At 38.0% G+C, this 72,089-nt stretch overlaps 4 protein-coding genes and 1 pseudogene across 4 annotated transcripts in view; 3 read left to right on the forward strand and 2 right to left on the reverse strand.

Annotated features, from left to right (window-relative positions):
• Positions 1-12,595: 12,595 nt before the first annotated feature.
• Positions 12,596-22,682, forward strand: LOC122333052 (annotated as a pseudogene).
• A 2,739-nt stretch (positions 22,683-25,421) lies between these two features.
• Positions 25,422-33,893, reverse strand: LOC122333069 (G-protein coupled receptor 143-like). The gene is given in 11 exon segments (XM_043230566.1): positions 25,422-25,497; positions 25,499-25,565; positions 28,448-28,697; positions 29,578-29,695; positions 29,797-29,905; positions 31,166-31,275; positions 31,542-31,634; positions 31,701-31,821; positions 32,493-32,588; positions 32,591-32,602; positions 33,500-33,893. Coding segments are annotated over 11 exon segments (1,254 nt in total). The 5' UTR covers positions 33,747-33,893; the 3' UTR covers positions 25,422-25,466.
• Positions 33,894-41,309: 7,416 nt separating this feature from the next.
• LOC122333064 (E3 ubiquitin-protein ligase TRIM35-like) lies at positions 41,310-45,703 on the forward strand. Its single transcript, XM_043230563.1, has 5 exons — positions 41,310-41,705; positions 42,288-42,518; positions 42,589-42,611; positions 42,693-42,814; positions 44,459-45,703. Exons 1-5 carry the CDS (start codon positions 41,310-41,312, stop codon positions 44,794-44,796), a joined length of 1,110 nt encoding a protein of 369 aa, XP_043086498.1. The 3' UTR covers positions 44,797-45,703.
• A 10,300-nt stretch (positions 45,704-56,003) lies between these two features.
• On the forward strand, positions 56,004-64,835 carry LOC122333061 (nuclear factor 7, brain-like). The gene is made up of 6 exons (XM_043230562.1): positions 56,004-56,632; positions 56,855-56,950; positions 57,146-57,376; positions 57,466-57,488; positions 57,570-57,691; positions 64,090-64,835. Exons 1-6 carry the CDS (start codon positions 56,237-56,239, stop codon positions 64,575-64,577), a joined length of 1,356 nt encoding a protein of 451 aa, XP_043086497.1. The 5' UTR covers positions 56,004-56,236; the 3' UTR covers positions 64,578-64,835.
• A 783-nt stretch (positions 64,836-65,618) lies between these two features.
• Positions 65,619-72,089, reverse strand: part of mospd2 (motile sperm domain containing 2) — a 21,464-nt gene continuing 14,993 nt past the window's right edge. The window contains exons 11-15 of the mRNA XM_043230561.1: positions 71,078-71,171; positions 70,166-70,262; positions 69,376-69,505; positions 66,669-66,768; positions 65,619-65,971 (exon numbers count right to left, since the gene is read on the reverse strand). Coding sequence (XP_043086496.1) covers positions 65,840-65,971; positions 66,669-66,768; positions 69,376-69,505; positions 70,166-70,262; positions 71,078-71,171 — 553 coding nt within the window. The 3' untranslated portion in view covers positions 65,619-65,839. The remainder of the gene's footprint in view (positions 65,972-66,668; positions 66,769-69,375; positions 69,506-70,165; positions 70,263-71,077; positions 71,172-72,089) is intronic.

The raw sequence follows: 72,089 nt of genomic DNA on the forward strand, positions 1-72,089 counted from the left end.
CAGAGTTCAGCACTCTGTGCAACAGACAGCCCCAGCAACGTTGTTCTGATCAAACAAATGAAATATGTATTTATATAATCCTGAACAAATTCTCCAACTCCATTTACAGAGAGCAGAGAGAGAGAGAGACAGAGAGACAGAGAGACAGAGAGAGAGACAGAGAGAGAGAGAGAGAGAGAGAGAGAGACAGAGAGAGAGAGAGACAGAGAGAGAGAGACAGAGAGAGAGACAGAGAGAGAGACAGAGAGAGACAGAGAGAGAGACAGGAGAGAGAGAGAGAGAGAGACAGAGACAGAGAGACAGAGAGAGAGAGAGAGAGAGAGAGAGAGAGAGAGAGAGACAGAGAGAGAGAGAGACAGAGACAGAGAGACAGAGAGAGAGAGACAGAGAGGAGAGAGAGAGGAGAGAGAGAGAGAGAGAGAGAGAGAGAGAGAGAGAGGGAGAGAGAGAGAGAGAGAGAGAGAGAGAGAGAGAGAGAGAGAGAGAGAGAGACAGAGAGAGAGAGAGAGAGAGAGAGAGAGGTGAGAGAGAGAGAGAGAGACAGAGAGAGAGAGAGAGACAGAGAGAGAGAGAGAGACAGAGAGAGAGAGAGAGAGGACAGAGAGAGAGAGAGAGAGAGACAGAGAGAGAGAGAGAGAGAGAGAGAGAGAGAGAGAGAGAGAGACAGAGAGAGAGAGAGAGAGAGAGGAGACAGAGAGAGAGACGGAGAGAGAGAGAGAGACAGAGAGAGAGACAGAGAGAGAGAGAGAGAGAGAGAGAGACAGAGAGAGAGAGAGAGAGAGAGAGACAGAGAGAGAGAGAGAGACAGAGAGAGAGAGACAGAGAGAGAGAGAGAGAGAGACAGAGAGAGAGAGAGAGAGAGAGAGAGAGAGAGAGACAGAGAGAGAGAGACAGAGAGAGAGAGAGAGAGAGAGAGAGAGAGAGAGACAGAGAGACAGAGAGACAGAGAGAGAGAGAGAGACAGAGAGAGAGAGAGAGAGAGAGAGAGAGAGAGAGAGAGAGAGAGACAGAGAGAGACAGGAGAGAGAGAGAGAGAGTGTGTGTGTACTGTATCGGGGAGGGGGTGTATAGTATCACAGACGACACACACACAAGTCTGTCAGATTTTCGTTCCTCAGACACTTTTCTCGCCTAGATCTCGCAGACACACACACACACACACACACACACTGACTGCAGACGCCCTTCCCCTGCCGGAGGTCACATGACCCTGTGGGAGTGGTGACTGAAGCTGTTCTTGTTAGAGGTCAGCGTTTTCCCGCCGTACTCCTGCTGAAAGACACGCCCCTCATCTCCATCAGACTCAGAGCACTTCCTGTCAAACTGCACCACGTTATTATATACTTATTCATCTGTTTTGGGAGAGAGAGGATAATCAGAGGGAGTGGATAAACATTACTCTGGGTTGATTCTGTGTGTGTGGAGTGTGTTTCTGTGTGTGTGTGTGTGTTTCTGTGTGTCTGTGAGTGTGTGTGTGTGTCTGTGAGTGTGTGTGAGTGTGTGTGTGTGTGTGTGTGTGTGTGTGTGTGTGTGTAGAGCAAATCCAGAACTCTCCAAATGAATAAAAGGAAAAAGAGACAATAATACAAATCACGAGATATGAACTTAAACTAACAAGACAAGTTAAAGTCTCATGAGTCTGTAACAGTTGTGAAAAAACTATATTAAATGAAGGATGAAGTAGATTTAATACAGAAAATGCTCCACACACATATAACTACTCTCTGAGGTGTTTTTGTCTGCGCCATGGCTTGTGCTCAGTGATGCAAGATATTGCAAGCTTTGTGAGTGAACACACAACGGCACAAACAAATATGAAATACATATTTAAGAGTCACACGGACACGGCCGATCCGAACAACCTGGGCTTTCTTCCTTCAGAACCTCATTAAACCTGACGCGCTTTACATAAACAGATGGTGTGGTTGAAAGAAAGGCTGTGTTTATTCGATTAAAAACACTGTAAAATTGTCAAATATTATTACAATCTAAAATAGATGATCCTGTGTGGAATATCCGCTCAATTTCATTTTATTTTCTGTGATCAAATCTGGAATTTTCAGCATTGTTAACACAGCCTTCGTGTCTCGTGATCCCAATATCCTAATAACACAATCGATCTGCCGACAAACATGATTATTATCGACGTTGAAAACATTTATCCGCGATGCATTTTGTTTTTCGATTCACAGACGAACAGAAAGTTTATTTATTCAAACAGAAATGGTTGTAACGTGAATAAATGTCTCTAGTGTCACTTTTTGATAAGTTTAATGCGTGCCTTGATAAATAAAAGTGCTCATTCTGAATGGCAGTGAAGGTCTTGTAAGCAGTAATAACATTATTCAGAATAAGAGGAGGGAGAGAGAGAGAATCAATAAACTAAAATATATATAATAAATATATATTTTTTATATATATATATATATATATATATATATATATATATATATATATATATATTTTTTTTTTTTTTTTTTTTTTTTTTTTTTTTTTTTTCTTACTTTTTCTGCTCATGTACTGGTATGCATCATCATTTTGTTTTATCATCCGCACATGTATTTTCTCGCTCAGCCTATGCTCTGTTACACATTTCAGTCCACGTGTTCGTGAACGTCTTTAAATCCATAAGTCGCGCCGCTACTTGATCTTTACGGCCTCAGAGGACCGTCAAGCACTGTACGCCCGTGATGATGTCAGTTTGCTATTTACTTCCAAATGTGAATGACTGTGCAGAGCCGAGGAGAATTAATCAGGCGCCGCGTGACCTTCCCGCGCGCAAAAACAGCAGTGGGGAGGGGGCCATCCGTGGTGTAACGTTGCGTCATAACAACCAAAGGAGTGTTATTATCCATACTTGGGCTTTAGGAAATTAATAGACGTTGTGAAGACACATCGATTGCATAAAATGTTCATTCGGAGGCAGATTGGGCTCAAAACGGACATCTTTATGAGATCACATTCTGATCACATTCTGCCCTGGCATGTTCTAGCAAACAGTACAGTAGTTTATGAAGTCATCATTAAAAAAACTAAACCTCTAAAAACAATCGTGAACCTACAAGATAAAGCAACAATCACGTATATATGGGCTTTATGACGGCAATTATTGGTCACATGGTTTCTACGACGTCGCATTTATAAGCCCCACCACAATTAAATCACAAAAATAATATAACTATGTACTAAATGTTAAATTTGATTTGCTGCATGCGTGACACGCACTGGGCCTGAATGTGTTATGTAACGTTACATACACGTTGCAATTAGGTTATAAAATGTTTGATGCAAAACGTAAACAAGCGACTGTGGCAAATGAGCAGTGCAGAAAACAAAAGGCTCGGGAGAATCAATCAAACAGGCTAGGAAGGGCTTTCCAGAAACCCGGAGTGCTCTGTAGAAAGTGTTTAGAAGTCAGAGGGCACAAAATGGCGATGACTCTGTTATTCACAGTGGATGATGTTCCGATTTCGTGCTGTTGAATAAGCAGGTTTAAGGTCAGCAGCTCATTTTCCATTGTGGGTCAGCAAAGTGCAAACTCCCCCTCCCCCCATTCTCCCCTGCTGCGTCACAATACCTGAAGCGCGCGCCTAACAGACAGCACGGAGAGGAGTCTTTTACTCAAAAGATGACATTTTACTTTTGCGAAATCACTTCATATTAGTCATAGAAGTAGTTATTATGTGTAGTAGTTATTTTTTCCATTTGTGCATTGGTTTATGTATTGATAAGGTGTGATGCTATAGTTTACTAAATAATCAGATGCACAATAAAAAATAAAACAGGTGGGAAAATCTTTTGTAACTTTTTCATATTTAACATTTACAATAAAAATTATTAACATTTAGTATAATAAAATAGCCATAAAATATACCTTTGCATTTTAATTTAACTCTGCATAAAATTCTTTACTTTGCAGAATTATTTAAAATTTAAAATAAAATTTAAAAATTAATTTTTGTATGTGTGTATATATATATATATATATATATATATATATATACAAAATTGAATTTAAATAATGCAAAATTTATATATATATAAAAATATAAAATATAATATATTAAATATATATATTATTCTGTATTATATATATATATATATATATATAATAAAATACAAATAAATTTACCATTTTTTAAATTAAATTTTGTATAAAATGTACTATACAAAAGTCTTATTATTTAAGGTTTAAAATAAATGTTATTTAGAATTAATTCGATTTTTGTACAAAACCCATACTATTTAAAAGCGTACTGTATACATTTCCCATTTGAATTTAATTTAGCTAAAATATTAAGTAACGTAGTTTACAATGACATTTTCCTTAAAAAAGCGTCTCACGATTTACACGCTTACGATAAATGTAATTTAGCATTTTATTTAATTTCTTACTAAAATGCTCACGTATCATTTAGCATTAACTTTTTATTAAATACTTCATAATATTCAATGTAATTTTTAAGGACATTTTAAAAGCTTAACTTTCTATAAAAATGCAATATCAAACATTTAAAACAAATGCAATACAAAATGCCTACTACATTATATATAGTTTAGCATTTTAACTTGTTTAAAATGCTTTACTGTACAAAAAGGCCTTTTTTTAAATAAATTTGAACTAAAACGTCTTGCTGTTTTAACGCGCTTAAAATACAAATGCTATACACTGCAGAATTAGTAAGAGTAGTATGATAGTGTAGTCGCCTGATAGGGCGCTCACTAGGTATGGAGACGCGCCCGGCCGCTCTCTCTCACGCGCGCGCGCTCTCTCTCTGCCGTAGTAAGTGCGCGCGCGCTATTCTGCCGCCGTCTTCCGACGCTACGTTTCTGCGAGAAATACACAGGAAACTTGTCTAAAAACACACCGGATCGACCCCGAACGTCCGCCTCGGCAGACGAGACCCCCGACCGCCGTCTTCCGTCGACCTTTCAACGGACTAAGAGCGAGCCGAGCGGCTGAGGAAACCCGACCGAAGATGGGCGCAAAGTCGCGGTTCGCACACTGAAGTTGGAGGATATTTTCCCGGTGAGAGTGAAGAGAAGCGGCGACTCGATCCTCGGCGGTAAGGAGAGGCGACCCCTCGCTCGCTCGGACTTTCCCCGCGTCTAAGTGTTTGGAAATCTTTTGTGGCGAAACTCGTGTTTGAATGAAGTTTCCCAAACGCCGCTCAAGTCTCGTTTCCGCCCGTTAAACCCCGGAGAGCGCCGCGGGCGACGCGAGCAGTCGATGTAACCCCTTTCTTGCTCGGTTTTTGTGCCGAAACGCGCTTAAAAGCCGTTAGATTCAGCGGCGCGTGCTGGGGTGGGGAGGCCGAGCCAGCCTTACTAGGGAACACTAGATAGTTCACTTCTCGTGCTAGTTGTTACGCTTCGGTAAAAGCGCGCTCGCTAAAACGCACTTTTAAACATCTCGTGTTCTCAAATGCGGACCAAAGCCAACTGTAAAAAAAATTATATATATATGTGTGTGTGTGTGAGGAAAAAGCTGATTAGTTAAAATCTCCACACACTGTGTCACGTGAACTGATTTAGCAGGGCTAGCTTCTTTCGCGTACTAGCATACTTTTCGGAAGTAGTTTGAGCGCAGTGACTGAACTCCTCCGGCACTTGTTGATCTCGGCCGCTGGATCCTGACAGACTCTGATTAGTTTTGGTAGTTTAGTGTTTTTACACTTTTAAAAAGCACCTCTGTCTTCAAGGAGAGGTTTTCACTCGACGCAGTGCAGTTTAACGCGCTTTTTAAGCATGTGCTAGTCAGAAGAAGCGTGTTGTTTTCAGTAGTGTTTGTTTGTTTGTTTGTTTGTTTTCTTCATTTCAACCAGACTCTTACATTTTTTTTTTTTTTTTTTTTTCAAAACTTTTTTGAAACATCAAAAGTAGATTCTAAGTGGGTTTCTATGGACACGAAAATCACCTTGTGAAGTTATTTTAATTTATTTAATCTTTACATCTTTGACCCGAATATTTAATGATCTGGAAATATAAGACATATAATGAACTAAAGATAAATGAACTGTGTGTGTGCGTGTGTGTGTGTACACATCTACATATAGTAGTCAGGTTTTAAAATGATTCATAAAAAATGATTTTTTTGGTTTTAAAATGATTCCTTTCATCAAAGTTGTCCTAAAATAATAACTTTTCTTGTCTTAGGACAACTTTTGAACTTCTTTAAATACTGTGTGTATGTGTGTGTGTGTATGTGTATATATATATGTATATGTGTATATATATATATATATATATATATATATATATATATATATATATATATATATATATATATTATTAGTATATTATATATATATATATATATATATATATATATATATATATATTATGTATATATATATATATATATATATATATATATATATATATATACACACAAATATATTGTATTAGTGTGTATATATATATATATATATATATATATATATATATATATATATATATATATATATATTTATTTTGTATTAGTATATATTTTTATTAGTTGTATAAGTATTTAGGACAGTAGAACAAATATTTATAATAAGGAAATTAAAATGTTTATAATTATTACTTAATATGGAAAAATTGTGAAACAGACAAAATAATAAAAAAAAAAAAAAAAAAACTGGGTTTCCACATTTACAGTCAAAAAATGTGGCAAAAAAAAAAAAATATATATATATATATATATATATATATATATATATATATATATATATATATATATATATATATATATATATATATATATATAATTTTTATAATTTTTTTTTTTTTAAACAAATTACTTAAAACCAGTTTAGTACACATTACCCACACGGTGACTAATTTTACTAAGTCAGCGTGTTTTAGTGAGTTGGAAATATTATGATGAAAGTCGTAGTTACTAATCTCTGACTAGGGCTGGGCGTTTATTTCCGATTTCTATTGATTCATTTGTATCAACTATTTTTTGTTTGTTTTTTTAACTGAGGAATCAAGATTTTTGCATCTAAATATTACCAGATGTCAGAATTAGGCGCTTTACTGGCAGTAAAGAAAGGCCGTGAGTTTTCAAGTGCACTTCTTTTTAGTTCTACGTTTAAAGACGGTCATGTAAATTAGAATTGAGTTGAATAGTGAGTGTTTTTAAAGCGTTTTCATTGTAGCCTGGTATTTCTGAGCGTAAGGCTTCTAGAAGAGAAAGTCTACGCGGGACGTAGAGATTAAACGATGTGTTAAATACTTCTTTATCTAGAGGATTCATAACAAACTGAGTTAAATTTTGAAGTTGTTTTGAACTTTTTATTTATATTTCTTAAAGCGGTAGTTTACTGATATTGAATTTTGTCATCGTTTAGACTCATTTTGTTATTATTTCCCCTGTTTACTGCGATGCGGCTCCTTTCTGAGCACTTCTTGAGTTTGCATAATAAAATGTAAACATTTTTGCTGATGAATCTAGAAAAATTAAAATCTTAGCAGCGTTTAAAAATATAAACATTTCATACGTTTTTTTTCAAGTTTTATGGGTTTACTTGATCAGGCGTGCCTTTAAAATTTTTCTTGTCAAACTAAAACAAACAAAAAAAAAAAGAAATCTAGAAAAAATAAATGAGGAAAAATTAGTATGCAAATTTTATTTTTTTATTATTTGTTAAACTTGGAATACATTCTAAATTGCATGGTTTATTGAATCTGGAAAAATCGAAGCAGAAAAACAAATGAATAAAACACAAAGCGAGAGTAAGGCTTACAATACAGGCAGCACGACATATAGAATAAAGCGTCTTTAATGGATTCAGATCCGTTTGATGTCGTGTCTAATCTTCATTCATCCTCGCTGGTACGAACAGCTTTAGATTTGTCGCGTCGTTGCAGTGCGACTGAGTTGAGGGCTAATGGGATTGAAGTGAGAGTTGTGGTCTTGGGATTTTCTCAGGATTCGAGCAAAGCCCTCGGCGTTCACCGCAGAGACAAATCCCTCTGAAAGAGAAGAACTAGGCCGTCCTGGCATCTCGAGACGGAGACAACCCTCGTTTCGATCGAACCTCGACCGCTGCGTTGAGTTTCCAACAAATCTGATGAAATCTAGATAATAGTTTATTTTATTGGGCGTGCCACTGAAGAGCGTTTCTGTTTCCGTTAAACGCTTTCCTTTCGGCGTTCTATCTATCTATCTATTCGTGAGCTGAGCGTAGCTATGAAATGAAAGCGTAAAATGTAGCGACACGATTGAGAAAATCCAGCCGCCCCACAGAAATAAATGACAGTTTCACAAGCGTTCGGTGTAGAAAAGCGGCGTGAATATTTTACGATTTGTTGTTCGTTTTCGATCAAATAAGCGCAGGCGATGGAGACGTGTTTTGCTCTCACTGTACTGTTGTGTGCACGGAGATGTGTGTGTGTCATTGAATCTGCAGAAGCAGTGTATACTGATAGTGATGGGAATAACGGACCTTACTAATTGTGTTAGTATTATTTAATTTCAGTAATGCTTAATCAGACAAACGCGTTACCATTACTGACAATAAAATGTCTAGAATGTATTATGATAAATTATATATATATATATATATATATATATATATATATATATATATATATATATATATATATATATATATATATATATATATATATATATATATATATATATAAAACTGCTGAGTTTCTCTGCCAGTGGGCGGGCTAATGCATAAAAAGACGATCTTATTGGCTGGCACTTATCATCCCTGTTTTGATTCCAGCGAATCAATTCAAGTGAACTGCGTGATTAATATTCACGAACCCAGCAGATTAATCCTTAGTGCATTTTATATTTTAATTAGAAGAAGAATGCATGGTAGTTTTAGATTATAATTAAATAAATATGCATTTATACTTTATATGAGTATAATATATTTATAGCCTATTATATAAATTCTTGACTGACTGCTGCTATATGTCCGTAGATAAATAGTGTAGATGTACAATGCTTTATAATAATAATTTATTATATTTAGTTTCTTGTTTCATCCATTTAACATTTTAATATTAGGTGCATCCGAGTTTGCCGGTTGTTTATTTTTAATTTAAGAAACTCCATAGTTACTTTCCCTAGTAATTAGTTCCTTTAATTGGAGTTAGTTACCATCTGTGAGAAGTAACTAGAACTAATGACTTTTTTTAAGTGTGTGTTTGGACGTGAAAGGGCTGTAATGTGAGTCTTGATACGATTTCTGTGTTGAAATCATTAATAACCGTCACTGCAGATGAATGTTTGTCTTTGCTCAGAGCGACTTTATTTAAATTCAATATTTACCTTAAATGGTTTTGTTTGAAGAAAATCAGCCTGCATTTGCTGATCTGCTTCTGTGCACGCTTTTGTAAAATTATTTATATTTATTTATATTTATATTTATTTATATTTATATTTATATTTATTTATCTATTTATTTTTATATTTATTTATTTTTATATAAATGTATTTCTTTTTATATATATATAAATGTATTTTTTTATATTTATACATTTATTTATTTTATATATATATATATATATATGTGTGTGTGTGTGTGTGTTGTGTTTTATATATTTAATTTTATTTATATTTAATTATATAATATAATATTTAATTATATAATATAATTTTTTTCACACACACATATATATATATATATATATATATATATATATATATATATATATATATATATATATATATATATATTTCAATCACAGTGATGTTATGCATCTAAACGGCTTTCAGTTGAAGTTTTTAGTCCTTTATACAGCACTCGTGTGATTCAGAGCAGCTTTAAACGGTGATTTAATGAGAATCTGCTGAAAAGACAGTAGTAAGCGGTTAATGAATGCCCTAAAACCCATCGTCACGTACAGCTCTACTGCTTTATTAGGCTCTGGTTTGTCCAGGAATGAACACGGCAGCAGGAGGGAATGGTCTCGACGCTCCTCCTCGGTTCAGTCTCCTGCGAGCCGCGCGTGTTTTACGGCGCTCAGGAGAAAATGGCTGCTGTTTGCAGATCCTGAGCACATCTGTCAGAGGAGACCAGCCAGGAGAAAAAGAGCCTCCGCAGCTTCGCCTGTCCTGATTTCCACATCAATCACTCCCGCGGTTTCTTCTGGCTCCACGTTTGTGACGATTTCATCCTCGCTTTATATATTAACCTAGTTTGCGTTCATTCAGCAGGATTGTTGTTAATCTCTCTTTTAGGACCTGCTGGCGTTAACCATTTCATTACAGCAGTTTATTTTTTCTACCAGGGTTATTATTATACTGAAAATATAACCATGTAAATAAAACATTTTAGTTTATTAGAAATAAATGCGAACTGGAATAGATTTAAATGCGGTTAGTTGCTTCAAATTTTTTAGTTTAACTAGATAAAAATAATAAAAATCAATAAACCTTATTGACCGAAATAATAATAAAATGATTCATAAATATTTATATTAATGCGCATGTACTTTACAGGCTAAATAGAATTAGCGACGTTGGGAATTTAGATTATTTTGGTGTGTTTTATTTATTAAAATTTTTTTTTGTTCACGACACGTTTGAAAATCATTGGTTCTCCAGCAAATGCATCAAATATTACGTTATGCTTTGAATACAGTCCGACTGTAAAGCTGCTGAGAGAGCCGTGGGCTGTTTGAAGCCGTTTCCTGTAATCAGACGCCGCTTTGCAGTTCAGTCACACTTCAGGAAGCGCCGGGTTTATTTCTGGAGCACATTACTCAGCGAAAGCAGGCCAGATGCGTCCGAGGTGATGTTTATCCTGCGTGATGAACCCGGGCTCCGGCTCAAGGACGCTGGGATTCAGCACTCGTCTGTGTGTTAGATTACTGAACGCTTGTGATGCTGTTTGTCTCGTTCACCATCATCACATTGGGCTACTTCTGACGTCACACGACGGTGTTTAGTAGAGGACCAAAGGACCAAAAAACACCCTGTTTATCAGGAATAGAAGTATTTTTTTATTCTGTGACTTGTATTTCAAAGCAAAGTGTATAATGCATTTAAGATTAAGATGAGTTTGTTTTTGTCATCAGCTTTGTATAAGTGTCTCCGTAATGGATGTGAATGGGTGCCGTCAGTATGAGTCTGATAATAAACATCTCTATGGTCCGGAGAAGACAAAAGATGAATTCAGCATATATATAATATATATATATATATATATATATATATATATATATATATATATATATATATATATATATATATATATATATATATATATATATATATATATATATATATATATATATTATATATTATTTATATATTTATTTATTTACATATTTATTTATTTATATTTATAATTATTTTTAAATTATTTTTATTTTTTATTGTTTATTATTATTATTTAAACTCAAATTATTACTATAATTATCATAATATAATAACTTCTCCCCCGGTGAAAACGTCTATCTGCTGTTGTCTCTCACATCCAGACTCGTTTCAACTCGAGCACGTTTACAGAAAACGTTCATTTCCTCAAGAATGACTCTTTTAATACAGTTGTTGTTTCTATTTTATTCAAGCCTACTTTTTATATTTTTCACTCCTGGTCTGTTAAAACCAATTCAGATGTTTTGATTTGTCGCGAGAGGAGCGAAAATACAATTTTATAATCTTTAAGTATTTTATTTGCTGTGTTACTCCTCTTCTGTATATATTTGTTTTCTCTCTTAACAATGCCGTTTTGCCCTGCGTGTGTAACTTATAGGCGCATGTGACCTATTTTCCACAAAGTACGGTACTTTATTATTATAGTAGTAGTAGTTTTCTGTCGCTGGGTTTCGTGGTAATCTTCTGTATGCATGCAGTCGTCCTCTGTGTGAAGTAGAGGTCTGTAGGGACGCCGTCTCGTGTTGAATTCCCCAGGTCTGGTTTATCTGCGGCTCTCTCGTGACTCTGTTCATTAGCTGCATAATTACACTCCTCTTTAGTATAGAGCCGGCGTGCAGGCAGAGACAGTCGTGTCTTACGGGCTGGTTTGTGTCAGATAATGAACACTGGATGAAAACAGTCTCTCCAGGGTCCTGATAAAGACACGGGGCTCTCCTCACCCCTGCTGGTAGTGTTTATAACTACACCCTTCTGCTGCAAAGGGACTGAGAATCTAAAAACCTTCAAAACAAAAAAAACATTGCATGTACAAATGTCTAAAGTAGCTAAAAAAATATAGAAATAATGCTTATAAATTGCGTTTAATATGCATTAAATATAATAAAAATACTAAATATATAGTAAAGAATGCTTTATAAATAATTCTACGTATTGAAATTTACTATATATTTTTGTTTATAAAGTAACTTTTTGTTTTACAAATTTATATATATATATATATATATATATATATATATATATATATATATATATATATATATATATATATATATATATATATATATATAAATAAAAATTTTTATATTTATACATTTCCGTTGTAGCTATTTTAGTAGCTCTAACTGAATAAAAATGATATTAATTTACATTCAGTTACTATTTATTCTGATTAACAAGCGTGTTTATTTTAAGGCCGTGGCATAATGCATGTGATTTCCAGAAGAAAATAAGTCAGATGTTAATTTTCTGAATATCATGTTTCCGCGAGGCCGACCGAGAGCTCCAGCGTCGCTCATCCTCTGAGGTTGAGCTAAGATGAGCATTACCAGTGATGAAGTCAACTTTCTGGTCTACAGATATCTGCAGGAGTCAGGTAAAGCACCTGGAAGGGATGTGACCCGGGCTCTTCTGCTCAGGGCTTGTGTTAAAGCTGCGGTGTCTTGGTGCTGCAGGTTTCTCTCACTCGGCGTTCACGTTCGGCATCGAGAGTCACATCAGTCAGTCGAACATCAGCGGGACTCTGGTGCCTCCTGCTGCCTCATCTCTGTCCTGCAAAAGGGCCTTCCAGTACGTGGAGGCGAGATCAGCATCAACGAGGTGATCGTCTTCATCAACCTGGCTTTATCTGCAAAAGGATGCAAAATCAATTAATTACATAATTTAAAAAAAAACCAAATTTAATTAGTCCTGTCAATTAATTGAGTCATTGCATCCAAAATAAGTTTTTCAAACATACACGTATATTAAAATGTATTTATATGTAATATAATTTGTGTGTATTATTATTATTATTATTAATATAATAATATTATATATATATATATATATATATATATATATATATATATATATATATATATAATTTTTTTTTTTTTTTTTTTTTAATGCAATTGATCATTTCACAGCACTAAATTAAATGTATTCAAAATAATCAACAAGGATATTATTAACACTGTCAAGCCACTTTAGATTTTTATTTTCTCTGACAAAGAAATTCTATGACCATTTATTAAAAAATATAAAACTTAAACCCACTTATTTTATTTTTATTTTTAGGTTGTTGTTTTTAGTTATCCTTTATTTCAAATAATAACTTTTTTTTTTTTTTTTTTTAGTTTATACCAACCTTGCTCTAAACTTTTAAGCGCTTGAAATGATCAATGAATTTTTAAAACATGTCAAAACAACAATAATAAAATTTCAGTTGATAAAGATGGATATTTTTTTAATTTAAATTTTTGATTTATTATTATTATTATGTCAATCTCTTTATTTTAAGTAAAATAGAGCATTTTTACTAAAAAAAATGCTGAGATATTTATATTTTTGTATCATTTCATTTTAAAAAGACTACAAATGAATGTAAATATCCTAAATTAACGAACCATGAAGAAATCCAAGCCCCGGAGGGTATGTCTTGTCTCTTTGGCTCGTGTTTGACCGCGGTCTTGTTTCAGGATGGCACCGTGTTCGACGGCCGGCCGATCGAGTCTCTGTCTCTGGTGGATGCCGTGATGCCGGACGTGGTTCACACCAGACAGCAGGCGTTCAGAGACAAACTCGCCCAGCAGCAGAAAGCCAGCGGCTCCGGCGCGGCTCAGTCTCACGCCACCAAGAACGGAGACACGCCGCTCAACGGAGAGGAGAACGGCACCCACTCGCTCAGTACGTCTTCAGCCTGACTCCGTGAAGATGCTAATGGAGCCATGGGCTTATCCGTTGAACTGAAATGTTCATCCGTTGAACTGAAATGTTCAACTAAAACTTGAAAGACGAGACATTTAGTCGACTAAAACTAAACTGGATAAGATTGACAAGTGACTAGGACATTTAACACAGGACTTATATGCATTTATTTGGTCCAAAAAATTACATTTCAATAAATTGGTTTAAAATGGCTCTTCTTTTTGAATATATTTTAAAATGCAAATTATTTCTGTCAATTTTGAAAGCTGATTTTTTTTTTTTTGCATGATCCTTCAGAATTGATTCTAATATTCTGATTTGCTGTTAAAAACATTTACCATCATCATTATTATTATTACTTTGAAAACAGCTGAAAATGTTTTCTTTGAGGGTTTTTATTTTTTTATAGGAGCACAGGTTTTATTTTTCTCTGTTTCTCCTCTCAGATAATCACGTGGAGGCGATGGAGGTGGACAGCGAGGTCCAGATTCCCGCCACCGTGTTGAGGGGTCACGAGTCGGAGGTCTTCATCTGCGCCTGGAACCCCGTCACTGACCTCTTGGCCTCAGGGTGAGTTTCCATCTGACCTCTGACCTCAAGGGGCGGAGCTGGAGGTGTGATGACTTTGTACAGCTCACTCTTTTTTTATTTATTTATTTTTTTCTCCAGTGTGAAATCGCTTGAATTTCCTCAAATGTTTATCAATAATTACACAATAGACCTATATACTTTTTACTTTAAATATTTAATAATTATATAGATTTTTTTTTAATTAATTTTAATTTGTATAAATTAGTTATTTTATTAGTTTTATGAATTTTATTTAAATTTATTTTTATTAATTTAATACATTTTATTTTAACATTATAATATATAAATATATTAAACTAAAAAATTATTCAGAATTTATAATGCATGTATCGTATTTATAAAAAAAAAAAAGGAATCAAGATGAAAAGTGTTTATTACATTTGTTTGTGTGTATGCAAAAATTAGTGCATGTTCAGAAAACTTCATGCAGATTTGCAATGTAATCAATAAACTGGGGAAATATGGTGATATGTCCCTCATGTAGAAAATGTGCTTCTTTATTTGTGTTTTTGATGCGGCAGCTCCGGAGACTCAGCGGCGAGGATATGGAACCTGATTGAGAACAGCAGCGGCGACTCGACTCAGCTGGTCCTGCGCCACTGCATCCGAGAGGAGGTCAGGGCGTGCCCAGCAACAAAGACGTGACCTCGCTGGACTGGAAACGTGAGGCTCCGATAATCCTCCAATCTTGAATAAAAAGCACACTGGATGTTTGAGTGTCGTCAGGCAGCTTATGTAGATGCAGTGACCTCTGTGTAGGTCTTGGGCGCCTTTGTGGACCTGTCCGGTTTTAGCGCTCAACGCAGTGGATTCAAAATATCGCTGAGAGAGGTTAATGTGAGACGACGAAAGCAAGCGCTTGCGCACAGTGCACATTTGTCATTTCCTAGAAAGACGTCTGTCGTTGTTTAACTTGCATGAAAGACGCACGCATAGAAAGTGTGTGAAGTTCTACTTGCCTCTGATTCTCATGTTTTTACATGAAAAAAGTTTTTGGATTTCGGTCCTTTTGAATTAAATGCTGCGTGATACAAACACAATTGAAGAAGCAACTTAACTGTATATTATTTTAAACATTACGCCCTTTTATCAGACACATGATGCGCTGGTAATGTTTTTGCCAATCACGCCCTCTTGTGGCGGGAGAGAAGCCAAGCTTTTTTTTTGACTGAAATCATGCTTTTTAAATTGAAATATATTCACAAAATTAGATTTTTAGGTTTTCAGCCAGTTTGACAGCCCTACAAAAAACAGACGAAATGAGCTACACCAAAAAATCAAGATTAGTTTATTTTTTTTTTGATAGAAATCAATAGAACTGGTGTATTGTTTTTTTATTTTATTTATCACTTGAAATATGACGGAATCTTAAGTGAGATCTCCAGACTAAACAAATAAATAAATCTTGAACTTTGATAATTAATATAGGCTACTTTTTCCTAGTTTTGTCCAGCCTTAAAATAATTTGAATAGAAAATCATGAGAAATTGCAATTTTAAAAATCAATTCATTTTTGTTCTCCAACTTAATTTAAGCACTATTAAAAGTTTCAGCTCTTTAATCTTCTGAAATTACAGGATTTAAAAATGGATTTATTTATTGTTTTATATTTTAAGTATTTAAATTTGAATATAATTACATAACTGCAGCTAATTTAAAATACTTTAGTAATTTAAATAAATCAAAATGTAATTATATTTAAAATTAATAAATCGACTAATAAGCAGGGAAATATATTTAAAAAATATATTTTAATATTAATTTGTTGCCTATGAAACTAAGAATATTTTAAATAAATCATAGGAAAAAGCACTATCTCTCATCTTATAAGAATGATCATCAGATCGCTTTAACATTTAAGTTTTGAATGCATTATATTTTTAATCACTCATTTATGTAATAGCCCTTGCGTGGTCCTTAAAAGTCAATTTTACTCTGTTTAGGCTCTGGCTGAATTCATCGTGGCCCCCTGGATATAATTCTAATGAGCTGAAAGTTTGTCTTCTTTCCTCATTGCGTCTTGTTTCTGTCTCCAGAGTGACGGCACGCTTCTAGCGACCGGGTCTTATAGTGGTTTGCAAGAATATGGACAAAAGATGGTAAGTGAAGTGATTTCTTGGCATCAGAGCAGGCCGTGAGTGTCTCGTTTAACCAGCTGGTTTAACCCGTTAACCAGGTAATCTCAGCAGCACGCTCGGGCAGCATAAAGGACCCGATATTTGCACTCCGTGGAACAAGAAAGGCAACAGCATCCTGAGCGCGGAGTGGACAAGGTCCGTATCTGATCCGGGCTTTTCTCATTTGAGCTGTGCATTCATGCATTCAGAGGGACAATTTTTTTTTAAATAGTTATATAATTTCATAGTTGTATATTTTTCCTGCTGCAGACGACAATCATTTGGGGCGCTCACAGGGAGAAGCCAAGCAGCAGTTCCCCTTTCATTCAGGTGACTTTACAGCGTTCATTTCAAGAGATTTTAACATTTGTTTTCAGGTTTATTAACCCGTATGTTGGGCCTGTGAAACAGTTTCATGTTTTTCTTTTTAATGGCTAAAATATTTGTTGTTCAAAGGCATGTCAAATAATTTGAAATGGTGGAGATTATGCAATATATCAGTAATTAATTAAAAGTTGATAAGCGATTACGATTGAAGGCTCTATGAATTCAGTTTTAGTTCATTTCCAAATTCTGTTATTTATTTTAAATAAGTAATCTACTTTTTTATTCTTTATATTTAAATAGTAGTTAAATGTAACGAATTAGATAAAAATATAAAAAGTGACTTAAATGCATATTTTTAAAAAACTGTTGATACACTGTAAAATAGGCATATTAATAATATTTTGTAATATTTAAAAGCGGTGTTAAATTTAAATTTATAAATGAAACTAACAAATTATGTGCTGTCTGTTTGAACTTTTCTGGGATGTAAGAATTAATACAGAATAAGCGGTGGTAATTAAATAAAGACACACCACAGTAACAATTAAATTAAGAATGTGTTTTAAAGAAAGTGTGACACATCTGTGCTTTAGCGTCCAAATTTAAAGACAGAGAAAATTGTGATGTTCCCTCAAAAAAAAAAAAATAGTAGTAGTATTACGTTGAAGTACATTCACCTGTAAAATAGTCATACGTTTCTGTTTCCATTCAGTTTCTTTGAATTGAATGGAGCTTTTATTTTGGAGGGTTAGTGAATGTAAGTGTGTGTGTGTGTGTGTCTCAGCGCCGGCTCTGGGCGTGGACTGGCAGAACAACAGCACCTTCGCCTCCTGCAGCACTGATATGTGTATTCATGTGTGTCGCCTGGGCAGTGAGCGACCGCTCAAGACCTTCCAAGGGCACACGGTGAGCAGCACACACACAGACACACGCACACAGACACACGCACACAGACACAGACACACGCACAGACACACACACGCACGCACAGACTCACGCACGCGCAGACAGACACACAGACACACACGCAGACACAGACTCACGCAGACACAGACTCACGCGGAGCACAGACTCACGCGGAGACACAGACTCACGCGGAGACACAGACTCACGCGGAGCACAGACTCACGCGAGCACAGACTCACGCGAACACAGACTCACGCAGACACAGACTCACGCAGACACAGACTCACGCGGAGCACAGACTCACGCGAGCACAGACTCACGCGAGCACAGACTCACGCGCGACACAGACTCACGCGAGACACAGACTCACGCGGGCACAGACTCACGCAGACACAGACTCACGCGGAGCACAGACTCACGCGAGACAGACTCACGCAGAGACAGACTCCACGCGGAGACAGACTCACGCAGAGACAGACTCACGCAGAGACAGACTCACGCAGAGACAGACTCACGCAGAGACAGACTCACGCAGAGACAGACTCACGCAGAGACAGACTCACGCAGAGACAGACTCACGCAGACAGACTCAAGCACACAGACTCAAGCACGCGCAGACAGACACGCACACACACACACAGACTCACGCAGACACACAGACACACTCACACACAGGGTTCTCCAGCAGCTGATAAACGTGTGTGTGTTTGTTTGTTTGCAGAACGAAGTCAACGCCATTAAATGGGACCCTTCGGGGACTCTGCTGGCCTCCTGCTCAGACGACATGACGCTGAAGGTAGAGTTACGTCCCAATATTTATTTGCACCCATGTTTCTACATGCAACACTTCCTTTGATCGGGTCGCCTGGTTTTATAAGCGTGTATGTGTGCAGTCTTATGCAAAAGTTTCAGCACCGCTTGATAACAGATTTGGGTTATTTTTATTAAAAGATGTTAACACAGTCTCACTTGAAATGTAAAAAATGTGCAATATTTTCAGCAAAAATTGATGCACAGTTACTTCTTATGCCATAAATTGAACAAAGAAATAAAAACATTATTATGGCTCTCTTAGAGTTGGATCTCATTAGTAAATGCAACCTACAAATACTTCAAACACACTCAACCACAATGGGATCCTCTAAACAGCTGTGTAAAACAGGAGAAGGATACAAGAAGATAGTCCACTGATTTAAAAGTCATTGAAGATTTGGGGTAGATCTTAAAGAGAGTCGTGCCATAAGTCAGCCAAAAGATATCACAGAACTAGAAGCATTTTCAAGGAAGAATGAGAAAAATCCCAAGTACACGATTGAAAGACTGCCATTAAAAAGTGTTACGAAGTACTGATTATGTAGGGTCTTCAATTAAAACAAAAAAGACACCAAAATCTGTTATCAAGGGGTGCCTAAACTTTTGCGTAGGACTAATAAATGTGATCGAACTGTGTGTGTCTCACGGCAGATCTGGGTATGAAGCAGGATTCATCGTTCACAATCTTGAAACACACAATAAAGAGATCTACACCATCAAATGGAGCCCGACGGGCACCAGCAAGCAACAACCCCAACGCTAACATGCTGCTAGCCAGGTACCTGCTAACCTTACCCCAGACATGGGATATAAAAGAAACAGTGTCAAATTACACCAATGACATTGAGCTGAGATATGAATATATATATATATATATATATATATATATATATATATATATATATAGATAGATAGATAGATAGATAGATAGATAGAGAGAGAGAGAGAGAGAGAGAGAGAGAGATATAGAGATAGATATATATATATATATAGATAGATAGATAGATATAGAGATAGATATAGAGATAGATGGATATAGATAGATATGAACTATATATATATAGAGAGAGAGACAGACGGAGAGAGAGAGAGACAGGCGGAGAGAGAGAGAGAGAGAGAGACAGAGAGAGAGACAGGGGGAGAGAGAGAGAGAGAGAGAGAGAGACAGAGAGAGAGAGAGAGAGAGAGGGAGAGAGAGAGAGAGAGAGAGAGAGGAGGACGGGAGGGCGAGAGGGCAGAGAGAGAGAGACAGAGAGAGAGAGAGAGAGAGAGAGAGAGGCGGGGAGAGAGAGAGAGAGAGCAGAGAGAGGAGAGAGAGAGAGAGAGAGACAGAGAGGCGGGGAGAGAGGGAGAGAGAGAGAGAGAGAGACAGAGAGAGAGAGAGAGAGAGAGAGAGAGACAGAGAGAGAGGGAGAGAGAGAGAGAGAGAGAGAGAGAGAGAGAGAGAGAGAGAGAGAGAGAGAGAGAGAGAGAGAGAGAGAGAGAGAGAGAGAGAGAGAGAGAGAGAGAGAGAGAGAGAGAGAGGGCAGAGAGAGAGAGAGAGAGAGAGAGAGACAGGGGAGAGAGAGAGAGAGAGAGAGAGAGAGAGAGACAGAGGGAGAGAGAGAGAGAGAGAGAGACAGAGAGCGGGAGAGAGAGAGAGGAGAGAGAGAGGCGGGGGAGAGAGAGACGGGGGAGAGAGAGAGACAGAGAGAGAGAGAGAGAGAGACAGAGAGAGAGAGAGAGAGAGAGAGACAGAGAGAAAATATATATATGTGTGTGTATGAAAAACATCATTTAAAATGATTAAAGTTAATTACATTAAAGTAGAATAGATGAAAATAGATTCAAAGCAAGATCAAAATTAAGTTAATGGAGAAAAAAAAAGAACAAATAAATAACAAAATAAAACAATATATTTTAAATTAGAGTAAAATAAAAGGATTAAAGCAATAAATAAAAGGAATCAAAGTAATGGACTAAGGTTAAAATAAATGAAAAGAGATCAGATTTAATTCAAAAATAATTTAATTACTAAAATTATTCAAATTAATACAAATTTGATTTAAGTAATAAAAATTGGAGTAAACATTAATAAATTAAATTTTAAATCAAATTTAATTAATGTGCAGTGTATAATTTATATAACCAAAATAGAATTCAGATTAAAATGCATTTAAAATAATTTGTTCTAATGATTAAACAATACATTGACTGTTCAGTATTGTAGTGAGTAGGGAAAAATTATAATACTTTAATACTTTTTCAAAATAATAATAACGGAGAATATTTATAATATTTATTTATATTTATATAAACAATATAAAAAATAATATTTATTTATTAATATTTTATTTTACACAAGATTTTACACAAGGTGGCAGTCATCATATTTGTGCTGTGTAGTAGTTTGTCTCCTGCTCTGCTCCTCAGCGCCTCGTTAAACTCGAGCGGTGAGGCTGTGGGACGTGGATCGAGGCGTCTGTCTTCACACGCTCACTAGACACCAGGAGCCCGTCTACAGCGTGGCCTTCAGCCCCAGCCGGACAGCTGCTGGCCAGCGGCTCCTTCGTGACAAGTGTGTGCACATCTGGGACACGCTGGTGAGGACGGGCTCCTTCTTCCTGGGTGCGATGAAGGTGAAGATGATGATGGTGGTGATGGTGGCGTGTGTGTTTCTCCTCAGGCGGAGCGCTGGTGAAAAACTACAGAGGAACCGGGGAATATTCGAGGTCTGCTGGAACAGTGTGGGAGATAAAGTAGGAGCGGCGCTTCTGACGGATCGATGCGTCATCTACTCCACGGTCTGAAAGAAATCACCACCAGTTTCAGGAGTTCTACCATTGTGTAAAAAAACTAAAAACTTTGTGCTTTAGTTTCATGATTAGAATGTTAAAAAAATAAATTAATAAAAAAATTAATTCAAATTAAATTTCTAGACTAATAATAATAAATTTATAGACTATAATAGTTTTATTATTTTAAATTGGAGGTAACTGTTTCAAGCGTTTATTTTAATCAAAATGTAATTTTAATAATAGTTAGTAATATTTTTAGTTTTTTTTTAGTTTTTTGTTTACATTTTTAGGTTTTGTATTTAATTATTTCTACGCATTTAGATTTATTTCATTCAGTATTTTTTTCTATATGATTTTTATTTATTTTTTTACTTTCTAGTTTTATTTCAATTCAGTTCTTGGTGCTTCCACTAATTTCCTAATTTTCATTCGATTATAATTTATCTAATATTTAAGATATTTTAGTTTATTTAGATTTCACACCTTTTTATTTCACCTTTTAGTTTAAATTCAGTTTTAGTTTCACGTGCTCCCGTTAAAGTTAAATCTGTAAAATTACTAAAGAAAAAAATTTAAATGTAGTCTGAACCAAGTTTTCCATTTAATGTTAGGTTTTTTTTTTCTTCAGCTTTAATTTCTTTGCATAATTCTACCTCCTGATGCTATTTGTCAAATACAAACATGCTATTTATATACCTCTCTGTATAATACACCTTCTTTCTTTCCACACCTTATGTTATATTTAAAGTGATTTACATTGAGACGGTCTCTGCCCTTCATATCGTCATATACTTCATATCTTGCTCAATTTATACACCATTTTATTTTATATTTTTATTTATATGCTTTATTTGCACTTCTGGTTAGAAGCTAACTGTATTTTGCATTTAAAATGTTTTATTTAAATTGCATTTTAAGCTAATATTAAAGTTTATACGCTTATCATTTAGCGGAATAATAATAATAATAATAATAATAATAAAAAAAAAACTTTCAGTTGGTTTACCAACTGTTTTTTTTTTTATTTCAATGCACAAAAATCTTTTAAAGTTTTTATTGACGATGATAAACCCTGTCTTGTTTTTCCAGGTCTGTGTTCTTGATTTACGGAAATAGCTCTCAGCTAATCTTGGTTTCCTCCGGTCCATTGAGACCAGCGGCTCCCGGGAACAGAATCCAAATGTTTGAAACCAAAATTAGAGGAAGCATCCGCTAGAGACGGTCAGAAGCGCTGTTGAGGCGGCTCGGTCGATGAAGAGCGGACACGCCGTTTGATAGCCGCTTTTTTTGGGGTGTTTGGATGCGCTGGCGTCGCTTTCGGGTCGTCTGACCCTTCAGTGGAGAACAAACTTGAGATCAAGACGAGCTCTCCTTGCAGGAGAACCAGAAACTCTGATTGTTTTGAAAGCGTCAGCTTATATTAGATACACAGGTGTAAAAGCTCCCCACTGGATGTACATTTAATGAATGTAAAGATGTAAATGAGATCATAACACGCAGATTTTATAAACTGTGTTTATATGTTTATAAACTAATCTTTTTCCTAAAGTCTTTGCATTTCTATGTTCTTCCCGTTTTTGTTTTTCTGATTTGGTCTCGGAGGTTTCCTCTCAGCGTCGCAGTCCGGTTCTGATCGGACCAGACTTCCTAAACAGAGAAATAATTAACGCGCTCGCTTCTGAATGACTCCGCCCACCTCGACATCTCATTGGTCCAAAATATAATAGAATTTTTATGCAGACAGGAAAACTTGAATATATGTTTGTCATGGCCATGGATTACAGTAAAAAAGTGATTTTAGTAAATCTTGTTGTTTTATTTCGTCCCTTCACTTTGATTTAATTAAAAGTGGGAACCAATTAGATCGATTTACTAAAAGATCAAACGAATTATTAATTTGAGACCTCAAATGTATTAAAACACGGGCACAAGTGTTTTTTTTTATTTGTGGCTGTGGTTTACTTTCGTTAGGACCAAAAAGCGTTTTACTAAAATGACGAAAAGAAATCAAAGTTTGGCGAAGTATAAATTAATTCTGGCTGCGATTTGGACTAATTTATTAAAGCGTGGCGTTGGATGTAATTAAAACTAAAGCGAGTTATTAAAGTGAAGGAACAAATTAGTGCGTTATATCAGTGAATGACATAAACAAGGAGTTAATTATTAATTCCTGCAATTTAGAGCAAGAAACAAATTAGTTTCAAATTAATTTAACAAATTAATTTTTAGATTTACTAAAATGCAGAGAGGAATTTTAAATTAAAACTAGAGAATGAATTTTATACATTTAGTGTCCATAAAATTAATTATTTTTGTCATTCATGCTTTTGTATGATTGCACTCTGTGTGTGGGAAAAAAAAAATTATAATTTATATATATATATATATATATATATATATATATATATATATATATATATATATATATATATAAACATTTTTAATTTTTGTCCTGCCACACTGAATGTAAAACTATTGTGGACCAATGAGGTTTCTGTGTGGTAGGAGCTTCTCAGCACTGCAGAATGAAACCAAGCAACCACTGGTCTCTGGTCAAATTTAATTTAGCCTTTTCATTAAACACACACACTTTTTGTTCTCAGATGAACCCCAGTTCTTGGTTTCATCGCGTCTCGTCTGAATTGGATGTGTTTTCAGCGGCTCGTGGTGAATGTAACGTGTTTTATCGTTACGTCTGTGTGTGTGTGTGTGTGTGTTTGAGCAGGTTCATTCAGGAGCTGATTGGTTAGTCCTGCTGTAATCCTCAAGCTGTGATCAGCTCTTCTCAATGCCATCGCTGATTAAAACGCGTGACTGGTGAGGCGTTAATGTGGTACAGTACATACTGCACCATCGTGTGCGCTTGATGGACGTTTCCTATTTTTACAGACAAAATCAATGCTAGCGTGTTTTAATGTGGGATTTATTTGAAATGCATGGGAAGCGTTGCATTTCTGCGTGCCGCCGGTTTCCCGAAGCCCTTATCGTCTGTGTCAGACTAAGTTTGCGTCGTGATCTTGCTTTCAAATCGTGATACAGCGGACAAAACTGAATCACAATGTGTCCCCTTCAGAGGCTCCAAATAAATCGCTCTATTTTGATGATATAATCAGACGTGTTGGATTCATTCATTCATTCATGACACACATGTTGGAATCATTGTCAAAAGATTGAAATAATTAAGATGTTTCATATTTCTTTTGAAACAGTCATTTCACCAAAGCTGCATTTATTTGGTCCAAAATACAGTAAAAATTGTGAAATAGCGTTTTTTTTGTGAGGATGTTAAAACTGCATTCATTTGAAAATCTTTATAGTATTATAAATGTCTTTACTGTTACTTTTGATCAGATTAATACATTTTTGATCAATAAAAGTATTTTTTCAATACTTTTTATTTTGGTATAAGCAAAAAGCGCTGAAAATTCAGAGTTGCATCACACAAATAATTATTTTTATAAAATTATTATTTTTTTAATTACTGAAATATATGTATACACACATGTAAAATGTTTTTTTTGGGTTTAAAATTAGACTAATATTTCAGAGTTGTTACTGGTTTCGATCAAATAAATGCAGACTTTGACTTAACGCTAAAAATTAAAAATATACTGCAACCGTTTCACGTGTGTTGTTTTTGCCAGAGTGGCAAATGATTCATTTTAGTCTAAATGATGAGTGAATTTGTGTCTGCCTACCAAATAGACCAAAAAAAAATCATCACACGTCGTCTTTAATGACAGCATAAAAGGAAGTATGTTTAATTATAAAAGTGTGCTGTATAATGGTGTATTTTACAGTGCGGTCCTTTGAATGATTTTGCTCTTGATTGAAACTCAGTAATGAATCCAGTGCTAAACTAAACTGGGCACAAACAGGCAGAAGTCGTGGAGAGCGTTGGAGAGCGTTAGATGTTCATCCTGTAGAGATCTCCAGTGATGCTCCGCAGCTTCACGTCCTCAAACCCTCGCTGCTCACTGGATATGTGGATTTCTACTGTACTAGACTCTGAATCTATGAGGCGAGACGGAGAAGACTAGTTAATTTCATGCCTGTGTGTGTGTGTGTATAAAACAAGTGACAAAATATACTTGTTTTTAGGAAATCTGGATCTTTAAAATAGGAAAATAATACTAAACCGACAAAGGACCTGTGGTAAGCCCATTTTTTTAGTTGCCGTAACTCTGCATGTTTATATGGTTGGCAGTGTTTATTATTTGCATTGAATTAAATTTTTTCCTGTAGATTGAAACCCAAACAGAACACACACATCGAATCTGATAATTATATATAACATGTAGACTATATATATTATGTTGTATTTACAGATTAAAAGCTGAAACCTTTTTGAGATTTAGATATGTAATTTATGTAAAGATATATTTTATATCTTTATATAGATTATATATTTTTTTGTGCATTTGAAAGATGTCTCTTCTGCTCACATGGCTGCATTTAATCAAAAATACAGGCGAATTTGTGAAATATTATAACCGTATAAAACCTCTGTTTTCCTGCTGAATTAAAACACAAACGGTCACTGCAGTTAAAGCACGGTCTCCGTGCGCAAATGAACTATGACCTTATACTAACCGTGTAAATTCATACAACTGTGCTTTTACAAATGGTAATAAAGTTAGGCTTTGAGGGGAGGTTTAATGCTGCTTGGCGTTTCTTGGCGCTGCCAAAATGATCTTTTATTAATTTTTCTGGGGTTTTTGTTTGTTGTTTTTTCCTTTTTACATGTTTTTGGAAGTTGCGGTGTACTAGGCTCTCTGACACCGTAGTTTTTTATATTAATTTATAGTAAAAATCTATTTTTTGCATCATTACTCCAGTCTTCGGCGTCACATTCAGTCAATTAAAAAAAAACAGACACCAAACTTGTTTTATTCGTCAAGGTTGAACTGAACTGAGCAAAAGATGAGATTTTTAACCCCCCAAAAATTCATTTTCAACTTTATCTGTGAATCCTGAAATATGACATGCTTAAAAAATAATTGTGCAGCACAACTGTTTTCAACATTGATGATAAACAGAAATGATTCTTGAGCAGAAAAATCTGTGTTTTATTATGATTTGAAGACTGGAGTAATGAACTCAGAAATAAATTACAGTTTAGGCAGTAGATATTAGATTAAGTTCAACAATATGTAACTCAACACATTTAATTTTTAAAAATTTTTGTCAAAATTAAAAATCTTAACTACTGTCACGAGTAATATAAAATAAGGTTCAAAGAAAAACAAAATGGCTGACAGGAAGTTCAGCTAGTTATGGCATAATAATATTTTTATACACTTTCCATTGTGTTTATAATTATATACTATTGGACTATTTATACTTTAAAGAATCACTCAGTTTTTTTGAAAATCGGCTTATTACGCCGAATGAGAGTATAGTTCCTAATCATATCAACTTTTCCTTTTCCACGGTCTTAGTACATGAGGCAACTACAAAAGAGTCGAGTTTTAAATAGGAGAAATATTGAAACTTTTGAGCAACGATGCTACTGGTCTAATCGGATTCAATGATCTATGCTAAGCTATGCTAAAAGTGCTATCGGCAGATCAGAGATCAACTGCATGGTTCCAAAATCGGTAAAGCTTATTAACTCTGGGGGAGTTGGAGGATGAACCTATTTCTTTTAAACCTAAAGCATTTACACCAGTTTAGCCGAACCTTTCAGACATTTCAATTCTCCTGACATCTAGGTGGTGCTTTGCCGAAACTGGTTCTGGTTCTTATAACACACACCAAGTTTGGTTTGAATGTGCTAAAGTGCTGTGTAGATATAGCCTCACGTCTATTTTAGCGTGCTCTTCTCAGATTTGACTTGAATTAAGTAGCAGCTTTGCCAGCACGGTCTGAAGATGATCTAAACTGCTGGTGGCGCTAGAGAGTTTGAGTTAGAGGCTCCAACTTTGCTGTGTTTAATGTTGATACTGTCCTCTGTCTGCGTGCCAAATTTCATAAGATTTTACCAAACGGCCACGAGATTTCATAAGATTTTATCATGAGCTGACTCCAGGGTTGGGGAGTAACGCCGTTACGTAATCAGAATACAAAAATCAGTTACACTTTATTTTAAGGCATAATTATACGTTTAAGTACTGAGCAATATTAATTAACTACACGCACTTACTACATGGTAAGGGTTTTGACTGAGGATTATTGCATGTAATTATACATAACGTTTTCATAACAGTAAATACATGTAACGTGTAACAAGGAAACCTTAAAATAATAGCGCTAGCTAAAATTAGTGATTTAAAATTCTCGACGGCAGGTATAAGTTTTCTAGCAGAAAATAAGCTGGAAAATGTAGAAATAAACCGATTCAGCCGAAAAGATCAGAGCATTTCACATATATTAATAGTTTATTTTAAATTAGATAGATTAGATATATATATATGGTGTAATTTTTTGGTTAAAACTATATTTATTTTGTCAGAAAGAAAAAGGCTGCAATAACAAACATAAAACTATCTATTTTTTTTTACTTTATATACATTGCTGATTTATTTTATTTACACATGACTTGAAGTAATCCAAAAGTAATCAGATTACATTACTTTTACATTGTGGTGCTTAGCAACTTTTTTGAATGAATTAAATTGTAAGCGTAAAGCAATATGCTCAGTTTTCTGCTGACTCAGTAGAGGAAGAACACTAACGGATGCAACAGAAAACAGTTGTTCGAAATTTGCAATAAAATTTAAATTTACATTTTTTCGAATCAAATAAATGCAGCCTCGGGGGATCAGAAGAGATTTTCAAAAACTCTGTTTGTAGTCTGTTTATTTGTTTCACATACAAACACAGCGCAGGTCCCACTTGAACATGTATTTTCTTTCGTGACGGTCGTCAGCAGCCGGTGTAGACGGCTCCGTTACCTTCAGACAGGACGCTGGTGGCGTCCGAGGGCTGCTGTCCGTTAGCGCTCAGGCTCTTCTTGATCTCCTGAACGTGGCTCTGGTAGAGCAGCGCCGATCCGGCGACGGGCGTGAAGCCGCCCGCGAGAGACGTGGAGGCCGAGTCCCAGGGCAGCTCGCGGCGTCTCTGCCGGCTCAGGTCCACGTTCAGCCCCGTCCAGCCGTGAAACGCCAGCGTGTTCAGAAAGCCCTGCATGGGGTTCAGGATCCCCTGAGGACAGAGACGTGTTTAGCTAATCACGCCCATGTAACTTCCAGATAGCTAGCATACGTCACTGGATCTGGAAACCGCCTGCTGCGTGCAAACATCTGACAGACGTCTCAAAGATGTGCTTTTTAACATCTTAAAAGCGTAATAGAAGTCTAATTGTCGTCTGATAGATGATGTATTGCAAAAGAGCAAAGACTATAAATGCGGACAGGTGCTGTCCAAAGTTGGAAACTAAAGGGCGAAAAAAGTTTTGCTATGAATAAACGAGTAATTTTCTTAAAGAAATACCTGTTTTGTCTTTATAGTTTGATGTTTTGTACTGTTAAAAAAAAAAGTCTGATATAAAAATAGAGAATTAAACACCGTTAATTCGAATTTGTGAGTTCCGAATCACGAACGATTCGAATTACAAACTGATTCACAAATGCACTCTTTATCAAATTTTACACAACGCGCAATCTGATTGGAGCGTTTGAAACGGGCGAGTCTTGTCGCGATGCGTTGTGAACTAATTGAAGTCTTCCAAACTTCCAAAGCTTTCCAACTTTCCAAAATTGAACCCATCACTGCCTGCTTTTAAATCATCGCGGCGATGTCGAAATGCGATTGTGATCCGGTTTCTCCTAGTGAATCGATTCCCGAGTCACGAGTTTGAATCAAACGGAGAGGTTTCAGCGTGAATGACTCACTCAGTTGAATCGGTCTGTTCGACGTTTAACGTTTATGCGACACAACTAGTTTTATAGCATTAACTGAAATAAGCGAAAAAATGTCGTGTTCATTCTGAATACAATCCAACACAAGCTTACCAGTGGGTAGATATCCAAAATTTGGATATTTATGCTAGAAGATTTATGCTTTTTTTTGCACAACTACTCACCATTATGAACCACGTGATGAGCGCGGCGTTACGGACGTTCCTCAGACCGTCAGCTTTAACGTCGTCCTGCATCTCCAGATAAAACAGCAGACTCTCGTTGATGATGTTGGGCAACCAGCTGACGACGAAGAGCACAAAACCGATCGTGTGTTCGTTGCTGATCCAGCTGTTTCGTTAAGGGAACCTTCAGATTACAAAACCGATATAGGTTGTTCTTACCAAATGACGAACACCAGCATGATCTTGAAGAAGCGTATTTTGATCTCAGATCCGAGGCGTCTCTCGTTCTCGGTGTAGATTCCCTGTTGACCCTTCAGCAGAGACGTCACTGCATTGAAGCACAGACAGACACGAGGTTATCTGACCCTGGAGCAACAGACAACAATACACTGTATGGGTCAAAACCAGCAGTTTTTCCTTTATGATAGAAATCATGAGGATAGTGAGAGAAGATCGTGTTCTATGAAGGTATTAGGCAAATTTCCTGCCGTAAAAATATGAAAACTTAATGATTGATTAGTAATATGCATCGCTAAGAACTTCATTTGGTGATTTTCTCAATAGCTAGACTTTTTCGCACCCTCAGATTACAGATTTCTACATAGTTGTGTCTCATTCAAATATTGTCCTCTCAACCAATCAATCAATCATTTTTATCTATATAGCGCTTTTAACAGTTGCATCAAAGTATAAAGTATAAAGTAGAATAATACAATGATAGGGATGTATAATAAAGAGAGTGAACAATCAGAGACGGTCTCTTTAATCAATTGGACGATAATCGCTAGAAGTTAACTCTCCAAGTAGATTAATTCAGATGACATATAAATCTCAGTTTCAAAGAATTGAGCCTTAAGACTGGTTCTGCGCTCCAGGATCACATATCACATCCAGAGTCATGTATGAATTCAATCAGAGTCGGATTTAACCCATTTCTCTCAGAAATCGCTGGTAAAATTTGCTAATTATAAGTTTGATGAGTTTGAGTGCAAACAGCTGATGAAAGCATCACAATAATCCACAGCCCTCCGGTCCATCAGGTAACATCTGGAGAAGATCAAGAAAAGATCAACTTCCTTCAATGAAAAAGTCTATCTTCTGTCTCTCTTGCATCTAAATCCAGTCACGAATTTTGTTTAGATCTGGTTCAATTGCAGAAATAACAACTCTTTTATTCCAAAAATCATCTGGATATTGAGTAAAGATCATGTACCATGAAGATATTTTTACATTTCCTACCATAAATACATAAAAACGTAATTTCTGATTCGTGATATGCATTGCTAAGAACTTCATTTGAACAACTTTAAAGGAGATTTTCGTCATGTAAACGCTGCTTGATCTGCGCAGATTTCTCTCCTGATTCATTTCACTGGGCTATTATAAACCAGTATTGTAGTTAAAAACGCTGGATTAGTTTGATCTTCTATCTTCTCCAGATGTTCACTGACGGACCGGAGCTCTGTGGATTATTGTGGTGTTTTTAACCAGACGCTCATTCTGACGGCACCCATTCGCCTCCGCAGCTAAGACACCGATGAAGAAACCCAGTGAGCTCAGATGATCTGTGGGCGAGCACACTACTCACCAGCAGAGACGGTGCGGGCGAACAGCGCCGGGTTGACGAGGAGCACCAGCAGCATGGGAGCGTACGTGGTGATGTAGTGAGGGATGGCGTGCTGAAGACCGTCCTCACAGCTCACGAGAGACAAACACAGTCAGCTCACAACACATTCACTTTCACGCATTCGGCAGCTGCTTTTATCCGAAGTGAATTACGTCGCATCGACGCTTTGCATGCTGTTCGTTCGTGCATTTACTGCCAATCAAACCTTAGAGATCTGCACATTTCAGCATTTCAACATATGCGTGTTTATTCGCCAAGAACCTTTTACAGGGTCCCGTAGCTTTATTAACCCATTGTTGAGTTAATGCACCACAAGCATATTAAAAATTGTGTTCACCTGGATATGGAGGGGTAGTAAAGCATGGCGACTCCTTCCACGCACAGCAGCAGCGTCAGACCCCACGTGATCATGTGATACAGGACGATGGTACTGAAACACAACGCACATCAGCATCTGCAGCGGCGCTCGGACACACAGGTGCATGATGGGACGCACCTGATGCCGGCCGAGCGCTTCACCACCAGGAAGACGTCCACCGCGTAACAGAAGGTCCACCAGAAGGAGGCGCTGAAGAACAGCTGGATCCACATCTGTGACACACACAAGTCATCAGCAGCTCAGGTTCATTTGCAGAAATAACAATCGTCTGGATATTGTGCAAAGATCATGTGCTGTGAAGATGCTTTTACATTTCCTACCATAAATATATGAAAACGTAATATCTGATTAGTGATATGCATTGCTAAGAGCTTCATTTGAACAACTTTAAAGGAGATTTTTTTGCTCCCTCAGGATCCAGAATTTCAATGAGTTGCATCTCAGACAAATACTGTCCTATAAACAAGATGATTTGTTCATAGTTTTTTAGCCCCAGGGTCACATAAATGCATTATTCTGACAGAATTATAGTCTGAAACAATTCAATTATCTAATCTGCAAAGATACATATTAATTAAAATTTTGAGGATTTAAAAAAGTTACGATAAATTGTAATAATAATAATCATTTTATCAGACTTCCTTTCTACTTTAATAAACAGTGATAATTATAAAACATTAAATGTTCATATTTGCATTTTTATTTTTTTGGCACCCTCCGCTTTCAGATTTTCAAGTAGGTATAAATGCTGTCCGATCTTAAAAAGCTTTCAGGTGATGTATACGTCACAAAATCGCCCTTTATGACTGGTTCTGCGCTCCAGGGACACACATCTAGTTTTTTTTTCGTGCATAAGTATTATAATCACGTTTGATGATAATGACGATAATAATGACGCGTTTATCTCACCGCTCCGCCCGACGCAGAACACCTGAGGCCAGGCGTCAGAGCTGTTTCCTGCAGAGATCCTGCCGATCAGATCCGGAGACGCCAGCCACACGGACGGCGGACCACCATCCCTGGACAAACAGAGCAGATCACACACACAAACACAGCTTAGCAGCTTCATTTTTGATAATGCTTTTTAAAAACAGAATATACGGAAATAAAAGGCGGTAGGATTTTAGTCTAAACGATAAAGACTAAAAGCATGCTGCCTTATTTTACACATAAAACACATTTTAAAAAATAGTAATAATAAATACATAAATACAAACATAAATTAAAAAGTCCTTTCTTTTATAAAAGTTAGATAATGATGATAATAATAAATAATGTGATATTTAATGTTAATATATATTAATAATAACTATTAATAGTTTCATACTATAATTATATTTTATTGTTTTGTCAACTAACATATTTAAAATGCAAATATTAAAATGCACAACTAAAAAAAAATACAAAATGTCAACGTCAACATATAAAGTATATTTTTATAAACTTTACAGTTGTTTGTAAAATTATAAGGTGTTTTTTTCACTGTAATAAACAGCAATGTGTTATTTAGATATTTATATATAATACATTCATACAGAATACTGAATATCCGCAGAAAGAAACCACTCACCTCTTCATCGCGAAGATAAAACAGCTAAAGTGTGGTATGTTATATTTAATTTTTGTTTTGTTTGTATTCTGATGTTATTTGCTAGATATATATATACTTAGTGTCTAAGTCAAGCTGTAAACAGACTGCACCGAAGAGTTGATTAGTTCATGAAGTCATTGAAGGCCTATAAGTGTGAAATATAGTGTGTGTGTGTGTGTGTGTGTGTGTGTGTGTGTGTGTGTGTGTGTGTGTGTGTGTGTGTGTGTGTGTGTGTGTGTGTGTGTGTGTGTGTGTGTGTGTGTGTGTGTGTGATGTCGTGTGTGTGTGTGAGTGTGTGTGTGTGTGTGTGTGTGTGTGTGTGTACCTGCGCAGCCCAGCATGTCGCAGACGCTGATGATGAAGAGGATGCGGATGGAGGAGGCGGGTTTGTGCGGAGCTCCGTATCTGAAGGGCCGGTGTTTGGGCAGCAGCTGGAGGCCGGTGAGAGCGAGGCTCAGAGCGGCGCTGCTGGAGCAGATCCCGCTGAAGAGCCGCGGCTGGAAGCCCGTGATGAAGGCCGTGGCCGGGTCGCGGTTCGGGCAGCAGAAGGTCTCCAGCCGCGGAGAGGCCATGACTTGAACAGGAGAGGGAAAGAAGAGAAAAGAGAAAGCCTTTCATGAGTCTGAGCTGAGACTCGATCACGAGCTCCGGCGTCATGTGCTTCGAGTTAATCTGGAGAACAAGAAACGACCCAGAAAACTCTTCTGATGTGTGTGTGTGTGTGTGTGAGAGAGAGAGAGAGAGAGAGAGAGAGAGAGAGAGACAGAGAGAGACAGAGAGAGAGAGAGAGAGAGAGAGAGAGAGAGAGAGAGAGAGAGAGAGAGAGAGAGAGAGAGAGAGAGAGAGAGAGAGAGAGAGAGAGAGAGAGAGAGAGAGAGAGAGAGAGAGAGAGAGAGAGAGAGAGAGAGAGAGAGAGAGAGAGAGAGAGAGAGAGAGAGAGAGAGAGAGAGAGAGAGAGAGAGAGAGAGAGAGAGAGAGAGAGAGAGAGAGAGAGAGAGAGAGAGAGAGAGAGAGAGAGAGAGAGAGAGAGAGAGAGACAGAGAGAGAGAGAGAGAGAGAGAGAGAGAGAGACAGAGAGAGAGAGAGAGAGAGAGACAGAGAGAGAGAGAGAGAGAGAGAGAGAGAGAGAGAGAGTTTCATGTTTCATGTTCATATTCACGTTAGAAAACATTTATAAATTAATGACATGCTTTCTATCTTGTAGGAACAATACAAATCTAGAAGATGCAGACATCCATTTGAGAAACAGCCAAAACGTCACGATACAAAGCAACTTCACAGAAAATATTCAGTTTCTACATTATAGAAGGTTATTAGTGACGCCTAGTATGACAGAAATGTACAGTAAAAATCATGCAGATCAACAGGCGATTAACACGGTCAACTGTAACGATTAGCCTATATATTACAATTAAATAAAAATAATAACATAACATATAATATCATTATTATAATATAAAGCAACTACATAAAAACAAGAATTAAAAAATAAATATTGTAAACAAGTCTAAAATAGAAACAAACGTGTCAGGGGTTGGCAGTGGCCTGTTGTGTTTGTCTTGTGTTTTGTTGTCCTGGAGCACATGACCTTTGTTTTGACAGCTTACCATGTGCTTTGCTGTTAACTCCTACCCTCTTGTTAACCCTAATTGTTTCACACTCCTGCACCCCATTTCTGTCAATTATCCTCCCTACTTAATCTCCTTGTGTTTTCTGTCCTTTGTAAGTCTGTTGTTTGATGTTAGAGATCCTCAGATCCAGGATGAGATGGTGGCTCAGGAGACCCTGGCAGATCTTGAGGATCTTATCAGTTTGGCTTTATGCATTGAGGCCCGGATCCAACTTCGTCGCGAGCGTCTTTTTCCATGGTCAGCGTGGGACTTCACCAAGGACTCCCAGAGCATCAAGTGCCCACCATCCCTGTCTTCCAGTGATCCTGAGCCTATGCAATTAGGTCGTCTCCACCTCATGGCTCAGGAGAAACAACATCGTCTGGCTCGGGGATTGTGTTTGTACTGTGGCAACTCTGGACATCGGGTCTCTACGTGCCCTTTAAAAGCCATGGCCCACTAGAATACCAGGGCGTCCTAGTGGGTTCATCTCCTATGCCCTCTTCCTATTCCCGTACCCTCCTTCCAGCAGTAGTCACCTGTCTAGGAACCTCTCACACCTGTGAGGCTCTGGCTGACTCCGGGGCCGAGGCCAACTTCCTCGATGTCCAGACTGCTAAAAATTGGGATATCCCTGCCATTCCACTCACTTCTCCTGTTCCTGTCTGGGGTCTGTCTGGCCAAAGACTTTCCACCGTCACGCATTCCACTCCTTGTGTAAGTCTTGTCGTCTCAGGCAATGACTGTGAGATCATTGTGCTGTTTCTCCTGGACTCCCAACAGGCTTGTCTTGATTTGGGGCATCCATGGTTGAGGCAGCATGGTCCTCACATTGATTGGTCCCATAATTTAATTCTGTCTTGGAACAAGTCTTGTTTGGGTGCTGCTTCTCCTGTCTCTGTGTCTCCCTTTCCTCAGGATCAGGAGGTGGATGTCTCCAGCATTCTGGTGGAGTACCACAATCTGTGTTGGGTGTTCAGCAAGTCCCAAGCTCTATCCCTTCCTCCCCCCGACCCTACGACTGTGCCATCGACCTTCTCCCAGGCACTTCTCCACCCAGGGGACGTTTATTCTCCCTGTCTGCTCCTGAACGAGAGGCTATGGAGACCTATATCCAGGAATCTCTCCGTAATGGACTCATTTGCCACTCCTCATTTCCCGCTGGTTTCTTTGTTAAAAAGGATGGTTCTCTGCATCCCTGTATTGATTACAGGGAACTCAATGACATCACTGTGAAGAATAGGTACCCCTTACCCTTGATGTCTTCTGCTTTTGAGGTCTTGCAGGGAGCTAAGGTCTTCACCAAGTTAGACCTCCGCAATGCCTACCACTTAGTCAGGAGCCAGGAGGGTGATGAGTGGAAGACAGCATTCAACACTCCCTCTGGACACTATGAATATCAGGTCCTTCTGTTCGGTCTCACGAGCGCTCCTGCTGTCTTCCAGAACATGGTTAACAGCGTGTTGGGAAACATGATTAACCATTTTGTCTTTGTGTACCTTGATGATATTCTCATCTTCTCCCCCTCTTTCCAGGTACACATCCACCACGTTTGCCTTGTTCTCCAACGTTTGTTAGAGAATCAGCTATTTGTCAAAGCGCCAACAGAGGGCAGTATAGCTAATGAGGTGTGGTCTATAGCCACCATGTAAATTCTGTTTGCATCTACTTTTTTTACAATGTGTAGCCAAGCCACTAGGAGGCGATGTGGTACCAGCGGTGATAGGTAGGATCCTCTTTAAGTGCGTACTTCCGTTTAGTAGAGGAGCGGCGTTTCAATTGTTAAGAATAATTAAGAATATTGGAAGAATAATCTCTGATGTGTGCCTTAGACGTTTCCTTATCGGTAATTCTAAACTGAATCACTGGTGGATATTGAATGAACACCACTACATAGTGCACGTGAGTGTTAACATTGATCTTATGGTGAGACGAATTGTAATATATTTTCTCTCGTGGAAATACATATTTTTTTTATATCTGGTAGTTTTTATGTTAATAGGAGATGCCTTAAGTTTCTCATGTTCGTTATTTTGGGCTGGATAAGTGGTAATTGCTGAACGAGCAGCATAGTATACAGCACGTGAAGATTGACTATCTATGGAAGGTCTTTTTATCGTGTAAAATTAACAGTATCGTTGGACGCACTAATTTGCAACCCTTCTATATAAATGTTAAAAGCTTTTCCTTTTAGGAAGCATGTGGTGATTTCTAGCCCTTTAACGGCCTATGTGGGTAATCAGATGTACGTTGAAAAGGTATCTATTTTTAACTTTTATTGTGTGGCTAGGAGAGCTAGCATTTTAATACTGACTTTAATAAAGTTATTGTTTAATTGTTTTAAGAAAAGGTGATAAATTGTGTCTGGGTGGTTAATGCTGTTTTCTCTTTGTAGAGTTTCTCAGTCCAGCTCAATTGATCACTGTTCCTCCCATCTTTATTTATTTTTTTTGTATTTTGAGTGTGGCCCATGTTTTCTTGTATTTTTATTTGACAAATCTGTTGCGCTCCCGTGAAGCCTTGACATATAGTCTTGCTCAGTGTGATTACAAAAGAGGGGTATATTCACTTCCATGTGCCAAGAGTGTATTCATTTTTTGTATGAGTCAGTGTGCTGTGTAAGTCAATTGCAATTTCTTTTGGGTTTGTGTTTTCTCTTTTTATTTTTTTTGTTATTGTAGTGTTTGGTATGGTTTTGGAAGTGTTACCCTTTAAACTTTTGTATTTCCAGCCCATATGAGCATCACTTGTGAGCAAACTCAGATACGAATAATCTATTGTATTTAATAAAGTGATTTGAGATCTATAGTAATATCGCCTGGAGTACATTCATTTAATTGGATAGCCGGCCGGGACCCCCTTATTTGTGGCCTTGGGATCTCCTACCCAGAGTAAATTGGAGTGGCGTAGTCAAAGATAGTCTCAACAAAGATAAACACATTTAATCGCCCCATCATAAATGCTACAGCACTTGTTAATAATTGGACCTAAAAACCCCACATATAATAATCTAGAACACAGCCTATCACTTGATGGCTGCTCTGTTAATTCTTCATCATCAGTTAGGAACCTAGGTGTGCTGTTTGACCGCAATCTTTCCTTTGAAAATCATGTTTCTAGCATCTGTAAAACTGCGTTTTTCCATCTTAAAAATATATCTAAATTACGACCTATGCTTTCAACCTCTAATGCAGAAATATTAATTCATGCGTTTATGACCTCAAGGTTAGATTATTGTAATGCTTTATTGGGTGGTTGTTCTGCACGCTGTTCTGTCAACACTGCACTGGCTCCCTATCAAACATCGGATAGATTTTAAAATCTTATTAATTACCTATAAAGCCCTGAATGGTTTAGCTCCTCAATACTTGAGCGAGCTCTTATCACATTATAGTCCTGCTCTTCCGCTGCGTTCTCAAAACTTTGGCCATTTGATAATACCTAGAATATCAAAATCAACTGCGGGCGGCAGATCCTTTTCCTGTCTAGCACCTAAACTCAATCTCACAATCTCCCTAACTCTGTTCGGGAAGCAGACACACTTAAATCTAGATTAAAGACACATCTCTTTAACTTAGCCTACACATAACACACCAACACACTTTTTATTATTCAAATCCGTTAAAGGATTTTTAGGCTGCATTACTTATATTAGCTGGAACCGGGAACACTACTCCTACAATACGATGTACTTGTGACATCATAAAAAGAATGGCATCCACACTAATATTAGTCCTGTCTCTTTCTCAGTCTTTTTTCACAGTTTGTATCCAGACTAGATAGTGGATCAGCACCCAGAGATTATGTTCATCAGAGACCAGAACACCTAGATGCGCCCCGTGGACAGATCAGCAGATCCTGAGGCATTGAGCTGGCAGTGGATCACGTTGTTTAGCCCGCTGTAATTCCTTCATGATGTCCCAGGAGACTGGAGCTAGGATGACAGATGGTGGAAGTATGGGTTCAGAGTTAAGATGTTCAGTGTGATGGTCATAATGCCTGGAGAGGGCATCAGCTTTACTATTTTTGCTGCATGGTCTAGAGGTGACAGTGAACTGGAGTGAAGAATAAGGACCAGCGAGTTTGGCGTTCAGACATTTAGCATTCTTAATATACTCTAGGTTCTTGTGATCTGTGATGACTTGGAATGGATGGTATCATTCTAACATGGTTGATATTACAGTGGCTTTTCCCAGTTGTTCTTGAACAAACTCAAGTTGCTTACTCCAAACTCAGTAAACATAAGTCCTTCTTTAGTTTTGCAACCAGTAATAGCATCAACCTGAGTAGGATTGGAGAAGAAAACTGGGGAAGCACATTCACTTTCCACACATAATTAATTACACATACCTCATATTACTTGCTAATATTAGTCTGTTTCTGTCTTATTCTGTTTCTCTCTCTCTCTCTCTCTCTCTCACACTCTCACACACACACACACACACACACACACACAGTCAACATTTAATTCAGTTCCAATTACAGAATAAATACATAAATGTTATACACACACACACACACATACACTTTATTTAATTCAGTTCCAATACACCATTACTAGTACTTTTTGCCTTCAGAACTGCCTTAATCCTTCATGGTATAGATTCAACAAGGTACTGGAAATATTCCTCAGAGATTTTGGTCCATATTGACATGATAGAATCATGCAGTTGCTGCAGATTTGTCGGCTGCACATCCATGATGGGAACCTCCCAGTCTACCACATCCCAAAGATTGAGATCTGGTGACTGTAGAGGCTATTTGAGTACAGTGAACTCATTGTCATGTTCAAGAAACTAGTCTGAGAAGATTTGCGCTTTATGACATGGCACGTTATCCTGCTGGAATTAGACATCAGAACATGGGTACACTGTGGTCATAAAGGAATGGACATGATCAGCAACAATACTCAGGTAGACTGTATGCGTTCATACAATGCTCAACTGGTACTATTGGGTCCAAAGTGTGCCAAAAAAATATCCCCCACACCATTACACCACCACCACCACCAGATGATACAAGGCAGGATGGATCCATGCTTTCATGTTGTTGACGGCAAATTCTGACCCTACCATCCGAATGTCTCAGCAGAAATCGAGACTCATCAGACCAGGTAACGAGTTAATGTTTCCTTTCTATCAGCTCGAACCGGTCTGGCTATTCTCTTCTGACCTCTGGTATCAACAAGGCATTTGTGTCACAGAACTGCCGCTCACTGGATATTTTCTCTTTTTTGGACCGTTCTCTGTAAACCCTGGAGATGGTTGAGCGTGAAAATCCCAGTAGATTAGCAGTTTCTGAAATAAACAGACCAGCCCGTCTGGCACCAGCAACCGTGCCACGTTCAAAGTCACTTAAATGACCTTTCTTCCCCATTGTGATGCTCGGTTTGAACATCAGCAGATCGTATTCACCATGTCTACATTATTAAATGCATTGAGGTGCTGCCATGTGATTGACTGATTAGAAATTTGCGTTAACGAGCAGTTGGACAGGTGTACCTGATAAAGTGGCCGGTGAGTGTAGATTGCTCACAGATTTAATTAAAGAATGCATAACATGTTACCTGACTTTTAAAAATAGTGCAGAGTGTAAAAACACCACACTACGTGCTTATTCTAGTTAAAGAATGACTATAACTGATTGACCACTTTGCCTTAAATACCAGACGAAAAAAATCTTGAGATTATTTAAACATAAAAGAAAATTTGTTTTTTTTAGGTTCTCGTACTCTGGAACAAATCTGGCCGGAAATAGATAAATATTCTCACAGACCCCTAAAGAGTGACACACTCCTCTCAGCAGAACACAGCTCTTTAAAAGTTTTTCATCTTTCTCATAATACAAGTGAGTAATGTGAAATTAAGTCCAATGTACCTATCACACTGCGACCTTTAAAATGACACCAAACATGAATTATGTTTTACTATAATTATGAAACATTATGATTATGAGTTCTTACAGTAGATGTGCAGATTTACACCATGTTTATATTGGACGCTACCATTGCTACACAACAACATACAATAGAACAAAGGTATGAAACTGTACTGCCCTTTTAAAAGCATGTTTTACCATGAACAAACGTCTGAACTGTATTTTTAGTTAGTTTTATATTGTATTAACTTTAGTTACATTTTCACAAAAAATTGGACCATATGATATATTTTTATTGGCTCTAATACTAAGAATAGTAGATAAATAAATAAATACATTCATAAAAGTCTCCTTTAATAGTTGAATGTTAAAGGACTGGACACCTAAAGGAGATCAGAAGCTCCACCCTCTTACATCACGTAACCAGGAAGAGACTGATTTGTTATTTCTCCTTTCTGACTTAGTGATTTAATTCAATTTAATAAAAGCAAACAAGACTCAGCCATCAGTGGACAATTAAACGAAGATTCTGGAGAAGCATTTTTGGGTTTGTGATTGAATCTTTTTGGTTCTCATAGTAATTCAATTTTGAATAACTTTTGATCAGAAAGTGAATGTAAAGTTTAGATGTCATCTCAAACAGTGAAAATGGCTTCACTTTCTGTAGAAGAGCTTTCTTGTCCCGTGTGCTGTGAAATCTATAAGGTTCCAGTTTTTCTGTCATGTAGTCACAGTGTCTGTAAAGAGTGTCTTCAACAGTTCTGGAGAACCAAGAAAACTCAGGAGTGTCCTGTCTGCAGGACAAGATCCTCAAATGACCATCCACCAATTAATCTGGTGTTAAAATACTTGTCTGAGTCATTCCTGAAGGAGAGAAATGAGAGTCGTTCATCAGGATCTGAGGTGATCTGCAGTTTACACAGAGAGAAACTCAAACTCTTCTGTCTGGAGGACAAACAGCCTGCGTGTTTCGTGTGTAGAGATTCACTAAAGCATGTCAACCACACATTTAGACCAATCAGTGAAGTTGCTCTTTCATATAAGGTTGGTATTTCTCAATCACATACATCTGTTTTGATAACTAGTTTCTTCTGTTGAAATAGTGTCATACTAAAGTGTAGTTACTGAACAGTCTTTTAATCAACTTCACATTTTTAAAAGGTTCTGTTTCAGTTTATGTAGTATTTACAAAGATTAGCTTTGCTTTATGTTAGTTTTAACATACCTGTACACATACACCGTAAAATCATAAAGGGGGTAAAGCTTTTTCACAGCACTGTCTTATGATTCATTGCTTTATTGCAGTCTAGTGTTATCTGTATTTTTATTTTGTTCAATTCTAGAAGCAGCTCAATACAGCACAGAAGTCCTTACAGGAGAAACTTAGAAAGAGAAAAAAAATAAAAAGAGAATTTTAAAAAAACGTTCACATCAAAGTGAAGAAACTGAATCAAGAATCATTTTCAGTACAGCTGTAGGATCATATCTATTTTTTGTAAATGACAAGCTTCAGTCTGCTCGTGGATCTGTTATATGTCTGGTGTCTGAGTTTCTCTTGGATCTGAATGATGTGATGTTGATGTGATGTTGATGGAGATGATTGAAGTGAATGTGATTTGATTTCAGTCTCAAGCTGAGCACACAGAGAGTCAGATTAAACAGCAGTTTGAGAAACTTCATCAGTTTCTCAGAGATGAAGAAAAAGCTACAATCACTGCACTGAGAGAGGAAGAGGAGCAGAAGAAGCAGGTGATGAAGGAGAAGCTGGAGGAGATCAACAGACACATCTCAGCTCTTTCACACACAATCAAAGACACGGAGGAGATGATGAAAACCAGTGATGTCTGCTTTCTAAAGGTCTGATTTCAGATCATCCATTGATTGATTGATTGAGTTCTTGATGATCAATGGTGTGTTTGTTCTGCAGGAGTTTCCGGTCACGATGGAAAGGTGAGTGATCTGCTGGTGTCTCTGGTCTCTCTGCTTCTGAAACCAAAGCCACTGCAGTTCTGATCCTGAATGTTCTTCCAGAGTCCAGATCTCATCACAGCCGGATCCACAGACGCCTTCTGGAGCTTTGATTCATGTTCCACGATACTTGGGCAACCTGGCCTTCAGAGTCTGGAAGAAGATGCAGGACATTGTCCAAAACAGTGAGTCTGGAGAAGATCTGTGCTCTTACACATACACTGGAGATGATGCATGAGGGAATATTTACAGATTTCAGCATTAGGTGTGAATAACCAGATGAGCTACTAAACCAAAATAAACAAAAAATAAAAGAAGAACAACTTTGCTCCACATGATGTTTACAGTTAGAGTCATACAGCAGATGTGAGTTTACTTTGATTGATTGGCAAATCTAAAATATTCACTGTAACAACACTGACAGTAAAGCTGAATAAATTGAGAATTACAATTAGTTGAGTCTCAAATAAAAAGCACGATTCGGAACAAAACAAAATAATTCATAACAACATATTTACTTCTTTTTAACAGTGTTTAATTTGAAAGTATTCTTACATATTAATATCTAATAATTAATAATATACACACACACATACCTGTTTTTTTATTTTTTTGTTTGTCACACCTGAGTTCAATTTCTATAGCCACACCCAGACCCGATTATTGCCACACCTGTTCACAATCAAGAAATCACTTAAATAGGACCTGCCTGAAAAAAGTGAAGTAGACCAAAAGCTACACATTGTGTTGAAATCCAGAGAAATTCTTGAACAAAAGAGAAAGAAAGTATTTGAGATCTATCAGTCTAGAAAAGGTTATAAAGCCATTTGTAAAGCTTTGGGACTCCAGAAAACCACAGTGAGAGCCATTATGATACAAAATGATACAATAATAGAAAACACACCAGCAGGTCCACCTCTGAATGGTTGAAGAAAAACAAAATGACTTGATAACAAAATGAGTGGCCTGATCAAAGTCCTAACCTGAATCCTGTTGAGATGTTAAAGGCATGACGTTTAAAAGGACGATTCATGTTTGAAAACCCTACAATGTGGCTGAATTACAACAATTCTGCAAAGATGAGTTGGTCGAAATTCCTCCACAGCACTGTAACAGAATCACTGCCAGTTATCACAAACGCTTGACTTCAGTTGTTGCTGCTAAAGGTGGATCAACCAGTTACTAGCTTTAGGGGGCAAACACTTTTTCACACAGAGCCATGTGGGTTCGGATTTTATTTTCCCTTCATAATAAAAACGTTCATTTAAAAACTGCATGTCACGTTTACTTGTGTAATCGTTGATTAATATTTAAAATTGTTTGATGATCTTAAACATTAAAGTTCGACAAACATGCAAAAAAATTATTAATAAGGAATGGGGCCATTTCACTTTTTCACACCAAAGTATATGTATGTTAATATGTGTATGTTTATATGAATAATAGCCACAATAGACATATATGCAAATATGAGAATACTGAATGTAAAAATTATTCATTGTATTTGTATTTTTTATATCAAAATACTTCTTATATCGGTCATTTGTCGTCAGCTGCTAGAGAAATAAATAGACTTTGTGGCTGTTTGTGAAGTTGCTCTCTCTGTGTCAGAGGTAAAATAAGTATTAATATACAAGTATCTTTTATTTCAAATGTTTAATAGACACAGAAAAATCTATGTTTTAATGATTAATAGTGAAGCTCTAACTGACAGGAAAATCAGTGTTTGATGAATAGAGTGTCATAATTCATAATAATCTGTGTACGGTTCACTCTTGATCATTATATGAACATCAGAATAAAATCAGCTGTTGATTGTGTCTCATCAGCTCCTGTGATTCTGGATCCAAACACAGCTCATCCAGATCTTCTTCTGTCTGATGATCTGACCAGAGTGAGATACAGTGAGAACAATCAACCTCTTCCTGATAATCCAGAGAGATTTGACTCTTATTGTTGTGTTCTGGGTTCAGAGGGTTTTAAGTCAGGAACACACTGCTGGGATGTGGAGGTTAAAGAGAGTCTATGGTGGAGTCTTGGAGTAACTACAGAATCAAACCAAAGAAAGGGAGGTGTTTTCTTTAAAACTGATGTCTGGAGAGTACAGCAAGGATGTTCTGATCAGGCTGGTTTTACTGTTAGAGATGTTCCTCTTCAGGAACTGTAGGAGCCATTTGTTTACTTTATTTGAAGGTTTATATAGTTAATGTTTTTTGTTTTGCATCTATCGTTTATTTTGGAGATGTGCCCCCTCGGCAGGAGAATGAAGGCTTAAAGGTCTGGGGGTGGCCTACTGGAGCATGGCCTGCTGGGAGCACATGGTCTTTAGACCTTACCTTTTGTTTGTTGGCAGTCCAACCTTGAAACCAAGATTTGTAACAGCTTTGGCCAAGTTTGTTTTACTTTTTATTTTTTGTAATCAAGTCTAAATGTCAAGAAATGCACATTGAAGTTGGTTTTCCTTGGACTTACAAAAGCACAGTAAGTGTCTAAACCCTCAGCAGACCCAAGAGGTGACTAATTTGACAAATTGATTAAGGATAGTCACCACAGCAACTTTGAGCCTCGTCAATACGCTATGGGAATGAGATGTCTACACTACCGGACTTGCAAGTCCCTGCCTAGTTTGTATAACTGCACGGCTAAGGCAAGAGAATAGAGGAGCCCTGAGCCCTGAGTCCAATATGTAAAAAAAAAAAGACAAACGTAAGGGGAGTGCACCATTTCGCAAACCTCCTAGATGGAGACCCCTAACAAAGCCTTGGACTCCTAGCGGAGAAAGACCAGAGGACTCATAAGTAGTATTGATGGTATCTAGAATAACTTCTGTCCAGGCTTCCAGCAGGGAGGAGGAGTAAAGGGCTGCTGTTGTGGTGTGACTGTGTAAGGGTCCCCCTTTTCTTGCAGAACGGAATCCAGAGGCCCTGGTCGAAGGTCAATGCATGTTCGGTCTTTCCTTTGCGTCTCATTAAAAATCACTAATATTTATTCATCTTTTGGGTTTCCAATTATAGTACTGACCTTATACATAATTTTATCTGACTCCAATCTTTCGTGATTTTAGTTATATTTATTTAAATGTAACTGCTGATCCCTCTAGTTGTGATTAAATTTGGATCATTAATTATCTATAATATTTCCTAGTTTCGACTTATCGTTCGTTAGGAGTCTGGGTCACTTAGAGACCTTGTTTGGCCAGAACAGACTCACGACACATCTGGGCTAGTCCAGGTCTTAGTCAGAGGCTACCCCATAGATCGCTTACCTTAATCTCCTCGATAGACTCAAAAAGAGTAATTTTTTATGCATTCCCTAAGTAATAGCATGCTAAGCCAGTGTGGTGGCCAGAAGTCAAGATCTCAATTGTTCTCAATTGTAAGTCGCTTTGGATAAAAGCGTCTGCAAAATGACTAAATGTAAATGTAAATGTAAATCTCAAAAAACGTGCCCTCGGCTCCATCCATCGATCATTGATCTGACTCACCCTAGCATGCCAACAATGCGGAAAACCTCAGAAGTCACTAACCTACTAGAAAAGTTATTTCAGACAATGTTATAAGTTAAACAAGATTGACGTTTATTTTGCCAGACAAGAATAGGTTCCAAATTGGTACACTTGCACAACTGATCAGAAGTACAAAAATAACATAAAACAAACATAAAAGGTCGAGCTGCTCTGCACATGCCCGTAGTACGCGTCCAGGGATACCGTCTGGTCCAGCAGCCTTGCGCGCGTTGATCCGGCTCAGTGCGGTGTGCACCTCTGAGGAGGTGAGTGTGATGGGTGGGTCGGTTGAGGGGGTGATCTTGGTGACCTTTTCATTATTATCTCTCTCAAAGCGAGCGTAAAAGTCATTAAGCTCGTTCAGAAAGAAGACATTCGGTGCTGTGGGGGTGGAGTGGTTGGGTTTGTAGTCACTGTTGGCCTGAATGCCCTGCCACATGCGTCGAGGGTCAGAGTTGGAAAAGTGCTCCTCTAGCTTCAGCTTGTAGCAGTACTTGGCCTTTTTGATGCCCCTCTTCAGATTTGCCCTGGAAGTGCTGTAGGCTTGTGCGTCACCTGATCTGAAGGCAGTGTTGCATGCTTTCAACAGAAGACGCACCTCCTTGTTCATCCATGGCTTCTGATTTGGGTATGTGGTGATCTGTTTCTGGGTAGTGACACTGTCTATGGTGGTATTGATGTAATCCAGAACAGAGGAAGTGTAGTGGCCTATATCCGTATGAGAGCCACAGGTAGCCTGGGAAGCAAACATACTCCAGTCTGTGTGTTGAAACCTGTCCTGGAGTGTGGAGTCAGCCCCCGCTGGCCAGACTTTGATGGTCCTCACTGATGGCTTCACACGGTTGATGAGGGGAGTATTTGGGGTGAGGAACAAAGAAAGGTGATCTGATTGTCCTAGATGGGGAAGGGGGGTCACAGCATAGGCTTCAGCCATGTTTGTGTATACATGGTCCAAAGTTTTGTTTCCTCTGGTGTGACAGAAAACGTTTTGATGAAATTTAGGGAGTACTGTCTTCAAGTTGGAGTGATTAAAATCACCCGCAACAATAAATACAGCCTCCGGGTGAGCAGACTGTTGTTTACTGATGGCTGCATGAAGTTCTTTCATAGCAAGCTTGGCATCAGCATTGGGAGGAATATAAGCAGCAGTTATGATGGTGGAAGTGAACTCCCGTGGCAGATAAAACGGTCTACTCTTAACCATGAGAAACTCTAGGTTAGCTGAGCAGTGTCTCCCAATGATAACAGAGTTTGTGCACCAAGCATTGTTAATATAAATGCACAAACCCCGCCTCTGGTCTTACCGGAGTCATCCGCCGTTCTGTCTGCCCGGAATGTGTGGTGTCCAGCTATTCCTGACCAACAGACCCCAGCATGTTAGGTCAGGCCACATCTGTTCCACCACTGCCACTCTCAACACTGGCGTACCACAAGGCTGTGTGCTGAGCCTCTTCCTCTACTCCCTCTTCACCCACGACTGCAGACCTGTGTTTGGATCTAACACCATCATCAAGTTTTCAGACGATACTACGGTGATCGGTCTCATCAGCAACAACGATGAGACTGCCTACAGGGAGGAGGTCCAGCATCTGGCCACGTGGTGCAAAGAAAACAATCTGCTCCTTAACACCACCAAAACCAAGGAGCTCATTGTGGACTTCAGGAAGGTGAGAAGAGGCACACATGATCCCATCCACATCAATGGGATTGCTGTTGAGCCAGTCACATGCATCAAGTTCCTGGGAACCAACATATCTGAGGATCTGTCCTGGACCACCAACACCTCCAGCCTGGTCAAGAAGGCTCACCAGCGTCTTTTCTTCCTGAGGAAACTTAGGAAGAACCAGCTGTCCTCAGCCATCCTGGTGAACTTCTACCGCTGTACAATAGAGAGCATCCTAACGAACTGTGTCATAGTCTGGTATGGGAGCTGCTCTGTTGCTGAGCGTAAGGCACTGCAGCGGGTGGTGAAAATTGCCCAGCGCATCACAGGAACTCCACTTCCATCCATTGAGGAGATCCAGAAGAGACACTGTTTGCGTCGAGCACGCAGTATTCTTAAGGACTCCTCTCACCCTGCCCACAAACTGTTTTCCCTCCTGCCATCCGGCAGGCGATTCAGACTCCCCCGGACTAGAACAAGTAGACTGAGGAACAGATTTTTTACCAGAGCTATCTCACTACTGAATTCTACCCCCACTGACTTCTGCCCACCCACCCCCCCATCCCCACCCCATTAAAATAAAAGAAAAATGAAAAATATACAATGCACTGTTAACATTCATCGCACTCCACTGTACATAAACATATTGTAAATGTATGTACATATCCTTTGTACATACTCTTGTATATTTGTATACACATATCTATACTAGACTAGACTAGAAAACTATGTTGGCATTAGAGGAAGCGCCTTAGCATGGTTTAAATCATATCTATCTGACCGCTATCAGTTTGTGGCATTAAATGAGGAGGTATCATATTGATCAAAAGTGAAATATGGAGTTCCTCAAGGCTCAGTGCTAGGACCGTTACTTTTCAACCTGTACATGTTACCTCTGGGAGATATTATCAGGAGTCATGGTGTTAGTTTTCACTGCTATGCTGATGATACTCAACTCTATATTTCAGCGCAGCCTGGTGTTACACACCAAATTGAGAATCTAACAAAATGCATAGTCGATATAAAAAGCTGGATGATGAGTAACTTCTTAATGTTAAATTCTGAAAAAACAGAGGTGCTAATAATTGGACCTAAAAACCCACATATAATAATCTAGAACACAGCCTATCACTTGATGGCTGCTCTGTTAATTCTTCATCATCAGTTAGGAACCTAGGTGTGCTGTTTGACCATAATCTTTCCTTTGAAAATCATGTTTCTAGCATCTGTAAAACTGCGTTTTTCCATCTTAAAAATATATCTAAATTACGACCTATGCTTTCAACCTCTAATGCAGAAATATTAATTCATGCGTTTATGACCTCAAGGTTAGATTATTGTAATGCTTTATTGGGTGGTTGTTCTGCACGCTTAATAAACAAACTTCAGCTAGTCCAAAACACAGCAGCCAGAGTCCTTACTAGAACTAGGAAGTATGATCATATTAGCCCGGTTCTGTCAACACTGCACTGGCTCCCTATCAAACATCGAATAGATTTTAAAATCTTATTAATTACCTATAAAGCCCTGAATGGTTTAGCTCCTCGATACTTGAGCGAGCTCTTATCACATTATAGTCCTGCACGTCCGCTGCGTTCTCAAAACTCTGGCCATTTGATAATACCTAGAATATCAAAATCAACTGCGGGCGGCAGATCCTTTTCCTATCTAGCACCTAAACTCTAGAACAATCTCCCTAACTCTGTTCGGGAAGCAGACACACTCTGCCAGTTTAAATCTAGATTAAAGACACATCTTTTTAACTTAGCCTACACATAACACACCAACACACCTTTTATTATTCAAATCCGTTAAAGGATTTTTAGGCTGCATTACTTAGATTTGCTGGAACCGGGAACGCTACTCCTACAATACGATGTACTTGTGCCATCGTAAAAAGAATGGCATCTACGCTAATATTAGTCCTGTCTCTTTCTCAATCTGCTTTCACAGTTTGTATCCAGACTAGATGGTGGATCAGCACCCAGAGATTATGTTCATCAGAGACAAGAACACCTAGATGCGCCCCGTGGACCAATCACCAGATCCTGATGCACACACGCACACATTAAGTCATTTACACTACCTGACACAGGTGCGTTTAAAATTGAACTGGAAGTTAAGTGCTGGGCGTCCGGTCAGAGGAGAACTGACCCCAACTGAGTCTGGTTTCTCCCAAGGTTTTTTTTTTCTCCATTCTGTATGCATGGGGTTTTGTTTCCTTGCTGCTGCTGCCTCTGGCTTGCTTGGTTGGGGACACTTAACTTCTAGTGACTATCGTTGAATTGACTACAGAGACTGTCTCTGCATTTAATAAGAAATTGGTCACTCTCGTCATTATACATCCCTGTCATTATACTGTACAGTGCTTTGATGCAACCTGTGTTGTTAAAAGCTCTATATAAATAAAAATGATTGATTGATTGATTGATATCCCGTATATCTTTTTTGTACATAAACACCTGTAAATTGTTTATCACATATTTATCTTCTGTACATATTACCTATATGTGCACTTTATTTGTGTAATTTATATTGTACCTGTATCCTGCACTTGCTGCTTTTTGCACTCCTGGTTAGACCTAAACTGCATTTCGTTACTTTGTACTTGTACATGTGTAATGACAATAAAGTTGAATCTAATCTAATCTAATCTAATTATGCCTGGTCTTTAAAAAGTACAAAGTGTGGTGTATGAGGAGACACACCACACTACGGGCCGATCTGGCTACAGAATCACTCCTTGTTGTGTTTTCTCACTTTCCTTATATACTCAGACCAGACAAAGAGATACCAAATGTAGTTATAAAGACCTTTTGGTGTTTAGGTCCCTGTGCTCCAGTGTCACACCTGGCTGGAACACGTTCAGAGACCCAAAAGGAGGACACTCCTCTTTCTCAACAGAACACAGTTCTACCAAGTTCTCAATCTTCTCCATAATATAAGTGATTACTGTGAAATTGAGACCACTTTACCAATCGCACTGAGACCTTTCAAATGAGACCAAACTTGAAGCAACAGTAGATTAGTGCTATCACAAGACACAGGACACATGTTATATAATGCCTTATTCCTAATGAACTTTAAACCAAGTTCTTTGGGCAGAAGGAGGGGAAGCAGGAAGAGCAAAGGTGAGGAGGGTGTCATAAACACAACAGGGAGTGGTGTTGTTTACTGTCTTTTTGAAGTCCTTTTGTTCCTTTGGATATCCCTTCTCAGATCAGTCTTAATGAATAAAAGATTTTGATTCACCTCCTTACATTAGAGCCACAATAGACATGCAAATATGAGAATACTGAATGTAAAAATTGTTTACTGCATTTGTATTTTTTATATCAGTAAAAATACTTTTTATATCGGTCATTTGTCGTCAGCTGCTAGAGAAACAAATAAATACTTTGTGGCTGTTTGTAAAGTTGCTCTCTGTGTGTCAGAGGTGAAATAAATTTTAATATTCCAGTATCTTTTATTTCAAAAGACGCAGAAGAATCAATATTTTAATGATTAATAGTGAAGCTTTAACTGACTGGAAAATGTCTGTGTTTGAACAATAGGATGAGTGTCATAATTCATAATCTGTGTACGGTTCACTCTTGATCATTATATGAACATCAGAATAAAATCAGCTGTTGATTGTGTCTCATCAGCTCCTGTGATTCTGGATCCAAACACGGCTGATCCCCGTCTTCTTCTGTCTGATGATCTGACCAGAGTGAGATGCAGCGAGAACAATCAACCTCTTCCTGATAATCCAGAGAGATTAATTCCTTGTGTTCTGGGTTCAGAGGGTTTTAACTCAGGAACACACTGCTGGGATGTGGAGGTTAAAAAGAATCCAGACTGGAGTCTTGGAGTAACTAAAGAATCAAACCAAAGAAAGGGACGTGTTTTCTTTGACACTGATGTCTGGAGTGTACAGCACAGATGTTCTGATCAGTTTGGTTTTCGTGTTAAACAGGATCTTGATCGTGTGAGAGTGTATCTGGACTATGACAGAGGAACAGTGTTATTCTCTGATCCTGTAACTAACACACATCTACACACATTCACAACCACCTTCACTCACACACTCTTTCCTTTCTTCTATACTGGTTTGTCTCTGAAGATCTTACCTGTCAGTAATCAGTGAACACACCTAACGGTCTGGATCAATCTGCTTATAACTTTTACACTCATCATGTTTTCAGTATTTAATTCTTATTACAATTTCATTTGTTCAACATGAGACTACATGAATAAATGAATAATTGTCAATAATTATCCGCGTAGAATTGAAGGAAATATAAATACCATAGAAATTATTGGTTATAATTGTTTATAAATAAGTCTCTTGATTCACTGAAAACATCTCTAGGTTACATATGTATCCCTGGTTCCTCGAAGGAAACAGATGCTGCATTAAGACACTATAGGAATGCATCTAGTGTAACCATGCTCTAAAGAGTATGTGTAATCAGAACAAAGAATGGGTGAGACGTCATAAAACGAGTGCAGTCAGGGATGCCAGAAGTGTGTTTACGAGACACAGGTTACATATGTAACTTAGAGATGTTCCTCTTCAGGAACTTTGAGCCTCGTCAATACACTAGAGGAATGAGACCTACACCACCAGACTTGTCCCTGCCTAGTTTATATAACTGCACAGCTAAGGTGAGAGAATAGAGGAGCCCCGGGTGGCTTGCAAGTCCAATCTGTAAGAAAAGACAAACATAAGGGAAGATGGCGACCAATCCTCAGGCCGCGGCTCGAGCAGACAACTGACCAAGCTGGGGCTGTTGTGGCTGCTCCGCCCAGTAGCCCCTTCATCCACCTCAACCTCAATGGTCTTTCCTCGAGAATCTTTTATCAAGCACTCCCCATCACCACTTATAACTACTTTTAATTCCATAGAATTCAATGCAGTCAAAAATACAGACTGCGAGAAAATATTCAATATAAAGCATCACTTTAAATAATCGTAACACACACGTGCTGATTCCACACACAAGCCTTTTCTCCCCTCAGGAAGAAACGCGTCATAGCAGCAGCAGACAACACACAAACTGTGTATCCCCACCCGTAAAATAGTTTGGGAGGGGAAAAACACAGCATGAAATGCTGCCCGCTCTCGTCTTGTCTTCACTTGTAAATGGTAAAGGAAGACAACTCACCAAATAAGATACACACACACACAGAACACATCGCTGAAGGACAAAAAGCAGAAACCGGCTGCACTCCACATGCTTATATATATATATATAATTTTTATAAACATTCATTATATATTCAGCGTGTTTTATAGTCTAGAATTCTTTTATGCCACATGTACTGATCAACACCCTTACACTTAATCATGGTGTTTGTTATGGGCAAACCGTAATGTTAGAGTTATGTATTGACATTATGCAACTTTGACCCTTCAGTTTCAGCTTCCATCTGGTATAACAGGTCTTGTTCTAGGTCATGACATGACATGGCCTCTATATAGTATCTTAGACTGGTATGGGCACCAGGGGAATCTGAGGGAATGAAGATTCTGACGCACAAAAAGATATGTGACTAGTCATAACTTATGTGACGAACATGTCTGAAGTCTTTGTTTTGCCTGTTTCTTTTACATATCTTGCTCTGTCCTTTCCTCTATAAATAAAGTGACTTGCGATCTGAGCTTCGGAGGCAAAAGCAGGCAGGGAGGCAGGAAAGGAGGCAAAGGGAGGCAAAGGCCTGCCCGGCCCCCGGCCTCAGGCGGACTGGAATCCGTCTGGAGGCAAAAGGGAGGTAAAGGAGATTTCCTGGGTATTTGCCCGTGTGCCCATCCACATGTGCTTTGTGGATTTGGAAGGGCATTTGACCAAGTCCCTTTCAGTGTCCTGTGGGGGCTACATTGCCGTATGGGGTAAGGAATCCTTTGCTAAGGGCTGTCCGGTCCCTGTATGATCGGAGCAGGAGCTTGCTTTGCATTGCCAGCAGTAAGTCAGACTCGTGTTCACTATTTTTATGGACAGCATTTCTTACATGCAGCTAGGTGCCGGAGGGGGTCCAGTATGGTGACCATTGGATATCATCTCTGCTTTTTGCATCCGATTGTGAAGCGGCTAGGATGAGAATCATCACCTCTAAGTCTGAGGCCATGGTTCTCCGTCGGTCAAGGGTGGCTTGCCCCCTACAGGTTGGCGGGGAGTTCCCCCCTCAGGTGGAAAAGTTTAAGTATCTTGGGGTCTTGTTCACGAGTGAGGGAAGGATGGAACAAGAGATCAAAGGACGGTTCGGTGCAGCTTCTGCAGTAATGCGGTTCATGTACTGGTCTGTCCTGGTGAAGAAGGAGATGAGCTGCAAGGGGAAGCTCTCGATTTACTGGTCAGTCTACATTCCTTCTCTCACCGATCCTTTTCTCAAATAGAAAACCAAGACTGCCTTCCAAGAATCATCCCAATTGAGATGGTCGTCAGAGATATTTGATGATGTGGAAGCAGAGATATGCAGACTTCCGTTTGAGAAACAGCAACACAGTTAAAAAAATTCAGTAAACTGCTTATTGAATTGTTTAACCAGGGTTTATACATTAATTTCCTTGACAGAATTCAAGATAAATTCTTTAAACTACTGGAGCTGACCATTTTAAATGATTATTAAAGAGCAAGCAAACTATGCCAAAACCGCAGACCTTCACTCAGTGTCTGAATTCACTCACTCGTTTTCATTCACTCCTTCAAGTAAACTCTATGAGTGACTGATGTCTAATAGCAAACGAGGGTGTAGGGGTCGAATTTAGATACAGCCCTAGATATTGGGGCAGTTCAGAGTTTGCTCCGACACCTTCCCTCCTGCTCCAGACAGAGTTTTCATGCAGAGACAACGGTTGTGTAGCAGTGCTGACTTCTCTCCTGCTCCAAACTGAGTTTCTCATGAACTGTTAATGGATTTTATTCCAGATTGATATTGAGAAAAAGGTATTGTGGCTCTTTTGTTTTTTCTTTTGTCCTTAAGGTTAGTTAAGCTCCTTCTTGCATTAGTTGAAGTGTTTTGTTTGTTATTTTAGGCCTTGCTCTCTCCTTAATCTTTGCGCCCATTTATACCGTTATTTTCTTTTTTGTAAATAAAATGATGTTATATAATATCATCAATCATCTGTAGGTATGACAATAATATTAACAATAGCAGTGGCTATCACAAGTCTGTCCACAATCATCAATTTTTTTTTATCCTAACAATGACAACAGATTATCTGTCAAACACAGTACCTGCCTGACTGTGAATCTGCTTCAGGACCTGAACGTTTTGGTTCACATAACACACACCAGACAAGAGGGCTGCAACCAGCTGAAACCTGATTGGCTCTTGAAGAGCCCCTGTCCTGTCACTCATGGCTGATCTACGTCAAAGCCAATGTTGCCAAATTGAGCTACTTTCTCATTGTTGCAAGTTCTATTTTTTATTTTTTTTTGACAAGGAGCTATTTTAAAATATTTTTTTTTTTAGTAAACCTTTTTTTTACTTGGCCACACCCTGCCATGGTCCTCTCATGTTTGCTCTGTTATGTCAATAGGTCTGCGCACACCACCATTTCATTATAATCATCAATAATCGAAAATAATATGAGCATCACTTCAGAAACTGCTGATTGAAAGAACCTGCATTTAAAGACTGGTTTTAGTCTATTATGGGAAATACCTCATATTAACTCATAATAACTTTGTGCAAAGACTGCAAAGTCATAGTAAATGCTAATAAGATCTTAATAAACATTCACTGACCAGACACATGGCATGTAAACATTACCAAAAAATCTCTCTGTTGAGGACACTGAATGTTCTTTAGCACTTCACATTACTGAACATGGATCAATCAGCAGTACTGACGACTTATCAGACTTATCTGGTCTTAATGCGTTGTGTTTGTCATAATCTAGCTTTTTCTTGCGCTTATGAGAAAACATTGCAGAAGTTTCTGTATTTCTTAGTCAGAGACATATTATAAGACAAATTATATACAAAGCTATGTACGCTGCAATCAATGACAGTGAAGGGTCGCTCAGAATTGTAAAGGTGTGTGTAACAAGATGGATATCTGTTAATTAAAATTAAAAACACACTTTGGAGTTGTACAGGAAATGAAACACTGTTTTATAGCAAAGGAACCTTGTAAAAAAAACCGTCTCCTTTTATGATTGGATGTTAAAGGGTTAAACACACCTGAAGATGATCAGAAACTCCTCCCTCTTAAAACACTTACCAGGAAGAGAATGACTTGTTATTCGGTCTCTCTGTCATTCTGATTTTCTTTTCTTTGATAAAAACGAAGAATCAGCCATCAGAGGACAACTATAAAAAGACTTTGGAGAAGCATTTTTGGGTTTGTTTATAAACAGAGAAGATCTTTGTGATTCTTGTAGTTATTCATTTCTAAAACCGTTGATCAGAAAGTGAAAGTAAAGTTTAGATTTCAGCTCAAACTGTGAAAATGGCTTCATCAGCTGAATATGACTATAATTGTCCCGTGTGCTGTGAAATCTTCAAGACTCCTGTTCTTTTATCATGTAGTCACAGTGTCTGTAAAGAGTGTCTTCAACAGTTCTGGAGAACCAAGAAAACTCAGGAGTGTCCTGTCTGCAGGAGAAGATTCTCACATGAACTTCCTCCATTAAATCTAGCATTACAAAACTTGTGTGAGTCGTTCCTGAAGGAGAGAAATGAGAGTCGTTCATCAGGATCTGAGGAGATCTGCAGTTTACACAGAGAGAAACTCAAACTCTTCTGTCTGGAGGACAAACAGCCTGCGTGTTTCGTGTGTAGAGATTCAAAACAACATGAAAATCACAAATTCAGACCAATCAGTGAAGTTGTTCCTTCATATAAGGTTGGTATTTCTCTCATTTTGCTCAACTTTATGTGACATGTAGTCTTCTGTGGAAAAGGTATTTGCTCCCATAATGATTTCTTCAGCTTTTTATGTATACTAATTAGTTTAGTTACTGGATAAGACCTTTTAAAGTTAACCTTAACCTTTAATATCACTGTATTCTCTTCACTTCACTGTAATCTGGTGTTTTATATATATTTCTATTTTGTTCAATTCCAGGAGGAGCTCAATACAGCACTTAAGTCCTTACAGGAGAAACATAGAAAGAGAGAAGACATAAAAGAAGAGTTTGAGAAAACAGTTCAACACATCAAGGTGAAGAAACTGAATCAAGAGTCATTTTCAGTACAGCTGTAGATCACTATATATATATTTTTTTTGTAAATGATGAGCTTCAGTCTGCTCGTGGATCTGTTATATGTCTGGTGTCTGGGTTTCTCTCGGATCTGAATGATGTGATGTTGATGTGTGTTGATGGAGATGATTGAAGTGAATGTGATTTGATTTCAGTCTCAAGCTGAGCACACAGAGAGTCAGATTAAACAGCAGTTTGAGAAACTTCATCAGTTTCTCAGAGATGAAGAAGAAGCTACAATCACTGCACTGAGAGAGGAAGAGGAGCAGAAGAAGCAGGTGATGACAAAGAAGCTGGAGGAGATCAACAGACACATCTCAGCTCTTTCACACACAATCAAAGACACGGAGGAGATGATGAAAACCAATGACGTCTGCTTTCTAAAGGTCTGATTTCAGATCGTCCATTGATTGATTGATTGATTGATTGACAATTGATTGAGTTCTTGATGATCAATGGTGTGTTTGTTCTACAGGAGTTTCCGGTCACGATGGAAAGGTGAGTGATCTGCTGGTGTCTCTGGTCTCTCTGCTTCTGAAACCAAAGCCACTGCAGTTCTGATCCTGAATGTTCTTCCAGAGTCCAGATCTCAACACAGCCGGATCCACAGACGCCTTCTGGAGCTTTGATTCATGTTCCACGATACTTGGGCAACCTGGCCTTCAGAGTCTGGAAGAAGATGCAGGACATTGTCCAAAACAGTGAGTCTGGAGAAGATCTGTGCTCTTACACATACACTGGAGATGATGCATGAGGGAATATTTACAGATTTATATATACATGCATATACATACGTGACAATGACTGTTATCTGAGTAGTGTAGCAAGCAATTACAAATAGAGGAACAAATAAATGGAAATCAAAAAGGAATATAATGACTTGGATGATTCGTCACATCAGCTTTAGATCAGGGCAGTCTAAATTCGGTCCAGTGTCCAGCAGAGTTTAGCTCCAACTTGCCTTAACATGCTGCTTCAGGTGTGTTTAATTAGGGTTGGAGTTAAACTCTGCAGGACACAATATATAAAAGTGGTTTGAATGAATGATTCAATAACAAATACATTTTATATCAGTAATTAATCCTCAGCTGCTGGAGAAACACTAATCAATAAAAAACATTATTTGAAGCAGCAGTTACTTTTTCATTTTAAGGTGATTTTCTCTATTTTGATCACCACTATAGACATCAGTGTTTATATCCAAACTATACAAAGATGTATCACAGTATTTCTGTGATAATACGAATGATTGTAAGACATAAATAATATTTTGTGGTTGAAAAGACTGTTCCTTTCTAAACCTGGTAACTGCTGTCTCTGTGTCAGCCGTCAAACAGATTTTAAGCTTCCAGTGTAATTTTTTTCAAAGGTTTAATAGAAATCAATATTTTAATTATTGTTAGTTGAATCAAAGGCTCAGGTCGTTCTTGGTTTCAACAGACATTTATTTGGACACGAGTCTGTAGTATGTCTTGTACATTATAGTCAATTATTTCAATCATTTTTATTTATATAGCGCTTTTAACAACACAGGTTGCATCAAAGCACTGTACAGTATAATGACAGGGATGTATAATGACGAGAGTGACCAATTTCTTATTAAATGCAGAGACGGTCTCTGTAGTCAATTCAACGATAATCACTAGAAGTTAAGTGTCCCCAACCAAGCAAGCCAGAGGCGACAGCGGCAAGGAAACAAAACCCCATGCATACAGATTGGAGAAAAAAAAAACTTGGGAGAAAACAGACTCAGTTGGGGTCAGTTCTCCTCTGACCGGACGCCCAGCACTTAACTTCCAGTTCAATTTTAAACGCAGCTGTGTCAGGTAGTGTAAATGACTTAGTGTGTGTGTGTGTGTGTGCATCAGGATCTGGTGATTGGTCCACGGGGCGCATCTAGGTGTTCTGGTCTCTGATGAACATAATCTCTGGGTGATGATCCACCATCTAGTCTGGATACAAACTGTGAAAACAGATTGAGAAAGAGACAGGACTAATATTAGCGTAGATGCCATTCTTTTTACGATGTCACAAGTACATCGTATTGTAGGAGTAGTGTTCCCGGTTCCAGCAAATCTAAGTAATGCAGCCAAAAAATCCTTTAACGGATTTGAATAATAAAAGGTGTGTTGGTGTGTTATGTGTAGGCTAAGTTAAAAGGATGTGTCTTTAGTCTAGATTTAAACTGGCAGAGTGTGTCTGCTTCCCGAACAGAGTTAGGGAGATTGTTCCAGAGTTTAGGTGCTAGATAGGAAAATGATCTGCCGCCCGCAGTTGATTTTGATATTCTAGGTATTATCAAATGGCTAGAGTTTTGAGAACGCAGCGGACGTGCAGGACTATAATGTGATAAGAGCTCGCTCAAGTATTGAGGAGCTAAACCATTCAGGGCTTTATAGGTAATTAATAAGATTTTAAAATCTATTCGATGTTTGATAGGGAGCCAGTGCAGTGTTGACAGAACCGGGCTAATGTGATCATACTTCCTAGTTCTAGTAAGGACTCTAGCTGCTGCGTTTTGGACTAGCTGAAGTTTGTTTATTAAGCGTGCAGAACAACCACCCAATAAAGCATTGCAATAATCTAACCTTGAGGTCATAAACGCATTAATTCATATTTCTGCATTAGAGGTTGAAAGCATAGGTCGTAATTTAGATATATTTTTAAGATGGAAAAACTCAGTTTTACAGATGCTAGAAACATGATTTTCGAAGGAAAGATTGCTGTCAAACAGCACACCTAGGTTCCTAACTGATGATGAAGAATTAACAGAGCAGCCATCAAGTGATAGGCTGTGTTCTAGATTATTATATGTGGGGTTTTTAGGTCCAATTATTAGCACCTCTGTTTTTTCAGAATTTAGCATTAAGAAGTTACTCATCATCCAGCTTTTTATATCGACTATTCAATTCAATTCAATTCAAGTTTATTTGTATAGCGCTTTTTACAATGGCTATTGTTCCAAAGCAGCTTCACAAAAGCAAATCATTCCACAGACAAAAGCAAATCATTACACAACAAAAGCAAATCACTACACAGCAGGATGAATTACAATACAAGAAAATTCAAGATAGAATTAGTCCAGACGGAAGGTTAAGTTTTCCTCCACGTCATCGCAGGAAGGTCATCTCCTCACAGGGTCCACAGGGTCCAAGGTTAAGTTTAAGTTTTCCTCGACGTCATCGCAGGAAGGTCATCTCCTCACAGGGTCCAATGGAGAGGCTCGGTAACTAGATGCCTCGGGATGTGCATCCCGAGGTGGAGACAAGGATAATTAGCGTAGCGGCCATTCATACTATTGGGAATCATAATGTACTGTAGCATGGGTTTATGTGAATCTTTATGAGAATGCTTTGCTAAAAAGATATGTCTTTAGCCTAGACTTAAACTGAGAGAGTGTGTCTGATCCCCGAACATTAGTAGGAAGGTTATTCCAGAGTTTGGGTGCCAAATGTGAAAACGCTCGACCACCTTTAGTGGACTTTGCTATACGAGGAACTACCAGGAGCCCTGAGTTTTGAGATCTTAAAGAGCGTGGCGGGTTGTAGCGAGACAGAAGGCTGGTCAGATAAGTGGGGGCTAAACCATTTAGAGCCTTGTAGGTCAGTAACAGTACTTTATAATCAATTCGGAAATGAACAGGCAGCCAGTGCAGGGAGGATAAAACTGGGGTTATATGATCATATTTCCTTGTCCTGGTAAGAACTCGAGCGGCTGCGTTCTGCACTAACTGAAGCTTGTTTATTGAAGATGCTGGACAACCAGCGAGCAGCGCATTACAGTAATCCAGTCTAGATGTCATGAACGCATGAACTAGCTTTTCTGCATCTGAGAGAGAGAGCATGTGTCTGAGTTTAGCAATATTTCTAAGATGAAAGTAGGCAGATTTTGTAACATGAGTGATATGGTGTTCGAAGGACAAGTTGCTGTCTAATATCACACCCAAGTCTTTAACTGTCGGAGTAACATTTATATCACAACCATCTAATTGTAGTTTGAGCTCAGAAATTTGCTGTAAACATGAATTTGGTCCAATAAGAAGCACCTCTGTTTTATTAGAGTTTAATAGAAGAAAATTTCTGGTCATCCAGTCTTTTATGTCTTTAACACACTCTGTTAATTTAGACATTTCTGATAACTCATCAGGCTTAGATGAAATGTATAGCTGTGTGTCATAACTGTGGAAATTAACCCCGTGCTTTCTAATAATGTTCCCCAGGGGCAGCATGTATATCGAGAACAGTAAGGGGCCTAAAACTGATCCTTGAGGCACACCACACTTTACAGGCATTGTACTAGAGCGGTCTCCGTTTATATCTACAAATTGATAACGGTCTGATAGGTATGATTTAAACCACTTTAAAGTCTGTCCCTGTACACCAGCGGTGTTTAAACGCTCCAGGAGAATATTATGATCTATAGTGTCAAATGCAGCAGTGAGATCCAGTGAGAATGCAGCATTCTGTTAGATTCTCAATTAGTTGTGTAACACCAGGCTGCGCTGAAATATAGAGCTGAGTATCATCAGCATAGCAGTGAAAGCTAACACCATGACTCCTGATAATATCTCCCAGAGGTAACATGTACAGCTTAAAAAGTAACGGTCCTAGCACTGAGCCTTGAGGAACTCCATATTTCACTTTTGATCGATATGATACCTCCTCATTTAATGCCACAAACTGATAGCGGTCAGATAGATATGATTTAAACCATGCTAAGGCACTTCTTTTTCTAGTCTCAAGAGAATGTTGTGATCGATAGTATCGAATGCTGCGCTAAGATCTAATAGCACTAATAACAAGATAAAACCATGATCAGATGATAAAAGCAGGTCATTAGTAACTCTAATGAGAGCAGTCTCAGTACTATGGTACGGTCTAAAACCTGATTGGAAATCCTCACAGACACCATTTTTTTCTAAAAAGGAATACAGTTGTGAGGATACTACCTTTTCTAGTATCTTTGACAGAAAAGGGAGATTAGAGATTGGTCTGTAATTTACTAAGTCTTTGGGATCAAGATGTGGTTTCTTAATGAGAGGTTTAACTACAGCCAGTTTGAAGGTTTTGGGAACATATCCTAATGACAATGATGAATTAATAATGTTCAAAATAGGATCTATGACCTCTGGAAGCAGATCTTTTAATAGTTTAGATGGAATAGGGTCTAACATACATGTTGCTGGTTTAGATGATTTAACAAGTTTGTACAAGTCTTCTTCTCCTATAATAGAGAAAGAGTGTAATTTTTCTTCAGGGGATCTAAAGCTCACTATCTGATGTGAAACTGTAGTTGACGGCTGCATAGTTACAAGTTTATCTCTGATGGTATCAATCTTAGAAGTAAAGAAATTCATGAACTCATTGCAGCTATACTCTTGGGGCATATTAGCACCTGCTGATGCTTTATTTTTTGTTAATTTAGTTACTGTACTGAATAAATACCGGGGGTTGTGTTTGTTTACTTCTAAAAGGGATGAAAAATAATCTGATCTTGCAATTTTTAATGCTTTTCTGTATGACAGCATACTCTCCCGCCAGGCAATACGAAATACTTCTAATTTGGTTTTTCTCCACCTGCGCTCCATTTTCGGGCTGCTCTCTTTAGGGTGCGTGTGTTGTCATTATACCATGGAGTCAGATTGTTTTCTTTTATCTTTTTTAAGTGCAAAGGAGCAACTGTATCTAAAGTGCTAGAAAAAAGAGAGTGCATAGTTTCTGTTACATCATCAAGTTTTTGCGTCGTATTGGATGAGCTAAGGAATTGAGATAAGTCAGGAAGGTTATTTAGAAAGCTTTCTTTTGTGGTGGAAGTGATGGTTCTACCATACTTGTAATAAGGTGCAGAGTTTACAGGTTTAACTATAAAGAGTTCACACAAGACTAGATAGTGATCTGAAATGTCATCACTTTGCTGCAGTACTTCAACTATTTTAACATCCATTCCATGTGACAGTATTAGATCTAGAGTATGATTTTGACAATGAGTAGGTCCAGAGACGTGTTGTCTGACCCCAATGGAGTTCAAAATGTCTAAGAAAGCTGATCCTAATGAGTCTTTTTCATTATCAACATGGATATTAAAATCGCCAACAATTAAGACTTTATCTGCGGCCAGTACTAACTCAGTTAGAAAATTCTCTAATGAAATCTGTGCTGTGCCCTGGTGGCCTGTATACAGTAACCAGTACAAACATGACAGAAGATTTATCACTAGCACATGATTCTGTAGATAATGTTATATGAAGCACCAAAACTTCAAATGAGTTATACTTAAAGCCTGTCCTTTGAAAAGTACTAAGAATATTGTTATAGTCTTGCATCCCTTTTATGTCCCGACAATGCCGTCAGAACTACGAAAAAACAATACATAAAACTTATATTAACCCTCTAAAAGTGGAGCTTGAACATAATAATAAACCAAAAAATACATACAAAAGCAATAAATATACGGCAAAGCAATTAACAAGATAAACACACACCTCATTGACCTCTCTCCCTCAAGAGGAATAAACTTGGATGATTACAACAATTCTTAAACAAGCAAAAAAAAAAAAAAAAAAATATATATATATATATATATATATATATATATATATATATATATATATATATATATATATATATATATAGTCAGGATCTGTAATCTGCCATGCCTTATTTTCGCTTACGAGATGGTCCCAATTTTCCTGTGTTTCTTTCTCTCAGCTAATTAAGTTTATTAGTCCCAGCCCTGTCTAGTTAGCTTCCCTATTTAAGTGGCTTTCTTTTTGTCGTTTGTGTTTGGTTATTTTTGTTTGCTGGTGCCCTTTTTAGGTTCATGTGTTCAAGTTCTCTTGAATCATCTCTTTTTCTTTGAATTTTTTGTCCCTGGGTTTCTGATAATCTGATATTTTTCTGTCTACTCTTGAGAGAAGTAATTTGCCTTTTTGGAGTAGTTTTTGTTTGGACTGTTATTTGTTTTGCCCTTGAAATAAAAGATATTCTTTTTTTTTTTTTTTTTTTACTTTTGTGTCTTGCATTTGCAATCTGTGTACGGTTCACTCTTGATCATTATATGAACATCAGAATAAAATCAGCTGTTGATTGTGTCTCATCAGCTCCTGTGATTCTGGATCCAAACACGGCTCATCCCCGTCTTCTTCTGTCTGATGATCTGACCAGAGTGACATTCAACGAGAACCATCAACCTCTTCCTGATAATCCAGAGAGATTTGACTCTTATTGTTGTGTTCTGGGTTCAGAGGGTTTTAACTCAGGAACACACTGCTGGGATGTGGAGGTTAAAGAGAGTCTATGGTGGAGTCTTGGAGTAACTACAGAATCAAACCAAAGAAAGGGATGTGTTTTCTTTAACACTGATGTCTGGAGTATACAGAGAGGATATTCTGATCAGACTGGTTTTCCTGTTGAACAGGATCTTGATCGTGTGAGAGTGTATCTGGACTATGACAGAGGAACAGTGTCATTCTCTGATCCTGTAACTAACACACATCTACACACATTCACTACCACCTTCACTCACACACTCTTTCCTTTCTTCAGTACTCTTACTTCTCTGAAGATCTTACCTGTCAGTAATCAGTGAACACACCTGAAGATCTGGATCAACCTGCTTTTAACTTTTACACTCATCATGAGACTAATATTTAATTCTTATCACAGTTTCATTTGTTCGACATGAGACTACGTGAATAATTGTGAATAGTTTTCAGTGTAGAATTCAATGAAATAGAAATACTATAACAATGTGATTTAAATCTAAAATCTCTTTAAAAAGTTTGTCTCAGTTTCAGAATTAGAGGAATAATTTATCTTTATTACATTAAAAACAGTGATTATATGATTTAGTGTACTCACTTTTAATGTAAACAAACATGAATTATATTATTCTATTGTTTTTGTTTTTTTATTCTGTTTAGTTTCTGTTTAGTACATCAAGCTAAATGTAAGTATTTTGAGTAATTTTATTGTATTTTGTATTTGTAATTTGTAATTTGTAATTTTCCTTTTATTCACAATAATCCTGGTGCAAAGCACATTCAAGTATATTTCATTGTAAATCTTATTTTTAAATCTAAATTTCTTTTTGTCTAAAGTGTAAATCATGTTATTTTAAAATGTATTTTTCAATGTTACCCTTTTAAATGTAAAAAAAAAAATTAATTGGAAATAATTCTATTATCCTATTAAACTCCTATGCTATTCTATTTTATTTACATTTAAATCTTAAATCTGAAAAAACAAAAATGTAATAATGGATCATTTGAGAAGTTTTTTGAAAGGTTTCTAGTAAAATTCTTATTTGTGTTAAATATTAAGTCAAAAAATGGGTATTTCAATAAAGAGTCATTTGAGGAAAAGTTTTTAAAAAAATCATGAATCAAATAATTGTTTCGTAAAAACATTTTTACTTATGATAAATGTTGACGCAAACAATCTTAACTTTTAAATACTGTATAATTTTAAATCATTTTTAAATGAAAAACTCGTATTTTTATCGTATTTTTGACCTTCAGATGTTAACTGATGGACTGTGGATGTTTTTTATCAGACTCTCATCCCGACAGCACCCATTCACTGCAGTGCGTCCAACTCACATTTGAAATAAAAAAAAATCACACAGCGATACATAACAAAAGTGTCTTTTTTTATTATTCACACATTCATACTTTTATAAAATACTATATATATAATATTAAAATCAGACTGAGTTAATTACACCTGCATGATCTTATAAGACCTCTACACGGTGATCTTTATAAATTAAAGCGTGATAAAAACCCTTGATTAGCTTGTATCTTGTCTGCTTGGACGGCTCTGAGTGATAGAGTCTCTGTGTTTGAAGATTCAGGACGTCCAGAGCGAGTAGGCAGCGAGGGCCAACAGAAACGACACCAGACCCAGAAGAACCTTCTGAGTCCACAAACACGAGTCCAGCTTCTGCTCCAGACGAGAGTTAGTGGCCATCAAACGCATCAGCTGAGAAACACACATCCATAAAACCGTTAGCTAGTACAAAACATTATTAGTGACCACTTGTAGTACACTTGAGCCTGTCTTTCATACACTAACACACTCCAGAGTACAAGTGGTGAATAAAATAAATAATCTTTCCATTTCCATTTGTTGCACAAAAAAAAGGATAAATCTGGAATTTGATGGTGCAAAAAAATCTAAATGTTGAAAAAAATGGTCTTTAAAGTTTTTAGCAATGCATACTGCTAATTTAAAATTAAACTTCAAAATTTCTGGTAGAAATGTCTTCGTATCCTAATTATTTGTGGTATAAAACAAAAGTTTTTAATTCTGAATCTTTCTTTTATTGTTGTCTGTTGGTCCAAATATGCCCTTTAAAATCAAACATTTGAGTTTAGAATTTTGAGCCTGGATTCATCCAACGCTGAGATGAAGTGTAATAAAAGAAACTGATGAATGTATTTTGAATGTTTTCTTTCCACTGGTCTGAAATAAAAGCTGAGCAGCTCTCTTAAACATCCAGCGTCTGGTCTGGAGGTGTGTGTGTGTGTGTGTGTGTGTGTGTGTGTGTGTGTGTGAGTGCATGCGTGAGTGCGTGCGTGTGTGTGAGTGTGTATCTGTGTGTGTGTGTGTGTGTGTGTGTGTGTGTGTGTGTGTGTGTGTGTGTGTGTGTGTGTGTGTGTGTGTGTGTGTGTCTCACCGTGCTCTGCAGGTCCTGATGGTCGTTAGTCGTCCCTGACAGACTCTCAAACGAGTTGCTCAGAATAGATTTGGGAATCTCGAGGACGTGACAGCGCAGCCTGAAGAAACACAGAGCGATCAGAAACCCTGACCTTCACTCACGGTCACATCTTCTCTTCAGTTCAAGAGTTTATTACGGATGAAATCATTTCGGAGTGAAGCATGGCACTGTGTTCATTCACACACGAGTTATTCGGGGGACTTTAATGTACATTTGTGAACACAGCATGATAGAAACGAGAAGCGATTTTCAACAATCCTTCGTGTGGCTTTCTGTCATAATAAAAATCTAGAAATAAAGAATTTTTGTTTTGTTTTGGAAACAACTCTCTTCTCTCTCTCTTCTTCTTCCGCTTATCTGGGGCCGGGTGGCGGCGGCAACAGTCTAAGCACCCAGACACTTTCTTCAGCTCTTCCGGGGAAACACAGAGGTGCTCCCAAGCCAGCCGAGAGACATAGTCCCTCCAGCTTGTCCTAGGTCTTCCCCGGGGCCTCCTCCCGGTGGGACATGCCCGGAACACCTCCCTTGGGAGGCGTCCTGGAGGCATCTGGCACAGATGCCCGAGCCACTTCAGCTGGCCTCTCTCGATGTGGAGAAGCAGCGGGTCTACTCCGAGCTCCTCCCGAGTGACAAAACTCCTCACCCTATCTCTAAGGGAGCGCCCAGCCACCCTACGGAGGAAACTCATTTTGGCCGCTTGTATCCGGGATCTCATCCTTTCGTTCATGACCCAAAGCTCATGACCATAGGTGAGAGTAGTATTGACAGACCATGACAGATCAGTACAGCGACCACATTACTGCAGAAGCTGCACCAATCCGTCTGTCGATCTCTCGTTCCATCCTTCCCTCACTCGTGAACAAGACCCCAAGATACTTAAACTCCTCCACCTGAGGCAGGAGCTCTCCACCAACTTGAAGGGGGCAAGCCACCCTTGTCCAACTGAGGACCATGGCCTCAGACTTGGAGGTGCTGATTCTTATCCCAGCCGCTTCACAATCAGCTGCAAACCGCCCCAGCACACACTGTAGGTCTTGGCCAGATGCAGCCAACAGAACAACATCATCAGCAAAAAGCAGAGAAGCCATCCTGTGGTCACCAAACCAGACCCCCTCCGGCCCCCGGCTGCGCCTAGAAATCCTGTCCATAAAAATAATGAACAGGACCGGTGACAAAGGGCAGCCCTGTCGGAGTCCAACATGCACTGGGAACAAGTCTGACTTAATGCCAGCAATGCGAACCAAGATCCTGCTCTGATCATACAGGGACCGGACAGCCCTTAGCAAAGGGCCCCTTACCCCATATTCCTAGAGCACCCCCCACAGGACACCACGAGGAACCCGGTCGAATGCTTTCTCCAAATCCACAAAACACATGTGGACTGGTTGGGCAAACTCCCAGGAACCCTCCAGTATCCTGAAGAGGGTATAGAGCTGGCCCAGTGTTCCACATCCAGGACGAAACCCGCATTGTTCCTCTTGAAGCTGAGGTTCAACTATCGGACGGATTCTCCTCTCCAGTACCCTGGCATAGACTTTCGCAGGGAGGCTGAGAAGTGTGTTCCCCCTATAGTTGGAGCACACCCTCCGGTCCCCCTTCTTAAAAAGAGGAACCACCACCCTGGTCTGCCAGTCCAGAGGCACTGTCCCCCGCGTCCACGCGAAGCTGCAGTGGCGTGTCAGCCAAGACAGCCCTACAACAACCAGAGACCTGAGGTACTCCGGGTGGATCTCGTCCACCCCTGGTGCCTTGCCACCGAGGAGCTTCTCAACAACCTCAGTGACCTCAGCCAGGGTGATGGCTGAGTCCCTCCCCGGGTCCCCGGCCTCTGCTCCCTCAGTGTAAGACGAGTTGGCGGGATTGAGGAGGTCCTCAAAGTATTCCTTCCACTGCCCAACAATATCCCCAGTCGAAGTTAGCAGGTTCCCGCCAGCACTGTAAATGGTGTTGGCAGGGCACTGCTTCCCTTTTCTGAGGCGTCTGACAGTTTGCCAGAACCTCTTTGAGGCTGTCCATTTTCCATGGTCTCCCCGAACTCCTCTCAGACCCGAGTTTTTGCCTGCAGAACCACCCGGGCAGCGGTCCGCTTGGCCCACCGGTACCTGTCAGCTGCCTCAGGAGTCCCACGAGCCAACCAGGCCCGATAGGACTCCTTCTTCAGCTTGACGGTATCCCTTACTTCCGGTGTCCACCATCAGGTTCGGGGTTACCACCACGACATGCACCGGAGACTTTACGGCCACAGCTCCAGACGGCTGCATCGACCAAAGAGGTAGAGAACATAGTCCACTCGGACTCAATGTCTGATGTCCTAAGGTCATTCAGGCACTCAAACCCCTCCACCACGTTAAGGTGGCGATCCTCGGAGGGGGGAAACAACTAGTAATAATTTTTTAAGCTGCCAAATTCTGCAGCTTTACAAACACGTTCATCCAACCTGAAATGTAGTTTTTAACTGCATTATCAGATAAACTGCAATTAGATGAGTCTCTTTAGAGTATTTAAAGAGTGCAACAGTGAATACATATCAAGGTATCCTTTTTATAATCCTTTTTCTTGTCGTTTTGAAAAGGTTGATGGACAGATTTGTTTGGTGGAAACAAAGGGATGTTGCTGTACTGGTGAGAGTGTTCCCAGAATGCACTGGGTGTGTGAGAGTCATCACCTGTGCTCCATGACTTTCGCTTTAGAGACCTCCTTCCAGAACTGAGCGAGCTCCGAGACGCCGGCTCCACCGCTGCTCTCCATCTCTGCTGCCATGACCAGAAACCGGTCCTGAGGAGACGCCTGGAACCCTGACACACACACAGACAGACACAGACACACAGAGACAGACACACACACACACACACACACACACACACACACACACACACACAGACACACACACACACACACACACACACACACACACACACACACACACACACACACAAACACACAGGTTTGACACACACACACACACACACACACAAGCTTAATACATGCCAAAATACAGGTTTGATTTTAGGTTGAATCCGATAAAATCTTTATTTTTAAAGTCTACATAATACTTTCTTATTTAACACAAAATAGCTTTAAATAAAAAAAAAAATACTTTGTGACTTTAGATAAAGTAATTGACACATCATGTAGATTTTTTAAAAATTGACATATATATATATATATATATATATATATATATTGAATGAGAACGTTTATTAATAAAACAAATATAAATGCTATATACCTAATACAAAATAAGTTAATATTTTATTTTAGTTATCAGCATGAATACTGCTAGAATATTAGTGCCAATTAAGCACATATTAATGTTCTACATCCCTAATCCTACCCCACACCTAACTATTAGTAAGAATTTATTGAGGGAAGAGTCATATAATAGTTAACAAGCGTTACCCATAATCACTTGGGATACACAAAGGTATACGATCTGAAAATGAGAAAGCCAGTACCTCCGTGGAGCGACACCACGATCTCCACGCTGGCTCCCGGCTCACAGCTGCTGTTACTGGGCTTCACGCGGTACTTCTCCGGAGCCGTCGTCCGGACCTGAACACACACACACACACACACACACACACACACACACACACACACACACGTCACAGACCATTCACGCCCATCTCGAAAACTTACTTGTGTGTCGTCCGCATATATATGACTCTGATAAACCGCTTCCATAGTAATGCGATATATGATTTTTAAAATGGTTATCAAAAGACGCATAATCAAAGCATATAAATTAAATTGAAAGAATATCATGGAATTTGGTAAATACATTTTTATTGAATAAAAGTAGAGCTGCAAGAAGCTCAAAGCTCTTCAAACATAATAAAAAAATAAAATAAAACCAATTTCATAGGGTCCTAAAATATATTTTTATTAAATATATTATTAATGAATTAATTTATTAAATAATTAATCGGCACACATTTTACGATTTCGATTACCTTGAAAGTTCGTGATTAAAAAGAGAAATTTATTTAACAAAAAAATCTGAAAATTAAACCTGGAAAATAATATAATAAAAATAAACGAATACAGAAATATTTCCTCAAAGCGAAACAAAAGACGAGAGTAACAAAAAAAAAAAAAAAAAAGGGTCTTCAAACTTCAAGCGTGCGAAAAAATAAAAATTAAGCCAATTTCATAAGGTCCCAAAAATATTGATTTTAATAAATCTGGGATATAAACACACAAACACAAAAAAACTGAAATGTATTAAAAGTAAAGTCATAACATACAAAAAACAAACATAACCTGAATCCATTAAAAAAATAAAATTAAATAAAAATAAATTAAATTATATTATTTATTTATTGAAGCTTTTGAGCTCTAAAGTGTTTATTACTTGATCAGATCACCTTAAAGGCCACGTGGTTTTTGGTGACGTTGTTGAGGACGATCAGACACTTCTTCTCTGACTCTTTAGCACCGAAGCGGAGCTCCTCTGATGGACTGAAACAACATCACAGCCTTCAGCTGAACATCAGTGTGTTTATATAGAAGATACAGGTGAAAAATCTAATCCATATTCATGCATCGGCTCCCAAATACAGGAACAAAATCTTCATAATAAAGAAAAAAATCTATATCAAAAGGAATCTATTTATTTTTCTTTTTACTAAACAAAAGTTTTTGTAAGTTTTTACAGTAAGGTCTCATTTGTTAACATTAGTAAATGCATGAACTAAAAACAAAACACGATTATTACAGTTTCATTTATGTACCATTTCTATTTGTATCAATATTTAAAAATTTCAATGCATTTATTATATTAAATATTTCATTTTTTTTTTTTGAGGCTTAAAACAGCAAACCAAATGTTTATTTATTTATTTTTTTATATTTATATTTATTTCAGTTAGATTTAATGTATCGTTAAGTCATTTTCGATTTTCAGCTTAATTATTTCAGCGTAGTATTATTAATAAAATACAGCGAGCAGTATTAAAGCTTTTATTAAACTATTTTAATTTAACAAATGGTTTTAAATAGTAACCGTATGTTTAGCATTTATTCATTTTCATTAATGTCCTATTTGTTCATCGTTTTAAAAATACAATTTTGTTTTAAAAAAATGTAATGTTGAAATGAATGTTTAGCATTATTTATTCTTGGTTCTTGTTAATAGCTAAATTAAATAATTTGTTATTTATTTATATGCATCAATTTAACAATCATTATACATTCTGAAAATATTCAGATACGAAAACTGACGCATTAAAAAGTGATGAAAACGAATCTTTGTTCTGAATTGATTCACTGAACTGCACAGTATGAACCGATTCATCAGCCAGTATATCGTTACTGCGTATGAATCATGTGCGGCGTGACCTCAAACAACCTCCATCTTTCACAATCCAGTTATTTCCG

This window comes from Puntigrus tetrazona, unplaced genomic scaffold, assembly GCF_018831695.1.
Source record: "Puntigrus tetrazona isolate hp1 unplaced genomic scaffold, ASM1883169v1 S000000175, whole genome shotgun sequence".
In the NCBI taxonomy this organism is placed as follows: domain Eukaryota; kingdom Metazoa; phylum Chordata; class Actinopteri; order Cypriniformes; family Cyprinidae; genus Puntigrus; species Puntigrus tetrazona.

What these genes read in the sequence shown, in the direction of transcription:
- LOC122333064 (XM_043230563.1), top strand. Translation starts at nt 41,310, where the DNA reads ATGGCTTCACTTTCTGTAGAAGAGCTTTCTTGTCCCGTGTGCTGTGAA. An exon ending in AAGTTGCTCTTTCATATAAG is followed by an intron (nt 41,706 to 42,287) that starts GTTGGTATTTCT and finishes ATTTGATTTCAG; the next exon opens with TCTCAAGCTGAGCACACAGA. An exon ending in GCAGGACATTGTCCAAAACA is followed by an intron (nt 42,815 to 44,458) that starts GTGAGTCTGGAG and finishes GTGTCTCATCAG; the next exon opens with CTCCTGTGATTCTGGATCCA.
- LOC122333061 (XM_043230562.1), top strand. Translation starts at nt 56,237, where the DNA reads ATGGCTTCATCAGCTGAATATGACTATAATTGTCCCGTGTGCTGTGAA. An exon ending in AAGTTGTTCCTTCATATAAG is followed by an intron (nt 56,633 to 56,854) that starts GTTGGTATTTCT and finishes GTTCAATTCCAG; the next exon opens with GAGGAGCTCAATACAGCACT. An exon ending in AAACAGTTCAACACATCAAG is followed by an intron (nt 56,951 to 57,145) that starts GTGAAGAAACTG and finishes ATTTGATTTCAG; the next exon opens with TCTCAAGCTGAGCACACAGA.